General features: G+C 45.0%; 5 protein-coding genes, 1 long non-coding RNA gene, 5 other non-coding genes and 1 pseudogene across 12 annotated transcripts in view; 2 read left to right on the forward strand and 10 right to left on the reverse strand.

Moving 5' to 3' along the window:
- The window catches only part of LOC119289213, a 1,824-nt gene extending 1,554 nt beyond the window's left edge, over window positions 1–270 (reverse strand). Inside the window, exon 1 of the long non-coding RNA XR_005141459.1 lies at window positions 159–270. This is a non-coding gene — a long non-coding RNA (uncharacterized LOC119289213). The remainder of the gene's footprint in view (window positions 1–158) is intronic.
- Window positions 271–40,207: 39,937 nt separating this feature from the next.
- On the reverse strand, window positions 40,208–40,544 carry LOC119289214 (annotated as a pseudogene).
- Window positions 40,545–45,525: 4,981 nt separating this feature from the next.
- Window positions 45,526–50,855, reverse strand: LOC119286992 (lysine--tRNA ligase-like). 2 transcript variants are annotated; one of them, XM_037566468.1, is made up of 16 exons: window positions 50,696–50,855; window positions 50,521–50,589; window positions 50,198–50,266; window positions 49,956–50,121; window positions 49,776–49,869; window positions 49,546–49,631; window positions 49,256–49,371; window positions 48,492–48,572; window positions 48,013–48,138; window positions 47,626–47,908; window positions 47,030–47,126; window positions 46,765–46,921; window positions 46,300–46,443; window positions 46,136–46,204; window positions 45,884–46,027; window positions 45,526–45,785 (listed from the first exon to the last, which is right to left on the reverse strand). In XM_037566468.1, the coding sequence occupies exons 2-16, from the start codon at window positions 50,554–50,556 to the stop codon at window positions 45,741–45,743; spliced, it is 1,713 nt and encodes a 570-aa protein (XP_037422365.1). In that variant the 5' UTR covers window positions 50,557–50,589; window positions 50,696–50,855; the 3' UTR covers window positions 45,526–45,740. The 2 variants fall into 2 exon arrangements, with proteins under 2 accessions (XP_037422365.1, XP_037422364.1); XM_037566467.1 differs by having other exon boundaries at window positions 50,677–50,855.
- A 117-nt stretch (window positions 50,856–50,972) lies between these two features.
- Window positions 50,973–54,712, reverse strand: LOC119286993 (50S ribosomal protein L18-like). Its single transcript, XM_037566469.1, has 2 exons — window positions 54,595–54,712; window positions 50,973–51,603 (listed from the first exon to the last, which is right to left on the reverse strand). Exon 2 carries the CDS (start codon window positions 51,582–51,584, stop codon window positions 51,240–51,242), a length of 345 nt encoding a protein of 114 aa, XP_037422366.1. The 5' UTR covers window positions 51,585–51,603; window positions 54,595–54,712; the 3' UTR covers window positions 50,973–51,239.
- Window positions 52,219–52,336, reverse strand: LOC119290389. Its single transcript, XR_005141900.1, has one exon. It is a non-coding gene; the product is annotated as a small nucleolar RNA snoR104 (small nucleolar RNA).
- On the reverse strand, window positions 52,665–52,782 carry LOC119290388. Its single transcript, XR_005141899.1, has one exon. It is a non-coding gene; the product is annotated as a small nucleolar RNA snoR104 (small nucleolar RNA).
- On the reverse strand, window positions 53,090–53,207 carry LOC119290386. Its single transcript, XR_005141897.1, has one exon. It is a non-coding gene; the product is annotated as a small nucleolar RNA snoR104 (small nucleolar RNA).
- Window positions 53,785–53,902, reverse strand: LOC119290390. Its single transcript, XR_005141901.1, has one exon. It is a non-coding gene; the product is annotated as a small nucleolar RNA snoR104 (small nucleolar RNA).
- On the reverse strand, window positions 54,237–54,354 carry LOC119290387. The gene has a single exon (XR_005141898.1). It is a non-coding gene; the product is annotated as a small nucleolar RNA snoR104 (small nucleolar RNA).
- Window positions 54,713–54,816: 104 nt separating the features above from the next.
- On the forward strand, window positions 54,817–57,714 carry LOC119286994. The gene is made up of 2 exons (XM_037566470.1): window positions 54,817–55,153; window positions 57,348–57,714. The coding sequence occupies exons 1-2, from the start codon at window positions 54,846–54,848 to the stop codon at window positions 57,355–57,357; spliced, it is 318 nt and encodes a 105-aa protein (XP_037422367.1). The 5' UTR covers window positions 54,817–54,845; the 3' UTR covers window positions 57,358–57,714.
- A 4,009-nt stretch (window positions 57,715–61,723) lies between these two features.
- LOC119286995 (oleosin GRP-17-like) lies at window positions 61,724–63,654 on the forward strand. The gene has a single exon (XM_037566471.1). It carries the CDS (start codon window positions 61,846–61,848, stop codon window positions 63,370–63,372), a length of 1,527 nt encoding a protein of 508 aa, XP_037422368.1. The 5' UTR covers window positions 61,724–61,845; the 3' UTR covers window positions 63,373–63,654.
- A 588-nt stretch (window positions 63,655–64,242) lies between these two features.
- LOC119286996 (nucleobase-ascorbate transporter LPE1-like) lies at window positions 64,243–67,714 on the reverse strand. Its single transcript, XM_037566472.1, has 14 exons — window positions 67,534–67,714; window positions 67,329–67,426; window positions 67,060–67,239; window positions 66,838–66,938; window positions 66,653–66,728; window positions 66,475–66,534; window positions 66,199–66,383; window positions 66,007–66,103; window positions 65,787–65,873; window positions 65,638–65,696; window positions 65,441–65,532; window positions 65,261–65,338; window positions 65,001–65,161; window positions 64,243–64,902 (listed from the first exon to the last, which is right to left on the reverse strand). The coding sequence occupies exons 1-14, from the start codon at window positions 67,625–67,627 to the stop codon at window positions 64,684–64,686; spliced, it is 1,587 nt and encodes a 528-aa protein (XP_037422369.1). The 5' UTR covers window positions 67,628–67,714; the 3' UTR covers window positions 64,243–64,683.
- Between the last annotated feature and the right edge of the window lie 2,999 nt (window positions 67,715–70,713).

Here is a 70,713-nt window from a genome sequence, read left to right on the forward strand (position 1 = left end):
AAATACACGTAATCCTTCTGTACAGTATCGTTTCATTTTCTAATGAAAGGAACCGTCCACTATTATCGAAATCTATACGAGAATTTTAAGAAGAAGAAAAATGGCCCCGATGTTTCCTTGGGTTAAGAAAAAAAGAAAACACATGGGTTGCATCTCACACTTTAACAAGCATCTGACACATCCAGTAATATCCTGCCTCCGTTGGTAACAGGCTAGGGAGGGCGTAGGGCGTGCAGATCCGTGACCGCGTACGGACGCATCGCTCCTAGGGTGGGGATGGGATGGGAGGGATGCATCGCATCAACCAGCAGTCCCTGCAGGATGCAGGATGAGGGGGAAAAGGCAGGGCCAAGAAATCAGTAAACAAATGCATACCGGATGACGCACGCAGGCGATGTAAGATTGGGTCTCCGTACTCTCTCTTTTCGCAGAGAGGGGGGCGCAGAGAGAGACCTCCCCTTGCGCCTCTCCGGAGCAAATCTCCCACTCCATGACCAGATTCCTTTCCTACCTGCGCACGCAACGCAGGAGAGAGACGGAGCAGCTGGCGCCGCACGAAAAGTGGAGAGATCTATTTCCAGCCGCCGCAGGAGATAGATAGAGGAGGGGATGGGGGTGCGGCTGGGCTATTTGTGCAACACTAGGACGTCAAATCCCGATCCTACCCCTACCCCGGATGAAATACCTCTTGTGCCCTCGCCGCGCGCGAATTTCCTTTTATACCCCAACTTCGGCTCAGTCTCTTTTCGTTTTTTATTAGGGTACCACCGTACCAGCCAGTGATTAAGTTTTTTTTCTCTATTCCATTTATCAGCCAGTGATTAATTCTGGGAAAAAGGAGGAGTACTGATTGTTGTTCTTGGGGATGATGGCTACTCGCGTGTTTCTTTTCTTTATTTATAGCTGGAAACCTCCCAAAGTTACCACCAAACCGACACAACCCGGTGGCACTTGGATTCAAGTTTTACAACTTACTAATGCAAACCTTTCCTAGCTAAATGTGCTACGCCCATTAGCAAAACGTTGCACCCATTCTACACAAATATTATCCCGAGTTTCAGCACGGTCTTGGTTTCATGCACAAGATGCTCATATGCTCTCCCACGCGATGCAATCGAGGAGAGCGGTTCCTGTACCTAAACCGCTGGCTCCCCTCCTTCCGTCCGTCGCTCTGGCGGCGACGGCGGCGGCTGGGCGGGGGAGCCCCGGGGTCTTCTCTCGAGTATCCAGGTATAGGACTAGTTTGTGTGGTGACGCTTGGTCCGTCCCAAGGTCGTCATCGCGAATAAAAGTTTTCGGGCCATCGCCTCGACGGCGTTTGACGACAATGTCGAGGAGCCGCTGATTTGTGTCCAGACGAGACATTCAAGACGGTAGTAAAGGTCTTGCCGGGGGTCTTGTTTCTTCGGCTCTCTCCACATCGCGTCAGCGGTTCCTTCATCGTTATCGCAGAGCCGAAAGTGTTTGTGTTGCAGGTGGCTGGCGTTGCGATGTCGGTCTCATCCGAGCGATGGTGCACCAAGAGTTTCTTCGGCGGCAGAAGATGGTTGACGATTCTGGAGTCTCTCGACCGCAATGTCGTTCGAGACCTTCAGGGTCGCGATCCAAGAGGGGTGGAGATTTGTTCCGGCCGGCAATCCACAGCGACAAGTGCGGCGCCGTTCGCGGTGGAGCCTGATCAGAGGCTCATAACGCAACTTTGCTGCTATGGCTTTCTCATGGATCTTGGCTTAGTGGACTGGAGACCGTTTCTGAAGGAAATATGCCCTAGAGGCAATAATAAAGTTATTATTTATTTCCTTGTATCACGATAAATGTTTATTATCCATGCTAGAATTGTATTATCCAGAAACATAATACATGTGTGAATACATAGACAAAATAAACGTCACTAGTATGCCTTTATTTGACTAGCTCGTTAATCGAAGATGGTTATGTTTCCTAACCATAGACATGTGTTGTCATTTGATTAACGGGATCACATCATTAGGAGAATGATGTGATTGACATGACCCATTTCATTAGCTTACCACCAGATCGTTTAGTATGTTGCTATTGCTTTCTTCATGACTTATACATGTTCCTATGACTATGAGATTATGCAACTCCCGTTTGCCGGAGGAACACTTTGTGTGCTACCAAACATCACAACGTAACTGGGTGATTATAAAGGAGCTCTACAGGTGTCTCCAAAGGAACATGTTGGGTTGGCGTATTTCGAGATTAGGATTTGTCACTCCGATTGTCGGAGAGGTATCTCTGGGCCCTCTCGGTAATGCACATCACTTAAGCCTTGCAAGCAATGCAACTAACGAGTTAGTTGCGAGATGATGTATTACAGAACGAGTAAAGAGACTTGCCGGTAATGAGATTGAACTAGGTATTGAGATACCGACGATCGAATCTCGGGCAAGTAACATACCGATGACAAAGGGAACAATGTATGTTGTTATGCGGTCTGACCGATAAAGATCTTCGTAGAATATGTGGGAGCCAATATGAGCATCCAGGTTCCGCTATTGGTTATTGACCGGAGACGTGTCTCGGTCATGTCTACATTGTTCTCGAACCCGTAGGGTCCGCACGCTTAAAGTTACGATGACAGTTTCATTATGAGTTTATATATTTTGATGTACTGAATGTTGTTCGAAGTCCCGGATTTGATCACGGACATGACGAGGAGTCTCGAAATGGTCGAGACATAAAGATCGATATATTGGACGGATATATTCGGACACCGGAAGTGTTCCGGAGAAGTTTCGGATAAAACCGGAGTACCGGGGGGTTACCGGACCCCCCCCCCCCGGGGGGGTTAATGGGCCTCATGGGCCCAAAGTGGAGAAGAGGAGGGGCGGCCAGGGCAGGCCGCGCGCCCCCTCCCTCTCTAGTCCGAACTGGACAAGGAGGGGGGGCGGCGCCCCCCCTTTCCTTCCCCTCCTCTCTCCCATCCTTCCCCCTCTCCTACTTGGACAAGGAAAAGGAGGGAGTCCTACTCCCGGTAGGAGTAGGACTCCTCCCTGGCGCGCCTCCTCTTGGCCGGCCGCCCCTCCCCCTTGCTCCTTTATATATGGGGGCAGGGGGGCACCTCTAGACACACAAGTTGATCTTCGTGATCATTCTCTTAGCCGTGTGCGGTGCCCCCCTCCGCCATAATCCTCGATAATATTGTAGCAGTTCTTAGGCGAAGCCCTGCGACGGTAGAACATCAAGATCGTCACCATGCCATCATGCTGACGGAACTCTTCCCCGACACTTTGCTGGATTGGAGTCCGGGGACCGTCATCGAGCTGAACGTGTGCTAGAACTCGGAGGTGCCGTAGTTTCGGTGCTTGGATCGGTCGGATCGTGAAGACGTACGACTACATCAACCGCGTTGATATAACGCTTCCGCTTTCGGTCTTCGAGGGTACGTGGACAACACTCTCCCCTCTCGTTGCTATGCATCACCATGATCTTGCGTGTGCGTAGGAAATTTTTTGAAATTACTACGTTCCCCAACAGTGGCATCCGAGCCCAGGTTTTATGTGTTGATGTTATATGCACGAGTAGAACACAAGTGAGTTGTGGGCGATATAAGTCATACTGCTTACCAGCATGTCATACTTTGGTTCGGCGGTATTGTTGGACGAAGTGGCCCGGACCGACATTACGCGTACGATTACGCGAGACTGGTTCTACCACCGTGTTTTGCACACAGGTGGCTTGCGGGTGTCGGTTTCTCCAACTTTAGTTGAACCGAGTGTGGCTACGCCCGGTCCTTGCGAAGGTTAAAACAACACCAACTTGACAAACTATCGTTGTGGTTTTGATGCGTAGGTAAGATTGGTTCTTGCTTAAGCCCGTAGCAGCCACGTAAAACTTGCAACAAACAAAGTAGAGGACATCTAACTTGTTTTTGCAGGGCATGTTGTGATGTGATATGGTCAAGACATGATGCTTAAATTTTATTGTATGAGATGATCACGTTTTGTAACCGAGTTATCGGCAACTGGCAGGAGCCATATGGTTGTCGCTTTATTGTATGCAATGCAATCGCCCTGTAATGCTTTACTTTATCACTAAGCGGTAGCGATAGTCGTAGGAGCATAAGATTGGTGAGACGACAACGATGCTACGATGGAGATCAAGGTGTCGCGTCGATGACGATGGTGATCATGACGGTGCTTCGAAGATGGAGATCACAAGCACAAGATGATGATGGCCATATCATATCACTTATATTGATTGCATATTATGTTTATCTTTTATGCATCTTATCTTGCTTCGATTGACGGTAGCATTTTAAGATGATCTCTCACTAATTATCAAGAAGTGTTCTCCCTGGGTATGCACCGTTGCGAAAGTTCTTCGTGCTGAGACACCACGTGATGATCGGGTGTGATAGGCTCTACGTTCAAATACAACGGGTGCAAAACAGTTGCACACGCGGAATACTCAGGTTATACTTGACGAGCCAAGCATATACAGATATGGCCTCGGAACACGGAGACCGAAAGGTCGAGCATGAATCATATAGTAGATATGATCAACATGGTGATGTTCACCATTGAAACTACTCCATCTCACGTGATGATCGGACATGGTTTAGTTGATTTGGATCACGTGATCACTTAGAGGATTAGAGGGATGTCTATCTAAGTGGGAGTTCTTTAGTAATATGATTAATTGAACTTAAATTTATTATGAACTTAGTACCAGATAGTATCTTGCTTGTTTATGTTTGATTGTAGATAGATGGCCCGTGTTGCTGTTTCGTTGAATTTTAATGCGTTCCCTGAGAAAGCAAAGTTGAAAGATGATGGTAGCAATTACACGGACTGGTCCGTAACTTGAGGATTATCCTCATTGCTGCACAGAAAAGTTACATCCTGGAAGCACCGCTGGGTGCCAGGCCTGCTGCTGATGCAACTGACGACGTTAAGAACGTCTGGCAGAGCAAAGCTGATGACTACTTGATAGTTCAATGTGCCATGCTTTACGGCTTAGAATCGGGTCTTCAATGATGTTTTGAACGTCATGGAGCATATGAGATGTTCCAAGAGTTGAAGTTAATATTTCAAGCAAATGCCCGGATTGAGAGATATGAAGTCTCCAATAAGTTCTATAGCTGCAAGATGGAGGAGAACAGTTCTGTCAGTGAGCATATACTCAAAATGTATGGGTATAATAATCACTTGATTCAATTGGGAGTTAATCTTCCAGATGATTGCGTCATTGACAGAATTCTCCAATCACTTCCACCTAGCTACAAGAGCTTCGTGATGAACTATAATATTCAAGGGATGGATAAGACAATTCCCGAGCTCTTCGCAATGCTGAAAGCTGCGAAGAGGTAGAAATCAAGAAGGAGCATCAAGTGTTGATGGTCAACAAGACCACTAGTTTCAAGAAAAAGGGCAAAGGGAAGAAGAAGGGGAACTTCAAAAAGAACAGCAAGCAAGTTGCTGCTCAGGAGAAGAAACCCAAATCTGGACCTAAGCCTGAAACTGAGTGCTTCTACTGCAAGCAGACTGGTCACTGGAAGCAGAACTGTCCCAAGTATTTGGCGGATAAGAAGAATGGCAAGGTGAACAAAGGTATGTGTGATATACATGTTATTAATGTGTACCTTACTAATGCTCGCAGTAGCACCTGGGTATTTGATACTGGTTCTATTGCTAATATTTGCAACTCGAAACAGGGACTACGGATTAAGCGAAGATTGGCTAAGGACGAGGTGACGATGCGCGTGGGAAATGGTTCCAAAGTCGATGTGATTGCGGTCAGCATGCTACCTCTACATCTACCTTCGGGATTAGTATTAGACCTAAATAATTGTTATTTGGTGCCAGCGTTGAGCATGAACATTATATCTGGATCTTGTTTGATGCGAGACGGTTATTCATTTAAATCAGAGAATAATGGTTGTTCTATTTATATGAGTAATATCTTTTATGGTCATGCACCCATGAAGAGTGGTCTATTCTTATTAAATCTTGATAGTAGTGATACACATATTCATAATGTTGAAACCAAAAGATGCAGAGTTGATAATGATAGTGCAACTTATTTGTGGCACTGCCGTTTAGGTCATATCGGTGTAAAGCGCATGAAGAAACTCCATACTGATGGACTTTTGGAACCACTTGATTATGAATCACTTGGTACTTGCGAACCGTGCCTTATGGGCAAGATGACCAAAACGCCGTTCTCTGGTACTATGGAGAGAGCAACAGATTTGTTGGAAATCATACATACAGATGTATGTGGTCCGATGAATGTTGAGGCTCGTGGCGGATATCTTTATTTTCTCACCTTCACAGATGACTTAAGCAGATATGGGTATATCTACTTAATGAAACATAAGTCTGAAACATTTAAAAAGTTCAAAGAATTTCAGAGTGAAGTTGAAAATCATCGTAACAAGAAAATAAAGTTTCTACGATCCGATCATGGAGGAGAATATTTGAGTTACGAGTTTGGTGTACATTTGAAACAATGCGGAATAGTTTCGCAACTCACGCCGCCCGGAACACCACAGCGTAATGGTGTGTCCAAACGTCGTAATCGTACTTTACTAGATATGGTACGATCTATGATGTCTCTTACTGATTTACCGCTATCATTTTGGGGTTATGCTTTAGAGACGGCCGCATTCACGTTAAATAGGGCACCATCGAAATCCGTTGAGACGACGCCTTATGAACTATGGTTTGGCAAGAAACCAAAGTTGTCGTTTCTTAAAGTTTGGGGCTGCGATGCTTATGTGAAAAAGCTTCAACCTGATAAGCTCGAACCCAAATCGGAGAAATGTGTCTTCATAGGATATCCAAAGGAAACTATTGGATACACCTTCTATCACAGATCCGAAGGCAAGACTTTTGTTGCCAAATTCAGAAACTTTCTAGAGAAGGAGTTTCTCTCGAAAGAAGTGAGTGGGAGGAAAGTAGAACTTGATGAGGTAACAGTACCTGCTCCCTTATTGGAAAGTAGTACATCACAGAAACCGGTTTCTGTGACACCTACACCAATTAGTGAGGAAGCTAATGATGATGATCATGAAACTTCAGAACAAGTTACTGCTGAACCTCGTAGATCAACCAGAGTAAGATCCGCACCAGAGTGGTACGGTAATCCTGTTCTGGAAGTCATGCTACTAGATCATGATGAACCTACGAACTATGAAGAAGCGATGGTGAGCCCAGATTCCGCAAAATGGCTCGAAGCCATGAAATCTAAGATGGGATCCATGTATGAGAACAAAGTATGGACTTTGGTTGACTTGCCCAATGATCGGCAAGCAATTGAGAATAAATGGATCTTCAAGAAGAAGACGTTGACGGTAATATTACTGTCTACAAAGCTCGACTTGTTGCAAAAGGTTTTCGACAAGTTCAAGGGATTGACTACGATGAGACCTCACCTGTGGCGATGCTTAAGTCTGTCCGAATCATGTTAGCAATTGCCACATTTTATGATTATGAAATTTTGCAGATGGATGTCAAAACTGCATTCCTGAATGGATTTCTGGAAGAAGAGTTGTATATGATGCAGCCGGAAGGTTTTGTCGATCCAAAGGGAGCTAACAAAGTGTGCAAGCTCCAGCGATCCATTTATGGACTGGTGCAAGCCTCTCGGAGTTGGAATAAAGGCTTTGATAGTGTGATCAAAGCATTTGGGTTTGTACAGACTTTTGGAGAAGCCTGTATTTACAAGAAAGTGAGTGGGAGCTCTGTAGCATTTCTGATATTATATGTGGATGACATATTACTAATCGGAAATGATATAGAATTTCTGGATAGCATAAAAGGATACTTGAATAAAAGTTTTTCAATGAAAGACCTCGGTGAAGCTGCTTACATATTGGGCATTAAGATCTATAGAGATAGATCAAAACGCTTAATTGGACTTTCACAAAGCACATACCTTGACAAACTTTTGAAGAAGTTCAAAATGGATCAAGCAAAGAAAGGATTCTTGCCTGTGTTACAAGGTGTGAAGTTGAGTAAGACTCAATGCCCGACCACTGCAGAAGATAGAGAGAAAATGAAAGATGTTCCCTATGCTTCAGCCATAGGCTCTATCATGTATGCAATGTTGTGTACCAGACCTGATGTGTGTCTTGCTATAAGTCTAGCAAGGAGGTACCAAAGTAATCCAGGAATGGATCACTGGACAGCGGTCAAGAACATCCTGAAATACCTGAAAAGGACTAAGGATATGTTTCTCACATATGGAGGTGACAAAGAGCTCATCGTAAATGGTTACATTGATGCAAGCTTTGACACTAATCCGGACGATTCTAAATCGCAAACCGGATACGTGTTTACATTAAATAGTGGAGCTGTCAGTTGGTGCAGTTCTAAACAAAGCGTTGTGGCGGGATCTACATGTGAAGCGGAATACATAGCTGCTTCAGAAGCAGCAAATGAAGGAGTCTGGATGAAGGAGTTCATATCCGATCTAGGTGTCATACCTAGTGCATCGGGTCCAATGAAAATCTTTTGTGACAATACTGGTGCAATTGCCTTAGCAAAGGAATCCAGATTTCACAAGAGAACCAAGCACATCAAGAGACGCTTCAATTCCATCCGGGATCTAGTCCAGGTGGGAGACATAGAGATTTGCAAGATACATACGGATCTGAATGTAGTAGACCCGTTGACTAAGCCTCTTCCACGAGCAAAACATGATCAGCACCAAAGCTCCATGGGTGTTAGAATCATTACTGTGATCTAGATTATTGACTCTAGTGCAAGTGGGAGACTGAAGGAAATATGCCCTAGAGGCAATAATAAAGTTATTATTTATTTCCTTGTATCATGATAAATGTTTACTATTCATGCTAGAATTGTATTATCCGGAAACATAATACATGTGTGAATACATAGACAAAATAAACGTCACTAGTATGCCTCTATTTGACTAGCTCGTTAATCGAAGATGGTTATGTTTCCTAACCATAGACATGTGTTGTCATTTGATTAACGGGATCACATCATTAGGAGAATGATGTGATTGACATGACCCATTCCATTAGCTTAGCACCCGATCGTTTAGTATGTTGCTATTGCTTTATTCATGACTTATACATGTTCCTATGACTATGAGATTATGCAACTCCCGTTTGCCGAGGAACACTTTGTGTGCTATCAAACGTCACAACATAACTGGGTGATTATAAAGGAGCTCTACAGGTGTCTCCAAAGGTACATGTTGGGTTTGAAGGAAATATGCCCTAGAGGCAATAATAAAGTTATTATTTATTTCCTTATATCATGATAAATGTTTATTATTCATGCTAGAATTGTATTAACCGGAAACATAATACATGTGTGAATACATAGACAAACTTAGTGTCACTAGTATGCCTCTACTTGACTAGCTCGTTAATCAAAGATGGTTATGTTTCCTAACCATGAACAAAGTGTTGTTATTTGATTAACGAGGTCACATCATTAGTTGAATGATCTGATTGACATGACCCATTCCATTAGCTTAGCACCCGATCGTTTAGTATGTTGTTATTGCTTTCTTCATGACTTATACATGTTCCTATGACTATGAGATTATGCAACTCCCGTTTGCCGGAGGAACACTTTGTGTGCTACCAAACGTCACAACGTAACTGGGTGATTATAAAGGAGCTCTACAGGTGTCTCCAAGGGTAGATGTTGGGTTGGCGTATTTCGAGATTAGGATTTGTCACTCCGATTGTCGGAGAGGTATCTCTGGGCCCTCTTGGTAATGCACATCACATAAGCCTTGCAAGCATTGCAACTAATGAGTTAGTTGCGAGATGATGTATTACGGAACGAGTAAAGAGACTTGCCGGTAACGAGATTGAACTAGGTATTGGATACCGACGATCGAATCTCGGGCAAGCAACATACCGATGACAAAGGGAACAACGTATGTTGTTATGCGGTTTGACCGATAAAGATCTTCGTTGAATATGTAGGAACCAATATGGGCATCCAGGTCCCGCTATTGGTTATTGACCGGAGACGTGTCTCGGTCATGTCTACATTGTTCTCGAACCCGTAGGGTCCGCACGCTTAACGTTACGATGACAGTTATTATGAGTTTATGCATTTTTGATGTACTGAAGTTAGTTCGGAGTCCCGGATGTGATCATGGACATGACGAGGAGTCTCGAAATGGTCGAGACATAAAGATTGATATATTGGAAGCCTATATTTGGACATCGGAAGTGTTCCAGGTGAAATCGGGATTTTACCGGAGTACCGGGAGGTTACCGGAACCCCCCGGGAGCCATATGGGCCTTAATGGGCTTTAGTGGAAAGGATAAAGGGGTAGACCAAGGTGGCCGCATGTCTCCCCCCTCCCCTAGTCCTATTAGGACTAGGAGAGGTGGTCGGCCCCCCTCTCTCTCTTTCCCCCTCGGGGAATCCTAGTCCAACTAGGATTGGGGGGGGGGGAGTCCTACTCCCGGTAGGAGTAGGACTCCTCCTGCGCCCTCCTCCTGGCCGGCGGCCCTCTCCCCCTTGGCTCCTTTATATACGGAGGCAGGGGGCACCTCTAGACACACAAGTTGATCCTTGAGATCGTTCCTTAGCCGTGTGCGGTGCCCCCTGCCACCATATTCCACCTTGATCATATTGTAGCGGTGCTTAGGCGAAGCCCTGCGACAGTAGAACATCAAGATCGTCACCACGCCGTCGTGCTGACGGAACTCCTCCCCGACGCTTTGCTGGATCGGAGCCCGGGGATCGTCATCAAGCTGTACGTGTGCTAAGAACTCGGAGGTGCCGGAGTAACGGTGCTGGGATCGGTCGGATCGGGAACACGTACGACTACTTCCTCTATGTTGCGTCAACGCTTCCGCAGTCGGTCTACGTGGGTACGTAGACAACACTCTCCCCTCTTGTTGCTATGCATCACCATGATCTTGCGTGTGCATAGGAAATTTTTTGAAATTACTACGTTCCCCAACAGTGGTATCAGAGCCTAGGTTTTATGTGTTGATGTTATATGCACGAGTAGAACACAAGTGAGTTGTGGGCGATATAAGTCATACTGCTTACCAGCATGTCATACTTTGGTTCGGCGGTATTGTTGGATGAAGCGGCCCAGACCGACATTACGCGTACGCTTACGCGAGACCGGTTCTCCCGACATGCTTTGCACAAAGGTGGCTAGAGGGTGACAGTTTCTCCAACTTTAGTTGAACCTAGTGTGGCTACGCCCGGTCCTTGCGAAGGTTAAAACAGCACCAACTTGACAAACTATCGTTGTGGTTTTGATGCGTAGGTAAGATTGGTTCTTGCTTAAGCCCGTAGCAGCCACGTAAAACTTGCAACAACAAAGTAGAGGACGTCTAACTTGTTTTTGCAGGGCATGTTGTGATGTGATATGGTCAAAACGTGATGAGATATAAGTTGTTGTATGAGATGATCATGTTTTGTTAAAGTTATCGGCAACTGGCAAAAGCCTTATGGTTGTCTCTATATTGCATAAGATGCAAGCGCCAAATAATTGCTTTACTTTATCGCTATGCGATAGCAATAGTTGCAAGAGCAATAGTTGGCGAGACGATCGTGTGACGACACATTGATATAGATCAAGATGATGGAGATCATGGTGTCATGCCGGTGATGATAGAGATCATGACAGTACTTTGGAGATGGAGATCAAAGGCGCAAGATGATGATGGCCATATCATGTCACATATTTTGATTGCATATGATGTTTATCTTTTATACATCTTATTTTGCTTAGTTTGACGGTAGCATTTTAATATGATCTCTCACTAATTATCAAGAAGTCTTCTCCCTGAGTATGCATCGTTGCCAAAGTTCGTCGTGCCCAGACACCACGTGATGATCGGGTGTGATAAGCTCTACGTCCATCTACAATGGGTGCAAGCCAGTTTTGCACACGCGGAATACTCAGGTTAAACTTGACGAGCCTAGCATATGCAGATATGGCCTCGGAACACGGAGACCGAAAGGTCGAGCGTGAATCATATAGTAGATATGATCAACATAGTGATGTTCACCATTGAAAACTACTCCATCTCACGTGATGATCGGTTATGGTTTAGTTGATATGGATCACGTAATCACTTAGAAGATTAGAGGGATGTCTATCTAAGTGGGAGTTCTTAAGTAATATGATTAATTGAACTTAAATTTATCATGAACTTAGTCCTGGTAGTATTTCGCAAATTATGTTGTATATCAATAGCTTGCGTTGTTGCTTTCATATGTTTATTTTGATATTGTTCCTAGAGAAAAATTGTGTTGAAAGATGTTAGTAGCAATGATGCGGATTGGATCCGTGATCTGAGGTTTATCCTCATTGCTGCACAGAAGAATTATGTCCTTGATGCACCGCTAGGTGACAGACCTATTGCAGGAGCAGATGCAGATGTTATGAACGTTTGGCTAGCTCAATATGATGACTACTTGATAGTTTAGTGCACCATGCTTAACGGCTTAGAATTGGGACTTCAAAGACGTTTTGAACGTCATGGACCATATGAGATGTTCCAGGAATTGAAGTTAATATTTCAAGCAAATGCCCAAGTTGAGAGATATGAAGTCTCCAACAAGTTCTATAGCTAAAAGATGGAGGAGAATCGCTCAACTAGTGAGCATGTGCTCAGATTGTCTGAGTACTACAATCGCTTGAATCAAGTGGGAGTTAATCTTCCAGATAAAATAGTGATTGACAGAATTCTCTAGTCACCATCACCAAGTTAGTAGAACTTCGTGATGAACTATAATATGCAAGGGATGACTAAAGTGATTCCCAAGCTCTTCGTGATGTTGAAATCGACGAAGGTAGAAATCAAGAAAGAGCATCAAGTGTTGATGGTAGACAAGACCACTAGTTTCAATAAAAGGGCAAGGGAAGAAGGGGAACTTCAAGAAGAACGGCAAGCAAGTTGCTGCTCAAGTGAAGAAGCCCAAGTCTGGTCCTAAGCCTGAGACTAAGTGTTTCTACTGCAAAGGGACTGGTCACTGGAAGCGGAACTACCCCAAGTGATTGGCAGATAAGAAGGATGGCAAAGTGAACATAAGTATATTTGATATACATGTTATTGATGTGTACTTTACTAGTGTTTATAGCAACCCCTCAGTATTTGATACTAGTTCAGTTGCTAAGATTAGTAACTCGAAACGGGAGTTGCAGAATAAACAGAGACTAGTTAAGGGTGAAGTGACGATGTGTGTTGGAAGTGGTTCCAAGATTGATATGATCATCATCGCACACTCCCTATAATTTCGGGATTGGTGTTAAACCTAAATAAGTGTTATTTGGTGTTTGCGTTCAGCATGAATATGATTTGATCATGTTTATTGTAATACGGTTATTCATTTAAGTAAGAGAATAAATTGTTGTTCTGTTTACATGAATAAAACCTTATATGGTTACACACCCAATGAAAATAGTTTGTTGGATCTCGATCATAGTGATACACATAATCATAATATTGAAACCAAAAGATGCAAAGTTAATAATGATAGTGCAACTTATTTGTGGCACTGCCGTTTAGGTCATATTGGTGTAAAGTGCATGAAGAAACTCCATGCTGATGGGCTTTTGGAATCACTTGATTATGAATCAGTTGATGCTTGCGAACCATGCCTCATGGGCAAGATGACTAAGACTCCGTTCTTCGGAACAATGGAGCGAGCAACAGATTTGTTGGAAATCATACATACTGATGTATGTGGTCCGATGAATATTGAGGCTCATGGCAAGTATCATTATTTTCTGAACTTCACAGATGATTTGAGCAGATATGGGTATATCTACTTGATGAAACATAAGTCTGAAACATTTGAAAAGTTCAAAGAATTTCATAGTGAAGTGGAAAATCATCGTGACAAGAAAATAAAGTTTCTACGATCTGATCGCGGAGACAAATATTTGAGTTACGAGTTTGGTCTTCAATTAAAACAATGTGGAATAGTTTCACAAACTCATGCCACATGGAACACCACAGCATAATGGTGTGTCCGAACGTCATAACCGTACTTTATTGGATATAGTGCAATCTATGATGTCTCTTACCGATCTACCACTATTGTTTTGGGGTTATGCATTAGAGACAGCTGCATTCATGTTAAAAAGGGCACCATCTAAATCCGTTGAGATGACACCGTGTGAACTATGGTTGGCAAGAAACCTAAGCTGTCGTTTCTTAAAGTTTGGGGTTGCGATGCTTATATGAAAAGGTTCATCCTGATAAGCTCAAACTCAAATCGGAGAAGTGCGTCTTCATAGGATATCCAAAGGAAACTATTGGATACACCTTCTATCACAGATCCGAAGGCAAGACTTTTGTTGCTAAATTTGGAAAATTTCTGGAGAAGGAGTTTCTCTTGAAAGAAGTGAGTGGGAGGAAAGTAGAACTTGACGAGGTAACTGTACCTGCTCCCTTATTGGAAAATAGTACATCACAGAAAATTGTTTCTGTGACACCTACACTAGTTAGTGAGGAAGATAATGATGATGATCATGAAACTTCAGAACAAGATACTACTGAACCTCGTAGATCAACTAGAGTAAGATCCGCGCCAGAGTGGTACGGTAATCCTGTTCTGGAAGTCATGCTACTAGATCATGATGAACCTACGAACTATGAAGAAGCAATGGTGAGCCCAGATTCTGCAAAGTGGCTTGAAGCCATGAAATCTGAGATATGATCCATGTATGACAACAAAGTATGGACTTTGGTTGACTTGCCCGATGATCGGCAAGCCATAGAAAATAAATGGATCTTCAAGAGGAAGACGGACGCAGATAGTAGTGTTACTATCTACAAAGCTAGAATTGTCACAAAAGGTTTTCGACAAGTTCAAGGTGTTGACTACGATGAGATTTTCTCACTCGTATCTATGCTTAAGTCTGTCCGAATCATGTTAGCAATTGCCGCATTTTATGAAGTCTGGCAAATGGATAAACAAAACTACATTCCTTAATGGATTTACTAAAGAAGAGTTGTATACGATGCAACTAGAAGGTTTTGTCGATCCTAAAGGTGTTAACTAAATATGGAAGCTCCAGCGATCCATCTATGGACTGGTGCAAGAATCTCGGAGTTGGAGTATACGCTTTGATAAGTTGATCAAAGCATACAGTTTTATACAGACTTGCGGTGAAGCCTGTATTTACAAGAAAGTGAGTGGGAGCACTACAACATTTTTGATAAGTATATGTGAATGACATATTGTTGATCAGAAATAATGTAGAATTATTCTGCAAAGCATAAAGGAGTGTTTGAAAGGAGTTTTTCAAAGAAAGACCTCGGTGAAGCTGCTTACATATTGAGTATCAAGATCTATAGAGATAGATCAAGACACTTGATAAGTTTTTTCAATGAGTACATACCTTGACAAGATTTTGAAGTAGTTCAAAATGGAACAGTCAAAGAAAAGGTTTCTTACCTGTGTTACAAGGTGTGAAGTTGAGTAAGACTCAAAGCCTGACCACGCCAGAAGATAGAAAGAGAATGGAAGTCATTCCCTATGCCTCAGTCATGGGTTCTATAAAGTATGCCATGTTGTATACCAGATCTATTGTATGCCCTACCACTGAGTTTGGCAAGGGAGTACGATAGTGATCTAGGAGTGGAATAAGGATATGTTTCTCGATTATGGAAGTGAAAAAAAAAGGTTCGTCGTAAAGGGTTACGCCGATGCAAGTTTTGACACTAATCTAGATGACTCTAAGTCTCGGTCTAGATACATATTGAAAGTGGGAGCAATTAGCTAGAGTAGCTCCATCCAGAGCATTGTTGACATAGAAATTTGCAAAATACATGCGGATCTGAATGTGGCAGACCGTTGACTAAGATTCTCTCACAAGCAAAACATGATCACACCTTAGTACTCCTTGGGAGTTAATCACATAGCGATGTGAACTAGATTACTGAATCTACTAAACCCTTTGGGTGTTGGTCACATGGCGATGTGAACTATGGGTGTTAATCACATGATGATGTGAACTATCGATGTTAATCACAAGGTGATGTGATCTAGATTATTGACTCTAGTGCAAGTGGGAGACTGAAGGAAATATGCCCTAGAGGCAATAATAAAGTTATTATTTATTTCCTTATATCATGATAAATGTTTATTATTCATGCTAGAATTGTATTAACCGGAAACATAATACATGTGTGAATACATAGACAAACTTAGTGTCACTAATATGCCTCTACTTGACTAGCTCGTTCATCAAAGATGGTTATGTTTCCTAACCATGAACAAGGTGTTGTTATTTGATTAACGAGGTCACATCATTAGTTGAATGATCTGATTGACATGACCCATTCCATTAGCTTAGCACCCGATCGTTTAGTATGTTGCTATTGCGTTCTTCATGACTTATACCTGTTCCTATGACTATGAGATTATGCAACTCCCGTTTGCCGGAGGAACACTTTGTGTGCTACCAAACGTCACAACATAACTGGGTGATTATAAAGGAGCTCTACAGGTGTCTCCAAGGGTAGATGTTGGGTTGGCGTATTTCGAGATTAGGATTTGTCACTCCGATTGTTGGAGAGGTATCTCTGGGCCCTCTCGGTAATGCACATCACATAAGCCTTGCAAGCATTGCAACTAATGAGTTAGTTGCGAGATGATGTATTACGGAACGAGTAAAGAGACTTTCCGGTAACGAGATTGAACTAGGTATTGGATACCGACGATCGAATCTCGGGCAAGCAACATACCGATGACAAAGGGAACAACATATGTTGTTATGCGGTCTGACCGATAAAGATCTTCGTTGAATATGTAGGATCCAATATGGGCATCCAGGTCCCGCTATTGGTTATTGACCGGAGACGTGTCTCGGTCATGTCTACATTGTTCTCGAACCGTAGGGTCCGCACGCTTAACGTTACGATGACAGTTATTATGAGTTTATGCATTTTTGATGTACCGAAGTTAGTTCGGAGTCCCAGATGTGATCACGGACATGACGAGGAGTCTCGAAATGGTCGAGACATAAAGATTGATATATTGGAAGCCTATATTTGGACATCGGAAGTGTTCCGGGTGAAATCGGGATTTTACCGGAGTACCGGGAGGTTACCGGAACCCCCCGGGATCCATATGGGCCTTAATGGGATTTAGTGGAAAGGAGAAAGGGGAAACCCAAGGTGGCCGCGCGCCTCCCCCGTCCCCTAGTCCTATTAGGACTAGGAGAGGTGGCCGGCCCCCCTCTCTCTCTTTCCCCCTCGGGGAATCCTAGTCCAACTAGGATTGGGGGGGGAGTCCTACTCCCGGTAGGAGTAGGACTCCTCCTGCGCCCTCCTCCTGGCCGGCGGCCCCCTCCCCCTTGGCTCCTTTATATACGGAGGTAGGGGGCACCTCTAGACACACAAGTTGATCCTTGAGATCGTTCCTTAGCCGTGTGCGGTGCCCCCTGCCACCATATTCCACCTCGATCATATTGTAGCGATGCTTAGGCGAAGCCCTGCGACAGTAGAACATCAAGATCGTCACCACACCGTCGTGCTGATGGAACTCCTCCCCGACGATTTGCTGGATCGAAGCCCGGGGATCGTCATCGAGCTGTACGTGTGCTAAGAACTCGGACGTGCCGGAGTAACGGTGCTGGGATCGGTCGGATCGGGAAGACGTACGAATACTTCCTCTATGTTGCGTCAACGCTTCCGCAGTCGGTCTGCGTGGGTACGTAGACAACACTCTCCCCTCTCGTTGCTATGCATCCCCATGATCTTGCGTGTGCGTAGGAAATTTTTTGAAATTACTACGTTCCCCAACAGCGTTGGCGTATTTCGAGATTAGGATTTGTCGCTCCGATTGTCGGAGAGGTATCTCTGGGCCCTCTCGGTAATGCACATCACTTAAGCCTTGCAAGCAATGCAACTAATGAGTTAGTTGCGAGATGATGTATTACGGAACAAGTAAAGAGACTTGCCGGTAACTAGATTGAACTAGGTATTGAGATACCGACGATCGAATCTCGGGCAAGTAACATACCGATGACAAAGGGAACAACGTATGTTGTTATGCGGTCTGGCCAATAAAGATCTTCGTAGAATATGTGGGAGCCAATATGAGCATCCAGGTTCCGCTATTGGTTATTGACCGGAGACGTGTCTCGGTCATGTCTACATTGTTCTCGAACCCGTAGGGTCCGCACGCTTAAAGTTACGATGACAGTTTCATTATGAGTTTATACATTTTGATGTACCGAATGTTGTTCGGAGTCCCGGATTTGATCACGGACATGACGAGGAGTCTCAAAATGGTCGAGACATAAAGATCGATATATTGGACGGATATATTCGGACACCGGAAGTGTTCCAGAGAAGTTTCGGGTAAAACCGGAGTACCGGGGGGTTACCGGAACCCCCCCGGGGGTTAATGGGCCTCAAGGGCCCAAAGTCGAGAAGAGGAGGGGCGGCCAGGGCAGGCCGCGCGCCCCCTCCCCCTCTAGTCCGAATTGGACAAGGAGGGGGGGCGGCGCCCCCCCCCCCTTTCCTTCCTCTCCTCTCTCCCTTCCTTCCCCCTTCCTACTTGGACAAGGAAAAGGAGGGAGTCCTACTCCCGGTAGGAGTAGGACTCCTCCCTGGCGCGCCTCCTCCTGGCCGGCCACCCCTCCCCCTTGCTCCTTTATATACGGGGGCAGGGGGGCACCTCTAGACACACAAGTTTATCTTCGTGGTCGTTCTCTTAGCCGTGTGCGGTGCCCCCCTCCACCATAATCCTCGATAATATTGTAGCGGTGCTTAGGCGAAGCCCTGCGACGGTAGAACATCAAGATCGTCACCACGCCGTCGTGCTGACGGAACTCTTCCCCGACACTTTGCTGGATCGGAGTCCGGGGATCGTCATCGAGCTGAACGTGTGCTAGAACTCGGAGGTGCCATAGTTTCGGTGCTTGGATCAGTCGGATCGTGAAGACGTACGACTACATCAACCGCGTTGATATAACGCTTCCGCTTTCGGTCTACGAGGGTACGTGGACAACACTCTCCCCTCTTGTTGCTATGCATCACCATGATCTTGCATGTGCGTAGGAAATTTTTTGAAATTACTACGTTCCCCAACAGTTTCTTCTCCTCTCCGATGACGGCGGTGGTTGAAGTTTTTGGTCAATGTGTTGGTGGTTGCAGGAATGAAGAAGAATCTTTCTGCAAATTTCTTTCGTTCAGAGTATTTCCTGTACTTTCTCTTAGTGTGCTATCCCTTTGGATTTCTCCCAAGAGATGCTACATTTACTGTAATTTACTGATATAATTAATACTCCCTCCGTTCCAAAATAGATGACTCAATTTTGTACTAACTTTAGTACAAAGTTTGGTCATCTATTTTAGAACGGAGGGAGTATCAGTGTGGCACTTCTCCTAAAAAAGATGCTCATATGCCGAAAGATCCCTCGCCTAATCGTTCGTTTTTTTGTTTACAGTTCATGCGCTTGTATGGACTGCCAACGGCGTCCCCTGATCGAATCGAACAGACTTTATAAAGGGTCCCATGCAAGGAGCTATAGAACATCGCCGAGACCTCCATCTTCGTCATCCACAGCAACACGCCGCCGCCATTTTCCATCTCCATCTCCATAGCCAACACCATCCCCATCACGGTAGCACTCATCCAATTAGACATACTTTTTAACCGTGTATCACATCTGTCATCTATTTTAAGACATATTATTAATCAATCAATCTTCTAATGTGTTCTTCAATGGTTTCTCCTTGTGATCTGATCATCATGTGTGAGTAGTTCGGTAAGGTCATGGGTTGAGGCATAGCCATACAACCCTATGTATTTGTTGGAGAGATTGATGGAAGTACTTTGAGTTATCGTCCTGTATGTTTAACATAAAATTACTTCATAGTTGTTTTTGTCTCATATGCGTTCTTCGTCTCGCAGGTATGCAGGATCATGGAGAGCGAGCCACGGAGAGGCTAAGGGCAAGGAGACTGTGAAGTGTTACCTGAACACCAGTGACATAAGGTTTAGTATGGTGACATGATCCTATCCTTCGGATGCAAGAGGTGTAGTGATTAAACGCCCAATGCTCTTGTCTGATTTTATCTTAATTACCGAGGAAACCCTGCGCGACAGATAGGGCCTTTCGGTTGGACAACTAACTATTGATGCGGGACCTGCTCTAGTTAAGACGTAATTTGGACACCCCCCTCCACACACAAACACACACGCACACACAAACACACACACACTTCAATACGTTGCAAGCACATCTCGATGGATGACTTCGAGGGCACAAATTAATATCATAATGACCCCGTTCGTAGATATATTGTTGTAAGTCCTCGTACTCATGCCTATTTTTATTATAAGTGTTTTTATTTCAACTTGATTCCGCTCCAGTCAAAAGCTGGAATTAATACTCTTGCAAAAGCTTGGTAGAAACCCTTGCCTTTAAATCTTCCTTCCTCTCGTTGGTTCGATAATTCAGGGTCACCTCTCGAGAAAAGGGCAAGAATCATTTCTGCTCCTTTACTGGATTAGTGAAAGGACTTATCAAGAAGGCACACGTTACGAACAAGCCCGATCGTATCATAGTTCGTACCACACACCATCAACTCCAGAAGGTCCACCTGATCAACCTTTATAAAGGGGTCGACGCCAGAATCTCAACAGGGAGAGCACAATTGGGGAAACGATGGACCAAACCCAATCTTCCAACCCTAGCTACCGCCATTTACCATCTCATCCCCATAACCATCACCACCATCATCACCTCAACCATCCTCTCCAAGTTAGTCATATTTGTAACCATTGTATTGCATCTAGCAACTATTGTAAGACATATTATCAATCAATCATTAATCATTATTTGTCTTCAATGAGTCCATCTTTCGATCCGATTATCATGTGTGAGTAATTCGGTAAGGTGATGCGGCTTGAACTACGTCGGTATTTCCCCAAAGAGGAAGGGATGATGCAGCACAGCTACGGTAGGTATTTCCCTCAGTGATGAGACCAAGGTTATCGAACCAGTAGGAGAACCACACAACACTACATGAACGGCACCTGCACACAAAGAACAAATACTTGCAACCTAACGTAAACGAGGGGTTGTTAATCCCTCCCGGGTAAAAGGTAGGTAAAAATTGTAGTAGATTGGATAAAATAGATCTCGCGGGAACGTGAGATAAAATAAATAAATAAATAAATAAATATTGCAGCAAGGTATTTTTGGGTTTTTGGATTAATAGACCTGAAAATAAAAGTAAATAAAAATAGATCTCAAAGGCAAATATGATAAAGAAGAGACCTGGGGGTCGTAGATTTCACTAGTGGCTTCTCTCGAGAAAAATAGCATACGGTGGGTAACAAATTACTGTTGGATAATTGATAGAATTTTAAATAATCATGACGATATCCAGGCAATGATCATTATATAGGCATTACGTCCAAGATTAGTAGACCGACTCCCCACATCGACCGCTATCCAGCATGCATCTAGTGTAATAAGTTAATGGAGAAACGGAGTAATGCAATAAGAACGATGACACTGTAGACAAGATCTACTCATATAGGAATAGACCCCATCTTGTTATCTTTAATAGCAACGATACATACGTATCGTTTCCCCTTCTGTCACTGGGATCAAGCATCGTAAGATCGAACCCATCACAGTGCACTGATACGTCTCCAACGTATCTATAATTTTTTATTGTTCCATGCTATTATATTATGTGTTTTGGATGTTTATGGTCTTTATTATCCAATTTTATATTACTTTTGGGACTAACCTATTGACCCAGAGCCCAGTGCCAGTTCCTGTTTTTCCCTTGTTTCAGTGTTTCGAAGAAAAGGAATATCAAATGGAGTCGAAACGGAATGAAACCAACTGGAGAAGTTATTTTTGGAAGGAAAGCTACCGGATAAACTTGGAGTGCACGTCAGGAAAGAAATGAGGGAGCCACGAGGTAGGGGGGCACGCCCACCCCCTAGGGCGCGCCCTCCACCCTCGTGGCTCCCCTGACGTACTTCTTCCTCCTATATATACCCATATACCCTAAAACGATCGGGGAATAGAATAGATCGGGAGTTCTGTTGCCGCAAGCCTCTGTAGCCACCAAAAACCAATCGGGACCCTATTCCGGCACCCTGCCGGAGGGGGGAACCCTCACCGAGGGCCATCTTCATCATCCCGGCAATCTCCATGACGAGGAGGGAGTAGTTCACCCTCGGGGCTGAGGGTATGTACCAGTAGCTATGTGTTTGATCTCTCTCTCTCTCTCTCTCTCGTGTTCTTGATTTGGCACGATCTTGATGTGTCGCGAGCTTTGCTATTGTAGTTGGATCTTATGTTTCTTCTCCCCCTCTACTCTCTTGTAATGGATTGAGTTTTCCCTTTGAAGTAATCTTATCGGATTGAGTCTTTAATGACTTGAGAACACTTGATGTATGTCTTGCCGTGCGTATCTATGGTGACAATGGGATATCACGTGATTCACTTGATGTATGTTTTGGTGATCAACTTGAGGGTTCCGCCCATGAACCTATGCATAGGGGTTGGCACACGTTTTCGTCTTGATTCTCCGGTAGAAACTTTGGGGCACTCTTTGAGGTTCTATGTGTTGGTTGAATAGATGAATCTGAGATTGTGTGATGCATATCGTATAATCATACCCACGGATACTTGAGGTGACATTGGAGTATCTAGGTGACATTAGGGTTTTGGTTTATTTGTGTCTTAAGGTGTTATTCTAGTACGAACACTAGGGCTGTTTGTGGCACTTATAGGAATAGCCCAACGGATTGATTGGAAAGAATAACTCTGAGGTGGTTTCGTACCCTACCATAATCTCTTCGTTTGTTCTCCACTATTAGTGACTTTGGAGTGACTCCTTGTTGCATGTTGAGGGATAGTTATATGATCCATTTATGTTATTATTGTTGAGAGAACTTGCACTAGTGAAAGTATGAACCCTAGGCCTTGTTTCAACGCATTGCAATACCGTTTACGCTCACTTTTATCACTTGTTACCTTGCTGTTTTTATATTTTCAGATTACAAAAACCTATATCTACCATCCATATTGCACTTGTATCACCATCTCTTCGCCGAACTAATGCACCTATACAATTTACCATTGTATTGGGTGTGTTAGGGACACAAGAGACTCTTTGTTATTTGGTTGCAGGGTTGCTTGAGAGAGACCATCTTCATCCTACGCCTCCCACGGATTGATAAACCTTAGGTCATCCACTTGAGGGAAATTTGCTACTGTCCTACAAACCTCTGCACTTGGAGGCCCAACAACGTCTACAAGAAGAAGGTTGTGTAGTAGACATCATGCACCTCTTCCCATGGCAAGAAAAATCGATCTAGTCGGCCTAACTAAACCAAAGATTCGAAGAAGAAATACGAGTCTATAAGTAATCATGCGTATAAGATATCAAAAGACTCAAATAACTTTCATGGATAAAAACATAGATCCGATCATAAACTGAAAGTTCATCGGATCCCAACAAACACACCGCAAAAAGAGTTACATCAAATAGATCTCCAAGAGACCATTGTATTGAGAATCAAAAGAGAGAGAGGAAGCCATCTAGCTACTAACTATGGACCCGTAGGTCTACAATGAACTACTCACGCATCATCGGAGAGGCACCAATGAGGATGATGAACCCCTCCGTGATGGTGTCTTGATTGGATTTGTGGTTTCTGGAACTTGCGGCGGCTGGAATTGATTTTCGTTGACTCCCCTAGGGTTTCTGGAATATTGGGTATTTATAGACCAAAGAGGCGGTGCGGAAGGCCACTGAGGTGGGTTGTGCCCTGATACGTCTCCAACGTATCTATAATTTATGAAGTATTCATGCTATTATATTATCCATCTTGGATGTTTTATGGGCTTTACTGTGCACTTTTATATTATTTTTGGGACTAACCTATTGACCCAGAGCCCAGTGCCAGTTCCTGTTTTTTCCCTTGTTTCAGTGTTTCGAAGAAAAGGAATATCAAACGGAGTCGAAACGGAATGAAACCTTCTGGAGAAGTTATTTTTGGAAGGAAAGCAACCAGATAGACTTGGAGTGCACGTCAGGAAAGAAACGAGGGAGCCACGAGGTAGGGGGCGCGCCCACCCCCTAGGGCGCGCCCTCCACCCTCATGGGCCCCTCGTGGCTCCCCTGACGTACTTCTTCCTCCTATATATACCCATATACCCTAAAAACTTTGGGGAACATAATAGATCGGGAGTTCCGCCGCCGCAAGCCTCTGTAGCCACCAAAAACCAATCGGGGCCCTATTCCGGCAGCCTGCCGGAGGGGGGATCCCTCACCGGTGGCCATCTTCATCATCCCGGCGCTCTCCATGACGAGGAGGGAGTAGTTCACCCTCGGGGTGAGGGTATGTACCAGTAGCTATGTGTTTGATCTCTCTCTCTATCTCGTGTTCTTGAGATGATACGATCTTGATGTATCGCGAGCTTTGCTATTATAGTTGGATCTTATGATGTTTCTCCCCCTCTACTCTCTTGTAATGAATTGAGTTTCCCCTTTGAAGTTATCTTATCGGATTGAGTCTTTTAATGATTTGAGAACACTTGATGTATGTCTTGCGTGGGATACCCGTGGTGACAATCGGGTATTCTATTGATCCACTTGATGTATGTTTTGGTGATCAACTTGCGGGTTCCGCCCATGAACCTATGCATAGGGGTTGGCACACGTTTTCGTCTTGACTCTCCGGTAGAAACTTTGGGGTACTCTTTGAAGTACTTTGTGTTGGTTTGAATAGATGAATCTGAGATTGTGTGATGCATATCGTATAATCATACCCACGGATACCTGAGGTGACATTGGAGTATCTAGGTGACATTAGGGTTTTGGTTGATTTGTGTCTTAAGGTGTTATTCTAGCACGAACTCTAGGGCTGTTTGTGACACTTATAGGAATAGCCCAATGGATTGATCGGAAAGAATAACTTTGAGGTGGTTTCGTACCCTACCATAATCTATTCGTTTGTTCTCCGCTATTAGTGACTTTGGAGTGACTCTTTGTTGCATGTTGAGGGATAGTTGTATGATCCAATTATGTTATTATTGTTGTGAGAACTTGCACTAGTGAAAGTATGAACCCTAGGCCTTGTTTCCTAGCATTGCAATACCGTTTACGCTCACTTTTATCATTAGTTACCTTGCTGTTTTTATATTTTCAGATTACAAAAACCTATATCTACCATCCATATTGCACTTGTATCACCATCTCTTCGCCGAACTAGTGCACCTATACAATTTACCATTGTATTGGGTGTGTTGGGGACACAAGAGACTCTTTGCTATTTGGTCGCAGGGTTGTTTGAGAGAGACCATCTTCATCCTACACCTCCCACGGATTGATAAACCTTAGGTCATCCACTTGAGGGAAATTTGCTACTGTCCTACAAACCTCTACACTTGGAGGCCCAACAACGTCTACAAGAAGAAGGTTGTGTGGTAGACATCATGCCCCCCTCGGGGCACCCCTCTGGTACTTCTTTGGCCCTTCTTGTGTCTTCTGGTCCAGAAAAATTCTCCAAAAAGTTTCGCTGCGTTTGGTATTGATTTTCTGCGAAGTAAAAAACAAGCAAAAAACAACTGGCACTGGGCACTATGTCAATAGGTTAGTCCCAAAAAATGATATAAAATTGCTATAAAATGATTGAAAAACATCCAAGGATGATAATATAACACCATGGAACAATAAAAAATTATAGATACGTTGGAGACGTATGATAATGCTATGGGTTGAGGCAAGGCCCTTGTAACTCGATGTATTTGTGCAAGGGATCGTTGGAGTGACTTTTAGTATTCGATGTTATTTGTATGTGTCGGATTGCAATGTAGTGTCTTCTTATCACTATAAGGCCTACGGGTACCATGATTATGTGATCGATCAAGAAGGAGGTAATAAGGTGCCAGGTGGACGTATAACACTTTCCCGAAAGACAGTGAGAGAAGGGGTTAGTACGGTAGGGGAAAGCTATTCCTTGGGTACGAATGAGGCATAGTCATTAAACGCCTAATGCTTTTGTCTGAATGTTTATTCTTAATACCCGAGATAACCACGCGTGACGATAAGGGCCATTGGTTGGATGATAACCCACAAGTATAGGGGATCGCAACAGTTTTCGATAAGTAAGAGTGTCGAACCCAATGAGGAGCTAAAGGTAGAACAAATATTCCCTCAAGTTCTATCGACCACCGATACAACTCTACGCACGCTTGACGTTCGCTTTACCGGAAACAACTATGAAACTAGAAGTACTTTGTAAGTGTTTTTGGGTAACCTTGCAAGAAAGTAAAGAGCACGTAAATAAAAGCTAGGGGCTGCTAAGATAAAGACACGACTAAATTAGTTTTAGTAAAGAGCTTGTTGTCACAAGAAAGTTATTTGTCCCTAGGCAATCGATAACTAGACCGGTAATCATTGTTGCAATTTTATTTGAGGGAGAGGCATAAGCTAACATACTTTCTCTACTTGGATCATATGCACTTATGATTGGAACTCTAGCAAGCATCCGCAACTACTAAAGATTCATTAAGGTAAAACCCAACCATAGCATTAAAGTATCAAGTCCCCTTTATCCCATACGCAAACAACCTACTTACTCGGGTCTGTGCTTCTGTCACTCACACCACCCACCATAAGAAAATCATAAGCATATTGCAAACCCTATAGCGGGGATCCCTCACGCTTGCGCGACACGGAGAGCACCATAGCACAGCACCAATAATAAAACATACAACTCAAACCAATCACGATCATCAAATAGCCATTAGGACAAAACAGATCTACTCAAACATCATAGGATAGCCATACATCATTGGGAAATAATATATAGCGTTGAGCACCATGTTTAAGTAGAGATTATAGCGGGTAAGAGAGAGGTTACACCGCTGCATAGAGGGGGGGAAGAGTTGGTGATGATGGCGGTGAAGTTGTTGGTGAAGATGACGGTGATGATGATGGCCCCTGACAGCGCTCCGGCGCCACCAGAAGCAAGGGGGAGAGGGACCCCCTTCTTATTCTTCTTCCTTGACCTCCTCCCTAGATGGGAGAAGGGTTTCCCCTCTGGTCCTTGGCTCCCATGGCGTGGGAGGGGCAAGAGCCCCTCCGAGATTGGATCTATCTCTCTGTTTCTCTCTGTTTCTGCGTTCTCTTCTGGCTCTGTTTCACCGTTTCGTGAATATATGGAGATCCGTAACTCCGATTGGCCTGAAACCTTCACCGTGATTTTTTCCAAAAATTAGCTTTCTTGCGGCAAAATAAGAGCGTCAACCGCCTTATGGGTGGCTCACGAGGGTAGGGGGCGCGCCCCCCTACCTCATGACCACCTCGGGCACCGTCTTGCGTGGATTTTTCTTCCGGAATTTTCCAAATATTCCAAAAATAAGCTCCGCCCATTTTTATCCCGTTTGGATTCCGTTTGATATGGATATTCTGCGAAACATAAAACATGCAACAAAGAGGAACTGGCACTGGGCACTGGATCAATATGTTAGTCCCAAAAATAATATAAAAAGTTGCCAAAAAGTATATGAAAGTTGAATAATATTGGCATGGAACAATCAAAAATTATAGATATGACGGAGACATATCATTGGACAACTGATTCTTGATGGAGGCCACACACCGGCCATGACGTACTTTGGACATATCTCCCACATCATCGCATCGCAATCACATAACAGCGGTTGTTTTCCAGAGCTATGTTTATTATTAAGATGAGATCCCACAAAAAAATATAAGGTTGAGAGAGTAAGACCTCATACACATGCCTATTTTAATACTAGTGTTTACACCTGATAACCCACAAGTATAGGGTATCAATTATAGCCTCTTTCGATAAGTAAGAGTGTCGAACCCAACGAGGAGCTAAAGGTAGAACAAATATTCCCTCAAATTCTATCGACCACCGATACAACTCTACGCACACTTGACGTTCGCTTTACCGGAAGAAACTAGAAATACTTTGTCGGTGTTTTTGGATAGGTTTGCGAGAAAGAAAAGAGCACGTAAATAAAAAGTAGGGGCTGTTTAGATAAAGACACAACTAAATTAGTTTTAGTAAAGAGCTTTTTGTCACGAGAAAGTTATTTGTCCCTAGGCAATCGATAACTAGACCGGTAATCATTATTGCAATTTTATTTGAGGGAAAGGCATAAGCTAACATACTTTCTCTACTTGGATCATATGCACTTATGATTGGAACTCTAGCAAGCATCCGCAACTACTAAAGATCATTAAGGTAAAACCCAACCATACCATTAAAGTATCAAGTCCTCTTTATCCCATACGCAAACAACCTACTTACTCGGGTCTGTGCTTCTGTCACTCACGCCACCCACCATAAGCAAATCATGAACATATTGCAAACCCTACAGCGGGGATCCCTCACACTTACGCGACACGGAGAGCACCATAGGACAGCACCAATAATAAAACATGCAACTCAAACCAATCTTGATCATCAAATAGCCCATAGGACAAAACGGATCTACTCAAACATCATAGGATAGCCATACATCATTGGGAAATAATATATAGCATTGAGCACCATGTTTAAGTAGAGATTACAGCGAGTAAGAGAGAGGTTACACCGCTGCATAGAGGGGGGAAGAGTTGGTGATGATGGCGGTGAAGTTGTTGGTGAAGATTGCGGTGATGATGATGGCCACGGCAGCGTTTCGGCGCCACCGAAAGAGAAGGGGGGAGGGGGCCCCTTCGTCTTCTTCTTCCTTGACCTCCTCCCTCTATGGGAGAAGGGTTTCCCCTCTGGTCTTTGGCCTCCATGGCGTGGGAGGGGCGAGAGCCCCTCCGAGATTGGATCTGTCTCTCTATTTCTGCGTTCTGTTGTGCTGCACTTTCACCGTTTCTTTTATATCCAGAGATCCGTAACTCCGATTGGGTTGAAACCTTCGCCCAGATCTTTTTCCAAAAATTAGCTTTTTTGCGGCCAAAGTAGAGCATCAACCGCCTTACGAGGGGCCCACGAGGGTGGGGGGCACGCCTGCCTGTAGTGGCCATGGGCCCCACCCTCGTGGCCACCTCGGGCACCGTCTCGCGTTGATTTTCTTACCAAAAATCACAAATATTCCAAAATAATTCTCCATTCGTTTTTATCCCGTTTGGATTCCGTTTGATATGGATATTCTGTGAAACCAAAAACATGCAACAGACATGAACTGGCACTGGGCACTGGATCAATTTGTTAGTCCCAAAAATAGTATAAAAAGTTGCCAAAAGTATATGAAAGTTGAATAATATTGGCATGGAACAATCAAAAATTATAGATTAGACGGAGACGTATTAGCATCCCCAAGCTTAATTCCTGCTCGTCCTTGAGTAGGTAAATGATAAAAAATATAATTTTTGATGTGGAATGCTACCTAGCATAACATTCATCATGTATCTAATCGTGGCATGAATATTAAGACACGAGTGATTCAAAGCAATAGTCTATCATTTGACATAAAAACAATAATACTTCAAGCCTACTAATAAAGCAATCATGTCTTTTCAAAATAACATGGCCAAAGAAAGTTATCCCTACAAATAATATAGTCTGGCTATGCTCCATCTTCACCACACAAAATATTCACATCATGCACAACCCCGGTGACATGCCAAGCAATTGTTTCATACATTAGTAATCTCAAACTTTTTCAACTTTCACGCAATACATGAGCGTGAGCCATGGACATAGCACTATAGGTGGAATAGAATATGATGGTGGGGGTTATGTGGAGAGGACAAAAAAGGAGAAAGTCTCACATCAACTAGGCGTATCAACGGGCTATGGAGATGCCCATTAATAGATATCAATGTGAGTGAGTAGGGATTGCCATGCAACGGATGCACTAAGAGCTATAAGTGTATGAAAGCTCAAACTGGAAACTAAGTGGGTGTGCATCCAACTTGCTTGCTCATGAAGACCTCGGGCGTTTGAGGAAGCCCATCATCGGAATATACAAGCCAAGTCTATAATGAAAACTCCCACTAGTATATGAAAGTGAAAGCATAGGATACTCTCTCTATGAAGAACATGGTGCTACTCTGAAGCACAAGTGTGGTAAAAGGATAGTAACATTGCCCCTTCTCTCTTTTTCTCTCATTTGTTTTATTTTAATTTTTAATTTTTATTTTTGGTGGGCTTCTTTGGCCTCTTTTTTTATTTGGGCTTCTTCGGCCTCTTTTATTTTGATAACCTCACATGGGACAATGTTCTAATAATGATGATCATCACACTTTTATTTACTTACAACTCAATATTACAACTTGATACTAGAACAAAGATATGACTCTATATGAATGCCTCCGGCGGTGTACCGAGATGTGCAATGATCTAGCGTAGCAATGACATAAAAAACGGACAAGCCATGAAAACATCATGCTAGCTATCTTACGATCATGCAAAGCAATATGACAATAAATGCTCAAGTCATGTATATGATGATGATGGAAGTTGCATGGCAATATATCTCGGAATGGCTATGGAAATGCCATGATAGGTAGGTATGGTGGCTGTTTTGAGGAAGATATAATGAGGCTTATGTGTGACAGAGCATATCGTATCACGGGGTTTGGATGCACCGGCGAAGATTGCACCAACTCTCGAGGTGAGAAAGGGCAATGCATGGTACCGAAGAGGCTAGCAATGATGGAAGGGTGAGAGTGCGTATAATCCATGGACTCAACATTAATCATAAGAACTCGCATACATATTACAAAAATCTATTAGTCATCGAAACAAAGTATTACGCGCATGCTCCTAGGGGGATAGATTGGTAGGAAAAGACCATCGCTCGTCCCCGACCGCCACTCATAAGGATGACAATCAATAAATAAATCATGCTCCGACTTCATTACATAACGGTTCACCATACGTGCATGCTACGGAAATCACAAACCTCAACACAAGTATTTCTACTAATCCACAACTACCCACTATCATGACTCTAATATCACCATCTTTATATCGCAAAACTATTGCAAGGAATCAAACATATCATATTCAGTGATCTACAAATTTTATGTAGGATTTTATGACTAACCATGTGAATGACCAGTTCCTGTCATCTCTCTAAATAGATATAAGTGAAGCAAGAGAGTTTAATTCTTTCTACAAAATATATGCCCATGCTCTAACAAGTATAAGTGAAGCAAAAGAGCATTCTACAAATGGCGGTTGTCTATTTAAAGAGAAATAGGCAATCCAAGCTTTAAATGATATAAGTGAAGCACATGAAGCATTCTATAAAGCCATACTCAAAAGATATAAGTGAAGTGCATAGAGCATTCTATAAATCAACCAAGGACCATCTCATACCAGCATGGTGCATAAAATAAAAATGAAAACTAAATGCAAAAGACGCTCCAAGATTTGCACATATCGCATGAACGAAACGAAACCGAAAACATACCGATACTTGTCGCAGAAAGAGGGGATGCCTTCCGGGGCATCCCCAAGCTTAGACGCTTGAGTCTCCTTGAATATTTACTTGGGGTGCCTCGGGCATCCCCAAGCTTGAGCTCTTGCCTCTCTTCCTTCTTCTCACATCGAGACCTTCTCGATCATCGAACACTTCATCCACACAAAACTTCAACAGAAAACTCGGTAAGATCCGTTAGTATAATAAAGCAAATCACTACTCTAAGTACTGTTTCAAACCAATTCATATTTTGTTTTTGAATTGTGTCTACTGTAGTATAACTTTTTCATGGCTTAATCCACTGATATAAATCGATAGTTTCATCAAAACAAGCAAACTATGCATCAAAAACAGAATCTGTCTAAAACAGAACAGTCTGTAATAATCTGAACATTCACCATACTTATGATACTTGAAAAATTCTGCCAAAATTAGAAAAATAAAAAATTTGTATAGCAAGACAGTTTGAAAAGAATCAAAACCGTTTGACGTTCCAGTAAAAAACGAAAAATCGCGCACTACAGCCAAAGTTTCTGTCCTGCACCGTACAAACCAACAAGCACTGTAAACATCCTAAAGGCAAACCTTGGCACATTATTTTTATAATACAATGGAATTGTACAAGGGGATAATTATTTTTGTTGAAAAGTTTTTGTAATCAAGATTCACAAAGTTTCCGTGAGCATGAACAAAGTTCAAGGCTAGCTCCCACTTCAACAATGCTCGTCTTTCTCACTTTCGCTTTTCTTTTTGAAAAGTTTTTGGATTCCCCTCTTTATTTTTGTTGTTTTTAAACTAAATAAAAGCACTCAAAAGAAATAAATGACTCTCTAAAACTTCCGGGTTGTCTCCCTGGCAGCGCTTTCTTTAAAGCCATTAAGCTAGGCATATAGTGCTCAAGTAATGGATCCACCCGGATCCCAAGGTATATCAAAGCCAATTTTAATTAACAATGATTTGTAATTTAGTAGTGAGCACAAAGCAACATATATCATGTAATGACGAAGTCTAACTCTTTTCCTATGCATCGGCATGTCATAAAAGAACAATTCATGCACACCTAGTAAAGGCCAATACATAGCATAAGCAGTTTCTTGCAATTTTATTGTGTTGGAAACATAGAGAGGTGGAGATATAGTTCCTCTCTCATAATAATTGCAAGTAGGAGCAGCAAGCACATGCATATTATATCTATCAAAATCATCAAGTGTCGTAGTACAAGGCAAACCATCAATATAATCCTTAATAAGGGTAAGCTTCTCCAATATAGTGTAGTTGGGAGAATTCAAAAAGATAATAGGACTATCATGCGTGGGTGCAATAGCAACCATTTCATGTTTAACATAAGGAACTATAGCAAGTTCATCTCCATAAGCATAATTCATATTGGCATCTTGGCCACAAGCATAGCAGGCATCATCAAAAAGGGATATTTCAAAGGAATTCAAGGGGTCATAACAGTCATAATAGCAATCATCCTTCGGTAAGCATGAAGGGGAATTAAACAATGTATGAGTTAAAGAGTTACTCTCATTAGAAGGTGGGCATGGGTGATCAATCTGCTCTTCCTCCTTTTGTTCTTCACTCTCCTCCTCATCTTTTTCATCCAATGAGCTCACAGTTTCACCAATTTCTTCTTCCATAGATTCTTGCAAAATATTAGTCTTTTCTTGGACAGCGGGGTAGTCCTCAATATATGGTTCAACATAGGCATTAGAAGCATAATTATCATAGCAATATTTAAGTATGGCAAAATTTTCAGATTTGTAAAGAGTAGCATCATACGTTTCAATCAAAGAAGCAATTTCATAAGCACCCTTAAAAGCAACAAATTCTTCAATTTGTTGAACATCATAGTAACTATAAACACCCTTAGCATACTAAGATACGATTCCATTATCACTTCACATTGATAGGGAAGGTGTTTCTTAGGGTTTTCAGAACAACAAGTAATATCATATATTTCACATAAATTCCAAGCATAGCATTGCAAACGATGAATTTGACCCAGTAAAATTTTCCCTTTTTCAGATATTCGTGTCGCACATAACAAGCATGCTCATCTAAATATTTGCCCTCAAATAAGCTAGTTGGGGTTTCAGCACAAGCATATAGGGATCAAAGATGATCCAAGTAATAAGCTTCAGCGGTACGATAGATTTTGAGTGGTTCTTCAACCATTGGTTCAGTAGGTGCAACTAATTTTTTTGGTATTTTGCGTTTCCTACCCATAACTAAAGATAGAAAACAACTAAGAACAGCAAATAAAAATTACTTAGTGATAAAGCAAACAAGCACACACGAGAATATTCACCCCACGCTATTGCTCCCTGGCAACGGCGCCAAAAAAGGTCTTGATAACCCACAAGTATAGGGGATCAATTGTAGCCTCTTTCGATAAGTAAGAGTGTCGAACCCAACGAGGAGCTAAAGGTAGAACAAATATTCCCTCAAGTTCTATCGACCACCGATACAACTCTACGGACACTTGATGTTCGCTTTACTGGAAACAAGTATGAAACTAGAAGTACTTTGTAGGTGTTTTTGGATAGGTATGCGAGAAAGTAAAGAGCACGTAAATAAAAAGTAGGTGTTGTTTAGATAAAGACACAACTAAATTAGTTTTAGTAAAGAACTTTTTATCATGATAAAGTTATTTGTCCCTAGGCAATTGATAACTAGACCGGTAATCATTATTGCAATTTTATTTGAGGGAGAGGCATAAGCTAACATACTTTCTCTACTTGGATCATATGCACTTATGATTGAAACTCTAGCAAGCATCCGCAACTACTAAAGATCATTAAGGTAAAACCCAACCATAGCATTAAATTATCAAGTCCTCTTTATCCCATACGCAAATAACCTACTTACTCGGGTCTGTGCTTCTGTCACTCACGCCACCCACCATAAGCAAATCATGAACATATTGCAAACCCTACAGCGGGGATCCCTCACGCTTGCATGACACGGAGAGCACCATAGGACAACACCAATATTAAAACATGCAACTCAAACCAATCTTGATCATCAAATAGCCCATAGGACAAAATGGATCTACTCAAACATCATAGGATAGCCATACATCATTGGAAAAAAATATATAGTGTTGAGCACCATGTTTAAGTAGATATTACAGCGGGTAAGAGAGAGTTTACACCGCTGCATAGAGGGGGGAAGACTTAGTGATGATGACGGTGAAGTTGTTGGTGAAGATTGCGGTGATGATGATGGCCACGGCAGCGTTCCGGCGCCACCGGAAGAGAAGGGGAGAGGGGGGCCCTTCGTCTTCTTCTTCCTTGACCTCCTCCCTATATGGGAGAAGGGTTTCCCCTCTGGTCTTTGGCCTCCATGGCGTGGGAGGGGCGAGAGCCCCTCCGAGATTGGATATGTCTCTCTGTTTCTCTCTGTTTCTGTTGGGGAACGTAGTAATTTCAAAAAAATTCCTACGCACATGCAAGATCATGGTGATGCATAGCAACGAGAGGGGAGGGTGTTGTCCATGTACCCTCGTAGACCGAAAGCGGAAGTGTTATAACAACATGGTTGATGTAGTCGTACGTCTTCACTGCCCGACCGATCAAGCACCGAAACTACGGCACCTCCGAGTTCTAGCACACATTCAGCTCGATGACGATCCCCGGACTCCGATCCAGCAAAGTGTCGGGGAAGAGTTCCGTCAGCACGACGGCGTGGTGACGATATGTTCTACCATCGCAGGGCTTCGCCTAAGCACCGCTACAATATTATCGAGGATTATGGTGGAGGGGGGCACCGCACACGGCTAAGAGATCTCAAGGATCAATTGTTGTGTCTATGGGGTGCCCCCTGCCCCCGTATATAAAGGAGCATGGGGGGAGGCGGCCGTCCTAGGAGGATGGTGCGCCAAGGGGGGAGTCCTACTCCCACCGGGAGTAGGACTCCTCCTTCCCTTGTTGGAGTAGGAGAGAAGGAAAGAGGGGGAGAGGAACAAGGAAAAGGGGGCTGCACCCCTTGTCCAATTTGGACCAGAGGGGGGGGGCGCGCCTCCTTCCTTTTGGCCTCTCTCCTCTATTCCCGTATGGCCCAATAAGGCCTATATACTCCCCGGCGAATTCCCGTAACTCTCCGGTACTCTAAAAAAATACCCGAATCACTCGAAACATTTCCGATGTCCGAATATAGTCGTCCAATATATCGATCTTTACGTCTCAACCATTTCGAGACTCCTCATCATGTCCCCGATCTCATCCGGGACTCCGAACTCATTCGGTACATCAAAACTCATAAACTCATAATATAATTGTCATCGAAACCTTAAGCGTGCGGACCCTACGGGTTCGAGAACAATGTAGACATGACCGAGACACGTCTCCGGTCAATAACCAATAGCGAAACCTGGATGCTCATATTGGCTCCCACATATTCTACGAAGATCTTTATCGGTCAGACCACATAACAACATACGTTGTTCCCTTTGTCATCGGTATGTTACTTGCCCGAGATTCGATCGTCAGTATCTCAATACCTAGTTCAATCTCGTTACCTGCAAGTCTCTTTACTCGTTCCGTAATACATCATCTTGCAACTAACTCATTAGTTGCATTGCTTGCAAGGCTTAAGTGATGTGCATTACCGAGAGGGCCCAGAGATACCTCTCTGACAATCGGAGTGACAAATCCTAATCTCGAAATACGCCAACCCAACAGTACCTTCGTAGACACCTGTAGAGCACCTTTATAATCACCCAGTTACGTTGTGACGTTTGGTAGCACACAAAGTGTTCCTCCGGTAAATGGGAGTTGCATAATCTCATAGTCATAGGAACATGTATAAGTCATGAAGAAAGCAATAGCAACATACTAAACGATCGTGTGCTAAGCTAACGGAATGGGTCATGTCAATCACATCATTCTCCTAATGATGTGATCCCGTTAATCAAATAACAACTATTTGTCCATGGTTAGGAAACATAACCATCTTTGATTAACGAGCTAGTCAAGTAGAGGCATACTAGTGACACTCTGTTTGTCTATGTATTCACACATGTATTATGTTTCCGGTCAATACAATTCTAGCATGAATAATAAACATTTATCATGATATAAGGAAATAAATAATAACTTTATTATTGCCTCTAGGGCATATTTCCTTCAGTTTCTGCGTTCTGTTGTGCTGCCCTTTCACCGTTTCTTTTATATCCGGAGATCCGTAACTTCGATTGGGTTGAAACCTTCGCCCAGATCTTTTTCCAAAAATTAGCTTTCTTGCGGCCAAAGTAGAGCATCAACCGCCTTACGAGGGGCCCACGAGGGTGGGGGCGCGCCTGCCTATAGTGGTCGTGGGCCCCACCCTCATGGCCACCTTGGGCACCGTCTCGCGTTGATTTTCTTCCCAAAAATCACAAATATTTCAAAATAATTCTTCGTCCGTTTTTATCCCGTTTGGATTCCGTTTGATATGGATATTCTGTGAAACCAAAAACATTCAACAGACAGGAACTGACACTGGGCACTGGATCAATATGTTAGTCCCAAAAATAGTATAAAAAGTTGCCAAAAGTATATGAAAGTTGAATAATATTGGGAAAAGCTCTCCTTCACCCGACCGATCACTCGCGCGGCATCCGCCAGCTCCGCGTCCGTCGGATCGTCTGTTGATCGGACGGATGACAGCCTCCCCACTTCCGCGTGACGCGCGTGCGTTTCTGAAACGAAGTCATTGTTTCAGTATAGTTATTCTTGTAACTGACCATCTCTTCTATTGATTCTATCAACTGACCAGCACTATCGACTGAGAGGGCTAGGGTACGCGGCTGGATTCGGGAGGGGAGGGCGGTGGCGTGGGGCGGTGCAGGGCGTTGGGCGGCGGCGGGCAGCTGTGGGCGGCGCGGGGCATTGGGCGGCGGGGGTAGCGGCGCAGGGCGTTGGGCGGCGGTGGCGGGGGGCTGTGGTGGTTAGATCCAGCAGCGGGGAGGCGGAGGACCGTGCGGTTGGGATGGAGGCGGCGGCTGGGTGGTCGACGGCTAGGCAACCGCGGCAGACCAGCCGCGATGGCGATGATGAGGGGATCTGAGGTCGCTGACGGCTGCACAAGCAGCAGGTGTGTATCATTTTTGCAACAAAGACCTTGTTTCAGAAATAAAAAAAATTATCCGGTGGTGAAGTGTTTTTTCAACAACAGGGTCTATTTTTAGAAAGTTTTTGCAACACAAGTCTTGTTTTAGAAAAAAAACCAAGATTTTTTTTTGCAACAAGGGTCCTGCTTCAGAAACATAGGCCCGGTTACAGAAAACGTAGAAGAAGCACTTGGAGCGTACACGACCAAGAATTGCAACACGACGCGTGTTTCAGAAACATAGCTCCAGTTGCAGAAATCGCAAAGGAGTTTCCAGCGTGGGAGCTCGTCGCCGCCATGCCGGAGTAGAGGCCGCGCCTGTGCTCAAAGCAGTGACCCTCGGTGAGCTCAATTTGTGTCAGGTCCAGCCATCTGACACATGATATGATGCGCTGGAGTAGTTCCCGCACGCCGGCGGCGGGCAGATTTTGCGGTGGGTTGGCCGCAGCGCCGCGTGGGGAGAAGCTTTGTCGAAGCCAGCGGCAGGAGTGTTGTTTCTGCAACAGAGCATTTGTTGCGGGAATAACGAGTGGGCATGCGGAAAACGGGCACTAGATCAGACGGCTATCAGGTCGGATATCCAACGGCCATCGCGGTGACGGATAAAATCTTAACATCCACCGGCGGACGCGTAGCGTCGCCCAATAATATTGGCATGGAACAATCAAAAATTGTAGATACGACGGAGACGTATCAACACCCAAAAAGGTTGTTAAAGGTCCGGTTGAAAAACTAGAATTTAATACGTTAGCAATAACTTGTCAGAGCCTTTGTTGTAGTGAACATTGTTGGTGCAATGACTTGCCCCCTTGGGTTTTGGAGATGTTTGTCAGAAACAGTAAGGGAATGATTTCTCTTTTAGTGCACACAGAGAGAAATAGTCCATGACGCAATTCTTGGGGTCACACTGCAAAATCTCGCCTGCGAAGATTTGGGAGGCCCATGTCGAGTCGAAGTGCAAACTGTTCTCTTGGCTCCTACTCCATAATAGGATCCTGACTGCGGATCGTCTGGCTCTAAGAGGGTGGCCATACGACCCAATATGCCAGTTCTGTCTTCGGGCTCTTGAGAATGCCTCCCACCTATGCAAGGACTGCCCCCTCGTCTTGGACGCCCGTCGGCTTGTGTTCTCCTTGGTGGGCACCACGCCATTCCCTGGCACATCAGATACTTCAATTGAGGATTGGTGGGATGGCGGGCTCAGCGACTCCCAGGCCAATCTTAGCAGCTTTCTCATATACGTCATGTGGAATGCATGGAAGGAGAGGAACCGCCGCATTTTTTACGGCAAGAGGATGACTTACATCGAGGTCGCTCACATGGCTTATGAGGACATTCTATAATGGACTTTAGCATTTAGCCCTCGCGTGATTCGGAACTATGAGAAGTTGGCAGGCGGTCTATTTTATTTTGTTTTGGGGTTTCTGGCATGTACCCTCCGTAAACATGTCACTCTGTGCATTATTCCCTCTTTTCAATGAAAATGTAGCGCTCTTATCGATTACTCAAAAAAGAAAGAAGTTGTAACTTTTTTCTTTAGTTGTGACTGTTCCCCTTACGTCCCTCCATTAGTGTTTCAGTTTCACTTTCCCTTCCCATAGTCTATAAGAAAGTTCGCTCCTCTTCTGTAGAAAGACACTTAATTCCCAACACAAAGTGAGACAGTAGACCACCGAAAGCCCTGTCTCTTGCGCCCATGTATGGTAGAGAGGCAATCAGGTTTTTGGGGAGCACTCTAGCATGGCTGCTAGATTTTCCACCTTCATGGTTGAGCAAGACGACTTCCCAGACAAAGACTTCTTCCCTGACGTCGGCCACCCCATCGGCAACATGACGAACGACACATATTTCTCTCTCTCTCTCTCTCTCTCTCTCTCTCTCTCTCTCTCTCTTGTTAGGGATTGCATCTGTCTACTACTTTTATCTATTGATATGGGGATGGTGTTCGTCTGTCATGTACCCAATTGGATGACTACTTACATCACTTTGCTACTTGATTCAATTATCATCTCTATTATGATTATCACGTTTTAACTACCTTTTTTGGATTGAACTTAATGAAAAATTGCTCAAATATTCAACCATCCGAAAACCTGGTATGTGTAGGCAATTTTCTTCAATTGCTTTTGCTGCAACTCCCAAACCTCCTCCGTTTAAGGCTAATAATTACAAGAGATGGCATGGGAGGACATTTCTTTAGCTAACCACCATGAACTTTTTTTGCGCCTCCAAGGGCAAGCCAGAGGAACCACTGATAATTTTCTTACCGCTGGTAGTTAGGAGAGATGACCATGGGATCCATTTCTTCACCATCCCTAGCAGGACCATGTTGTTGTGGCAGCATACTACCCCCAACTAGATCTTAAGAAGATAAACACCGGTTGTGACCAAGCCAAGCTAAAATCAACTAAACCAACAAGCAGAGGAATAAAATATCACAAGACAACCAAACTGGAATCTCCTAGCAAGGACTGAGAGACGAGTTTCGAGATTATAGAAACACCTAAATAAACAAGAAAAAGGAGCAGTGCAGATGTAGATTGTGATACCATGTTGTCCCCTTCCTGTTCCATCAACTGCTCCGTCTGCACCATGGGGACATCATAAGCATGAAGAAACTATTTATCTGCACTCCACTTCAAGAACAACTGCCATATGTTAGAACTAAACAACCGATGAAAACCGACTACTGATGATCAGTTGCCATCGTTCACAGTAGCTTCACGCCGGCGCCCGTGAGAGAATCGATGACAACCTTGACCTTGACATGGTACGTCTGGTCTCTCCACATGGAGACAGACACCGTGGGGATGCCCCGGAACAGCAGGCGCTCACCGAGCACCTACCCGATCTTGGCCACGTCCTGCTTCTACTCCATGCCCGGCCTCAAGATCTTCTCATGTGAGCTCGTTGCACACGCGATAGTCGCCCGATGGCGTGTGGATGATCTGGGCGCTCACAAAGTTGTTTGTGAAGTGCATCTTCAGAACATAAGGCATCAGGAACTTGGTGATTGCAGGCGCCCTAGTTGGCGCAGGGATAACCATATCAGCTACTCCCTCCGTAAACAAATATAAGAGTGTTTAGTTCACTACTTTAGTGATCTAAACGCTCTTATATTTCTTTAGAGAGGGAGTATGTAGTTAAGGAGTAAATTGCCAAAACCACCACAATTGTGTCGCGCAGTGCAAAAAATCATTGTTTTCATAAAAGTTTGTCAAAAATACTGATTTTAAGTAATTGTTTGCTGAGGACACTAAATGCTTGACTGACCGCCGCTCAGCAGGAGGATGATATTCACCTCTTTTTCCTTTGTGGCTTTGCTAGAGTAGCTTGGTTTTCTTCTCCTTGGTTTCTTAGATCTGACACTCTGATTTAGGGCCATGACTCAATGCATTCTATTCTCGTTCATCTTGTTTTGATGGGTCATCCCTATGCTTCTTTGCAAAATGTTTTGAATTTTTTATGGTGCATTTGGAAAGCTATAAATGATTTCCCTATTTGAACGTAAAAGGCACCTTCCTTATCAAGTTCACATTGTTGCTGCTAATATGGATTATGCTTCGTGCGAAAAATCTTTGCTCCCTTCTAACAATAAATTTTGCGCTAATACTCAACATGATTTACATGAGATTCCCGAGCAAGGGCAAACTATTAAATCTGATTTGTCGATCAATGGAGCTAAAATCTTTTCAGATGCAACTTTTAGATCTTCAAAAATTCCAGGTCTTCCCCAAGGACAAGTGAGGACAGGTGTAGGAGTCTACTTTTGTCCTCCTTCCTCTCAGGGAGAACTTAATATTCAGGTTCAAGCTTCAGCGCCTCCAACTTCAACTCCTCTTCAAGCAGAAGTTGTTGCTCTCGCATGTGCAGCTCATTTGGCAATCTGTCTTAATGTTCAGTGCCCAATCTTTTTAACTGATTGTCTCCCTCTTGCCTCAGTGGTTGCTTCCAGGAATATTGCTCATTCTGCTGCTCCTTGGAACATTAGAAAAGAATTGGCGTCTTTTGTTAAATCCACTTCTAATATAAATTTGCAAGTGTTTCATATTTCTAGGAATTTGAATGGAGTGGCTCATAATCTTGCTCAACAAGTTTACCAGTCTATTAATGCTCCTGTTCTGGCTTGTTCTTTTCACTCTCATGCATCTGATTCCTGTCCAGTGGCAACCTCTTTGTCAGATTTTAATCTCACAGGTTTTCAGTTACATAAGGTGTACTGCTTTTAGCAGCCTGACGGTTTTCTTGCAGCTAACAACTTTGTGCATCTGTGGCCACTCGTGCAAATTCCCAATTTGCATGTTTCCAACTTCATATGGTGTAGCAAGAGACTTCGTTGGACTCCTTTTTCTGCTGCATCTTCTCTTGCAAATTGGTGTGAGGCCGCTGTCTACTTCATCTTCTACTCTCTGCTGGCTTATGGCATAGCTGTATTAGTCCTCTCTTAGTGCATGTTGTTCATCTGGTTGAGTTGTGCTCAGCCTTTCTTTGCTTCTTCCATCCAGCTTCTCTCATATGGCTGTTCTCTCTCTTACTAATCTTCTCGATATTGTATCCTCTCTTGTAATGATACTATAAGCTGTCAATGGAATTGGGCACCTGTCGGTGCCTTGCTTTGTTCAAAAAAAAAAGCGAAATATGGCAGGCTGGGTCTGCCGCCAAGGCTGACGTGGCACAAAAAATTAACGCCGTTTGCTGGACGTTTAGCTCACAAAGGGCCCACTTGTCAGGACTCAAATTTCACCCGTGCATTTTTTATTGAGCATTAATTTTGTGTGCAGCGCGTCCGCCACCCACGCTCGGTCGCTCGCAGCGCTCTCGACCGCGGACCACCGGAGCTGCTCCCGCCGGCGAGCTCGCCACCGGAGCGCCGTACCACCGCTGACCCTCCCACCCCACCTTGCTCGTCTCGCCCCGCGCCCTCCTGTGCAGCTGTGCTCGATCCGGCCGCCGCTCCAGCTCCTATCGTGGACGGTGCCGAAGACCGCCGCCGCCGCGAGCTTCCGTTCATGCTCCAGGCTGCCCACGGCGCGCTCCTCCGTCCTGCCAACGCACCACGTCGACGGCGGTCTCCTCGCGCGTGCGCTCCATCGACGACAGCAGCACCACGAGGAGCCTCACCGGCAGGTGGGCGCACGCCTCCAGCCGGCGGAGCTCTTTGCCAGCCTTGTGGATGCGGGCGCCATGAGCGGCCATCACCTCCTGCAAAGGTTCCGCGCCACAGCCCGCTCCGGCGAGCCCCGCCATGGATGCCATGGCCTCCGGCCGCGACCTCCTTGCTAGTCGCCGCTGCGGGCCGCAGGCGCCGGCGGCGCTGCTGCCTGCTGGTGTTGCTTTGTAGAGGTGAAGCAGAGGCGTCTGGCTAGGAGGCTCCTGCGGCCGAGGAGACGCCGGAGTTGACATGCGGCGGAGCGCCATAGAGGCTAGGTATTGGGGGAAGATGATAGGAGGATAAGGAAGAGGGCACGGGGAAGCAGCTCGTCGGAGCGACGGCGCTCGCCGGCCGGCGGGGCTCCGGCGGGTGCGGCTGCCGGCCCTCCTGTGCGTGATAGCGGATCCAGGCGCTGCCTCCCGATCCAATCGCATTTTTTTTCCTTTTTACATAATAAGGTTAACTGTTGGCCCGTGGCCTCGTGGGGGAGATAAAAGATTTTTTTTCTTATTCAGCTTCTTTTTATCCTTTTCTGTGTATGATGGATGGGCCCCATATGACAGCAACATGACGGTCTCCCCCAACTGTTTTTTTTTTTCGAGAGTACGCCAATAACGTAACATATTTTTATAGAAAGCAGAAATATGTATAAGAAGTTGAGTGTGATGTGAACATCACACAAAGAAAGGGAAAAACCATCCACACCCACTCCAATTACAAAGCCTACTCTCTCACAAATCTATTTAACGCACCAGCACCTAACCCGGCATCTTTCCATTCTTTGATCTCAGACATGATATGGTTATGGAGCTCGTCCACCGTTTTCTGTTGGTTTACCCGGTTGAACACCCTAGTATTTCTTTGCTTCCAGAGCGACCAAGCCACTGCAGTCATAACCGTGTCGAAGGCTCTCTTGTCAGCTCGAGTAAAATTTCATCTTGCGAGTAGCCACCAGTCCATCAGATTATCTTGTCCTTGTGGGTGAGCCACCTCCAAGTTGAGGCCAATGATGCATTTGTGCCACACTTGTCTAACGTATGAGCATTGGATGTGAATGTGCTCCGCATTGTCTTCCTCTTGAAGGCACGTGTAACAAGCCGACGGATGATCTTGCAGCCCATGTCTTGCTCGGCCATCCGATGTCCATATCCGGTGTTGGACAGTCAGCCAAGCACGAATCCTGCATTTCAAAGACGCCCAACTCCTCCATATACAAAAAGCATAAGGCACCCTCTCCAATCTTGGCATAGCCTGTCATACACAGAGCGAGCCGTGTATTGCCTCGACGCATCCGCCGGAGCGAGCCGTGTCTCCCCCAACTGTTATCCTAGAGGGAAATGAGTAAAATCAACCGATTGATTTTGTTGAAAGATCAACCGCTTTGTTCGGCAGCCACGTACCCTCATCACGCGTGGCTAGTGTGCCCACACCTCACAACCTTTGAACCTTATCCCTTCGTTCTGGACTGTTCTCTTGTGAAGTTCTGATTCTTTCTCTACCCACCGCAAATCTCTCTCTGCCGTCCCCATCTAACTCCACCGGCGCAGCAACGGAGAACTGCGAGAGAGACGACGCAGCAAGCTCCGACTGTCCACACCATCGCCGCAACCCGTTGCTGTAATCCCGGCTGCTCGGCAACGCCTATGTTGCGATCCGGCTGCAGCCCTCGTCGGAAGCAGCGAGGGCTCGCCAATGCTGCGAGCCGCCGCCGGAAGCAGCGAGGCATCATCCGTCCTTGTGCTACGACGCTGCGTTGAAGCGCATGGAGCGACGGTGCAGCAGAACGAGGCGCGGTGACTCTGAATTGAAGCGCGTGGCGCCGGCGGTGCTGCTGGGACGGCGCGGCGAGTCAGGGCGGCGGCGCTACGTACATTCGCCGACGGTGTTACAAGGGAGGGCGCAGCGACTCCGCATTGAAGCACGTGGCGCCGGCAGTGCTACAGGGGCGGCGCGGCGAGTCGGGGCGACACTGCTAGATTGAAGCGCGCGGCCGCGCTATACTAAAGCGTACGGCGTCGACAGTGCTGCAGGGAGGGCGCAGCGAGTCCGAGCGGCAACGACAGTGCTGCAGGGAGGCGCGACGAGTCTGGGCACCAACACTGCACTGAAGCGCGGCGTTGCCGGCGATGCTGCAGGGAGGGCGCGGCGACGCTGCACTGAAGCGTCGACCATGTTGTGCAGACGGCGAGAGGAGGGCGCGGGGACGCTGCACTGAAGCGTCGACCATGTTGTGCAGACGGCGAGAGGAGGGCGCGGCGACGCTGCACTGAAGCGTCGACCATGTTGTGCCGCGGCGAGAGGAGGGCGCTGGCTGTATGTGCGTTGAGGCGATGTGTGTGGGGAAGAGAACGAAGCAGGGGTTCTATCAGTGTGCATTGACCAAAATCAATGCACAGGATTCATCCAGATCAGCACGATTGGACGGCCGTCAACCCGACTGATTTCCCACGTTGATTGGTACTAGCAGCCTCCTAGACCACGTGGCCCTGATGTGATGGATGGGCCCACTGTCAGTTTTGTGTCAAAATATGGTCAAACGTTGTTTTTAGTGTTTTCAGCAAACAAAATTACTCCAAATCGATGTTTTCGGCAATTGTGGTATTTTTTTGGCAATTTACTCCTAGTTAAGCTGATCTGGGTAAGCCGGGAAATTGGAAACTTTAATTTTTTTTAATGATTTACCTCTAATGAAATGTGTGACAGGCTGTGAGAAAGAAAGTAGGCCGAGGATGTGATCCCACATACATAAAGAAAAGTTTTTTCCCATACTGGAGATGGGTGTTACAAGTCCGGTGTCCTTTGAAGGTGCATCCAGCCTATGCAAGCTCATACTCTTGGTCTGCGCTTAAACATGGACAACTCCGTGTCTCTCTGAGTAACTCAATAGCCAATGGATCCACTCCAACTCCAAATCAAACACGAATCCAATATGGTTAAACACGAATCCACAAATATCAAATACTCCAAGTAGCAGTCTTCAACAATGATATAACACTCGTGTGAAACCATGCATGTTTGATGTTTCTTAATTATGTAATACATGTAATACTGTTGTTTGTTGTCCCTCTTCAATCTAAACAGCGGTTTCCTACTAACCAGGTAGTTGGGGCTTCATTGTTGGGAATAGAAGAACCTCCTGAAAATTCACAAAAAACAGTAAGTCGCTGGGCAGAGAAATGCTGTGTCGTGCAAAAGAAAAGAACTACAAAGAGGGGGTAGGGGTGTTGCACAAACCTTGATGTTCTGCGAGTCCGTCAGAAGCATTGCGATCCGATCAATTCCCATCCCCCAACCGCCCGTTGGTGGCAAACCATACTCGAGAGCAGTGCAGAACGCTTCATCGAGCGCCATCGCTTCGTCGTCTCCCGATTGCCGGCTCTGGGGAGAGCAAGGTTTCACAGAATGGCACGCAGGTTTTCAGAAAAACGTGGCTCTAGAAATTTAATCTAAAGTTTCAGCAGAAAGTTTCGGTTTCTGGTTACATACCCTCAGCTGCTCTTCAAATCGATGTCTTTGCACCAATGGATCATTCAACTCCGTGTAGGCATTGCATACCTATCAAGAGGATACATAAGTACCGAATTATGCTTTACAAATTAGGGGGGAATGTGCAGCACTGACGCATAGTGTTGCAGAATAGCAGAATTTACCTCATGCTTGTTGATGAATAACTCAAATCTTTCTGTCAGTCCTGGCTGAGTCCTGTGCCATTTGGCCAGTGGGCTCATTATCTCTGGATGGTTGATGATAAAAGTTGGGTTCACACATGTGGCCTCCAGGAAATGCCCAGTAATCTGGTATAGAAGAAACTAGTATGCTCAATAGACGTTATGGAATGTTTGCCTTAATAGATTATGATAAACTACGGTGAACAGAGAAATCATAAGTTGCAAGATAAGTTAAACAAGCCAAGTTTTTTTGAGGAATATTAGACCAACTTGTTACATTCTTGAAAGTAAAGAACATATATTGATCGCCTTGCCTCCTCATGATATACTTATGAGAAATATGATCAGTATTCGGAGTGGGTACCATATATGGTCACAACTCAAGACTAATATAAAACTAACAAGTAGTTCTAACAAAGGCTGGCATCCAAGAGACAGGAATGAAACCTTGTCAAGCAACCGTGCTGTTGTTTGAGGCGGCGAGCATTTGATTCCATACTTCTCACACGTTGCCGCGAGGTATTTGTTAGCCTCGTCGCTTGACAAATCTGATGGAATGTCAAGCCCAGCGATAGATTTCAGTTCCTGCATCATATCTATCCTCCTACAATGACATTGAAGCACCAAACAACCCAAGTGAGCAAACAACTTAGATAATATCAAATCATATTTCACAGGTGCAGTCATGATGTTCAGAGACCATATCTACTACCTGTAAGGAGGTGTGAAATCGATCTCTATGGGAGGGTTATCAGCTCCATTCGCATGGTATTTTATCCTAGTACCACCAGTCAGCTCCCTCACCATACCTGCCATAGTTACCAAAACTTAGATACACAAACATTTTCGACACAATTTGGCAGACATTTCATACGACAGCTTTTCTAGCCCATCCATGCAATCAATTGAAAAAAAAACTGATTCCAGTGGTCCATGAATGCATCACTTGGGTAGTACTCCCTCCGTTTTTATTTAGTCTGCATATTAGGTTTGACTGAAGTCAAACTTTGCAAAGTTTGACCAAGTTTATAGAAAAATATATAAACATTTACCATAACAAATCTATATGATGTGAAAGTACATTCAATAATGAATCTAATGGTATTGATTTGTTATTATATATGTTAATATTTTTTTTATAAACTAAGTCAAAGTTTACAAAGCTTGACTTTGACCAAAACTAATATGCGAACTAAATAAAAACGGAGGGAGTACTTGCTAGCCTAAGTGCAACACCTAACATTTGGCATGGTCTGCCTGGCCTGTAAACATGAGCCAGAACTATGTGTTGCTAAAATAAGTACGTACCCGACAAAATGGTTTCAGTAAGCTCCATCAGGTCATTGTAGTCTGCATAAGCCATATAGAATTCACATCCTGTAAATTCAGGACTGTGAGTTAAATCAAACCCTTCATTCCTGAATTGCTTTCCAATCTCATAAACACGGTCCAAGCCACCCACAACCAACTGCTTCAGATGGAGTTCAGGAGCAATTCTCATGTACAGATCCATGTTTAGTTCGTTGTGATGTGTAACAAAAGGTTTTGCAGATGCCCCCCCGGGAATCAAGTTCATCATTGGTGTCTCAACCTGGAAAATGACAAAGATGGGAAACCATTTAACCAAATAAGATAATGACTTCTCTTCTCTTAAATAAGCGCTTCAAAGAGAATGCATAATGGTTCAGGACCCACCTCCAAAAAGTTGCGTTCATCAAGGAACCTTCTGATGAAGGAAATGACCCTGGATCGTGTTCTAAAGATATGTCTCACTTGATGGTTTACCATGAGGTCGAGATATCTCTGGCGGTAGCGAGTTTCCTGTAAATAGATGATAAATCGTTGGAACTAGCTAGGAAATTATGATCTAACATTCAAAACTGGTCGACGTTTTTTAACACAGAAATAACCTCTTGAGTGACAAAACACAAACTGTTCTAATTTTTTTTAAAGGTATCACAAAGAACAAGAAAATTGAAGCACTGTATCTGTATGCACCCCAGCAATTGATGATATGAAAGTATTTATATAATATCCACCTATTAAAGCATTACTGGGCACTAATATCAAGTTTTCAACATTGATGACTGACTGTATAGAGTGTGGCTCGAACACATCATTAAATTCTCATATCAACTGAGTTTTGGCGGTCAAGGGGTCATGGTGACACTAACCTGGTCCTTTAAAACATAAGCTTCAGTGTTCCTTCCTATTCCTGGAACCCAACAATCAGCACCAGCTTTTGCTCTTGTTGTCTGTAAAATAATAAAACACTTTAACATCTTGTATTGAAAGGGTGTATCTATCTATTTTACAGATGTCTAGGTAGAATATCATGGTCACATGGATAACATGCTCTAATTTCCAAGGAATTTAAACTTGAGATAGATGGATCCAACATTGATATTTTTCAGGTAAAAGTGGACTGCCTTTTCTTATCTGTCCTCTTTTATGTGCCTTAGTGAGCAACATACCTGTATGACTGACAATGCAGTGTGATCAGAAAACATGTACAGATCAAAAATATTATCTAAATTATCTCATAAATAATTTAAATTCTGAAAATGATGTGGCATGACAGGACGGTACTCCCCCCAAGAGGAATTTACAAAAATTCCGAAGTGTGCACAACTAATTTGTGCAAATCAGCCCCTTGGCCGACTTTATATTCACGCCATTCTACTTCTGGAGAAGTATGGGAGCAATTTCGCTAATATGTTTTTTTACATGGTCTGCCACATGTTCTATCATTAAAGCAGCATGAGTGCTCAGTGAAATATCTAAGGATAACTCCTAGAGTAGATTTGTTTATTTGATCGTTTATGATTTTCGTTGCTTGTCATCGATGGTGGTGTTGTAATTTGTTGTGCTTTCTAGGTGTCACTTCTGATACAAATATGGCAAGATCAGAAATATCTGTTTAAGTATCCCATCTCACCTTGCCAGCAACAGCAGTGCAACGCCCGGTTCTCTGGTTCGGTAGCATATGGAGGCATGGGGAGAGCAATATTAAATTTCTGGCAAATATGCTAAGTTCACCCCTGCTACTCCTACCTGATATGGATGTCAAAATAAAGTGTTACCATGCCAGGAAAAAATAGCTGAAAGAAAAGGCATCAAGTGTCAATTTCACGGACTTCTCTAACATTGTTCGGACTTTCAGACACAGAAAAGATATAATCCTCAACGAGGAACTGCTAAATTGGACAAGCACACAAGTTTACTAACCTGGGTATCCAATTATACCGACAATATCACCCCGCTTCACAACACTGTGGCACTTGTAGAATTCAGTTTCGGCCACCTCTGAGCAGCTAACAGAGAGATAAGAGACTAGAAATCACTTCATATATTTTGGTAATGGAAAAAATATATAAAGAAAAGGTATTATAAATGACAAACAAAATGCATCTGATATGCTAATTTCGTCATCTTGATCCAAACAATGCAACTGATACCTGGCCCCAGCCATGACCTGAACCTTCACCCCATCGCCATAGAGATCATAAAAGAAGAGCTTGGATGAGGAAACTCTCTTGCTCATGACCCTCCCTTGCAGGCACAAACAAATAATTTCAGGAAGCAGTAAACTTTGGCAGTGCTAACTACAGTTACTTTCACATGGAAATAATCAATACCAGCCAGGCTTTCAGTGACAGTCAGCAGATGTTCACCAGCACCCAAGCTGCTGTACTTGGCCACATAGTCCGCGATGGAGATCGCGACCTCGAACTTGTGCGGATAGGGGTCGACGCCCGCGCTTCTAAGCGAATCGAGCATCTTCAGCCTATTTTCATAGTATTGCTGCAGCAAGAAGCAGAATCAGCAAAGCTTCTTACTGCTGATAATTTTCTTACTGCTGATAGTTTGGAGAACTGACTGTGGGGTCTGTTTCTTCACCATCCCCAGCAGGACCATGTTGTGGCATCATGCCCACCCCAGCTAGACCCTAAGAAGATAAACACCGGTCATGACTAACCAAGCTGAAAGATTAGGGGCTAAGCGCATGCAGTACAACAAAACCAACAGGCAAAAGAGAAAATTCAGAGGAGTAAAAAAGATCACAAGACAACCAAACTGGAATTTCCTAGTAAAGACTGAGAGACGAGTTTCGAGGGTTACTGCCATCCGAACTGATGAATCGAGACTAGAAACACCTAAACAAACAAGAAAAGGGAGAAGTGCAGATTCTGCTTGAAATACCATGTTATCCCCTTCCTGTTCCATCAACTGCTCCATCTGCCTCCCCTCTCTCTCTCTCTCTGTCTCCAGCTGCATCATCAAAACCAAATGAGAAACAGGCATGCCCAAAAGCAGAGCAAGAACACCATCCAAGAGAAGAACAGGAGCACCACTCACTCGAAGTTGTTGGATTCACCTGTACGATGAAGATGAACTTGGCCAAACCGCTGTTGATCCTTCCTCTTTGACTTCCTCCGCGGCGGCTGTGACCCCATTTATATAGGGGGTACGGCAGGTGTGAGCTGATGCACCATTAGACAAAAGGAAGTTTGACGTTTCTTGGACTGGCCCCTGCCTTTTCTTTTCTTTAACTTTCCTTGTGAGTGCGAGCTGACTGTACTTCTTATGTTATTCCGTGGTAGCCAAGTTTCAGGGTCTCATACTATATTTGGCATGGGAGACTTGACCTGAAAAGTCTCAAGACTTGGAATCCAACAACGTGATTCCCAAGTAACAGTATTATTCCCAGCGCAGGTGTTTCAAAAGTAACATGTCGATCTGTATTGTGTTGCCTGGGACAGTTACAGGTTCGAGAAGTCGAAATCGACACGGGGAAGCTAAACTGAAAACATCATAAGCCTGAAGGCACTATTTATCTGCACTTCACTTCAAGAACAACTGCCATATGTCAGGACTAAACAGCCGGTGGAAATCAGCTACTGATGATCGGCTACCACCGTTCACAGCAGCTTCACGCCGGTGGCCGTGAGAGAATCGATGACGGCCTTGACCTTGCCGTGGTACGTCTGGTCTCTCGACATGGAGACGGACACCGCGGGGATGCCCCTGAACAGCAGGCGCTCGCCAAGCAGCTTCCCGATCTTGGCCGCCGCAGCCACATCCCGCGTCGACTCCATGCTTGGCCTCAGGATCTTCTCCTGTGAGCTCGCTGCGCATGCGATGGTCGCCGATGGGGTGTGGATGACCTGGGCCGTCACAAAGTTGTTTGTGAAGTGCATCTTCAGAACATAGGGCTTCAGGAACTTGGTGATTGCAGGCGCCCTAGCTGGTGCAGGGATAACCATGTCGGCTAGTTAAGCTGATCTGCATAAGCCAGAAAATAGGAAAAGGGAGTTAGGCAAGAACACATGCAATGTTTCAGAAAATTGTGAATGGTTATAGCGAGTACACAGCAAAAAAGGTACTCCATATGTTTCAGATTCTAAATCCAAGAATGCGTACACATGTATAATGTATCATAAAAAGGGCATCCAAGTTCGATGGTTATGATCAGTTGAATCCAGGGAAAGCATGTTACAGTTCACATCATCATAGTTCATTATTCTTGAAGTAACAATTTCAGCAGTTGAGAAAGTGACAAAGTGATCCAGTAAATAGTAATCAATTCAAAGCGTTATGGCTGAAACTGAAGAATTTTTAGTACGCAGCCTGAAGGTTACTGATATGTCAGCACACAGTATAAGTGTATAACATTCGGTAAGAGTCCATAACAGAAAGTTGGTTGGTCCCAGTGTCCCACTTTCAGCCTTTTCTTCCTAAAGCGTTTAATCAAGACTAACCGCAAACCATTTAAGCAAGTTGACATACTCCAAGGACCATACTGAGGAGAAAATCTGAAAATGATACTACTAAATATGGACATAAAGGAGTTACTAATCCGGGCAAACATTTTTGAAGGAACATCAAAACAAATCCAGCATGGATGTTTTCTCATTTGAGACTTGCAGAACTCCCTAACAATACCACAAGCAGGAAATGAAAATTTTACTTTAGGAAGATTGTATCAGGTAGGCATGTTGTCCTTTGAATGCCACCATTCTTTTCTTCCGTTCCATGGCATATAAAGTTGGGAGTAGTCAAAGTGTTGGAAATCGCTTTAATCAATAAGTATTTTGCTTCTACAGAAATCAGTAAAGATACAAAAAATTCCACCAATATATTGAATACCAAAAGGCCCTCATTCAAAGCTAAGACATATTGTGGTGCCATATCCAGGGTTGAATTACAGACTGAACTTGGAAACCCCAGGAGATCACAATGAGTAAGCAAGAATTCTTCTACGCAAGATAACAAGCAAGGAATGTTCTGAAGAAACCATAACTGGAAGTTGAGCTAAGTCCACCGGTGTGGTCACAAACACTGATGAAGCTGTCTTATCATTTGAGACTTGCAGAACTTGCTTACAACACCACAAGCAGGAAATGACAATTTTACTATAGGAAGATTGTATCAGGTAGGCATGTTGTCCTTTGAATGCCACCATTCTTTTCTTCCATAGCATATAAACATGGGTGTGGCCAAAGTGTTGGAAATTGCTTTAATCAAGAAGTTTTACTTCTACAAGAAATCAATAAAGACACAAAAAATTCTCACCGGTATATTCAATATCAAAAGGGCCTCAATTAAAGCTAAGACAGGGCTGAATTCCAAACTGAACTGGGAAACCCCTTGAGATCACAATGAGTAGGCAAGAACTGTTCTACGCAAGAAAACAAACAAGAAATGTTCTCCTAAAGAAACCATAACTGGAAGTTCAATTAATTCTACTTATGTAGTCACAAACACTGATGAAGCTGTCTTGTCACTTGAGACTTACAGAACTTGCTTACAATACCACAAGCAGGAAATGACAATTTTACTCTAGGAAGACTGTATCGGGTAGGCATCTTATCTTTTGGATGCTACCTTTCTTTTTCTTCCATACAATAAACAGTTGGGCCTGTGCACAGGACAGGATGCAACTTGCTTCTTCAGAGGATAAACTTTTCAGGCACATTACGAACACTATCAGGTAAATGTATTCCTTTATATACTTATAAAGCTGAATAATCTCACATTTGCTAGTCAATGCATTCTATTCAGTTACAACCAACGCCAATTAATCAAAGAAAACTTTCAGATCCACAAATAAGCAGTGAAAGCATATATCGGCATTTCACTTCTACGCAATGTTTGGTAAACTTAATTCAGTTCAGCTTCAAACCAACATATCGGCATTTCACTTCAGCCTTCGGGGGCTACACAATTTCCACAAATATATCCTATATCAGAAACCATAGATTGGATTAAGACCTACTGCACTGTATTTGTGAACGAAAATGTTCTAGGATGGAAGTGATTCCAGAACTTGAACTCGAAACCAAGTCCTGACGATATCATAGAAAAATGCTACTGTACAAATGTTTCTCCACAAGAAAATATGGACACAAAGGAATTATTACACCGGACAAACATCTTTGGAAGGAACGTCAAAACAAATCCAGCATGTACATTTTCTCATTTGAGACTTGCAGAACTTCCTAACGAAACCACAAGCAGGAAATGATAATTTCACTTTAGGAAGATTGTATCAGGTAGGCATGTCGTCCTTTGAATGTCACCATTCTTTTCGTCCGTAGCATATAAACTTGGGTGTGGCCAAAGTGTTGGAAATTGCTTTGATCAAGAAGTTTTGCTTCTACAAGAAATCAATAAAGACACAAAAATTCCCACCAGTATATTCAAATATCAAAAGGCCCTCAATTAAAGCCAAGACATATTGCACTGACATATCCAGGACTGAATTTCCAGACTGAACTGGGAAACCCCTTGAGAGTTGAGATCACAATGAGTAAGCAAGAGCTGTTCTACACACGGAAATAAACAAAGAATGTTCTCCTCAAGAAACCATAACTGGAAGTTGAACTAAATCCACGTATGTGGTCACAAGAACTGATGAAGCTGTCTTATCATTTGAGACTTGCGGAACTTGCTTACAATACCACAAGCAGGAAATGACAACTTTACTCTAGGAAGACTGTATCGGGCAGGCTTCTTATCTTTTGGATGCTACCTTTCTTTTTCTTCCATACAGTAAACATTTTGGCGTGTGCACAGGACAGGATGCAACTTGCGTTTTCAAAGGGTGAAATCAGTTGGGCGTGTGCAACTTGCTTCGTCAAAGGTTAAAATTTTCAGGCATGGAAAGGGGTCGGCCCTGCATGCTACTGGCGTATGAATCATCCAAGGATCATGGAGTCGGAGCTGCGTCCGCAATAGCATCAGCTGCCAGTCGAGATCGAGAGAGAGTCTTACCGTGGGCGGGGTAAACGGCGGCGGCGCTCTGCTCCCGTCGGGGCGGGCGGCGGCGGCGGCGGCGGCGGGGAGAGGGGCACAGGCACTGACGTTTCGCCCTACAAGCCAGAAATGCAAATTCAGAAGAGCGCAGGGGCCCGAGTGAAACAAAAACATCGGAAGAAACAGACGGTCGACCGAGAGCGAGAGCGAGGCGTCCCGAATCTCAACGCTTCATTCAGGCAGCGATAGTTCGGGGCAGCGGCGGCGCGATGCAGGCACTGGCGCGAGCGGCGCGGGGGCTGTGGCCGGCGGCGGCTGCGGCGGGGAGGGGGCAGGCGCAGCTGCAGGCGGCGCGGGGGATCGTGGTGCAGGTGAGGGACGGCAACCTGGAGCGCGCGCTGCAGGTGATGGAGCGCAAGATGCGGTCCAGCGGCATCGAGCGGCTCATCAAGCGCCGGACGGAGCACCACGTCAAGAACTCGGAGAAGCGCGTGCTCGCGCGCAAGGCGCTCATGGCGCGCGTCCGCTCCCAGGAGCTCGGCAAGAGCCTCCGCGACATCCTCATCAAGAAGATCAGGTCAGCGCCACCGCCACTGCCGCTCCCTCCCCACCTTCTCTGGCACAGTACAACATTCGTCGTGATGGTTGCGAGTTGCTGCGGTGGGCTGTGGTGCGCTCCAGGTGCTCGACGAAATGCCGGTTGCGGTTTTGCTTGTGTATATAAGGGCGTGTGGGTTAGGTTCCGCATGGTAGGTGTTTGATGAAATGCCAGAGTGATTGATTACAAAATTGTGAGAACGTGAGATGCAGATCGGTTATACTATCCTGGGGCTTGGTATGGGTGCTTACTACTTTAGAGCTACGGGCTGTTGAACATGGAGAAGATTTTGTGATAGAGTGAACTAGGTTGGCCTCAGATTAGATATCCAGAGACAGTCATGCTGTATTGGGTAATCCCGTCACCGATGTGATGCATATCAGAAACCGAGAAAATTGGAAGTCCATGATCCACAAATTTATAATAATCTAGTAAAAGGAATACAGGTTTGATCACTTTAATCAACAAAAGATCGTTTTAACCCTTGAATGTTGGCTTCGTTTATAAGTTCAACATTACTTGATATGAAAGTAACTTTATTGATGTTGTGTTAGTCAGTTAGTTGACATAGTTAACCTCTGACATTTAACCCTTGAATGTTGGCTTAATGTGTAAGTCCCCTTTGTTTGTTTGCATCAGCGTTGAGCATACGGCATAAACCTCTGATATTTAACTGGAAGTGTTAGATCAACTCTATAGAATTCATCCGGTCATGTGCAATGCAAATGTAGAATGTGATAGTATATGGTAATGAAGTAATGAGTGATGAACCATATCAACTGTCAAGGACGCACATATGAACCAGTATGAACTCTCCCGTTTCCTTATGACAACATCAGCATACTGAATCTCATAGTGCACAACATCTACTTATGAGTTGTATGAGACATGTATAATCTTAATTCTGCTGGGCTGCCATTTCTCATTTACTATCGTTTCAGAGAATACATGCTAAACAAAGTAAAACTAATATCCTGGTAAAATTGGAAAAACAAATCTGACATTGCACTGTCCTATTTTGGCACGAAGAGGTTAATTTAAGTATATTGGATGCAATTACCCCTTATATTATGGGACGGAGGGAGTACTTTTCAAAACCAATTCCCGCAATCAACTGCACTAACTGAAAAGACCAGCTGAATTAGTCCATGCCAACTTTCTTCTTAGCACCTTGCCTGGTGCAACTACATTGCTTCCTGATCAAGCAGTTGGGTCATGGATGATGGATGGTACAATTTAAATTGCTACCCCTAGGATTGCCTTGAGGTTGTAACTGTGATCAGTTAGATGATATAGCTAGTGCAGCATATATATGTCGAGTTACTGGATGAACTAAATCGGAGGAGAATCCCAAATGGAAACGGTAAAGATTCAAATATAGGCCACGCACTGACAGTAATACACAGGACAAGTATGATACAATAACATTATCTGACTGCTTACGGTTAGGTTATTGCATGGTTTCTAGAGCTTTCACATCTGTATTCACATTATTGTGGTTATTGGTTATTCATATCTGATGCATCATCATGGAAAAGTTTATGACACATGTTACTGCACTGATCACATGCTTGAGATAATTAGAGAACGGAGGCAAATAATTCATTTTCAAACCCATTGATGACAATATGACCACACAGGTGCAATCATTGTACTGCGATGTTGTATATATGTTGTTAGGTCTGTACTGCCTCAGATTGGGGGCACCGTGCTGTGGCTCCATATCTATGTAACTTAGTATTTCTGTCCGATACGTAATACTGCATTGGGCATGAGGAGTAAAATAGGCAAACCGCTAGCATTTACTGATATAGAAAGTCGAGTATGTTGAGCAGACTAATTTCTTACAAGGCATACCATTTATGTGATTAGCACATCACATCAGAGTGAGAACTCATTTCATTTTAGTAGGAGGTACTTACTGTATACTGTTTTTGTGATGCTGTTTGCACTTTGCGAAACTATTGTCTGCAAGAGCTTTTAATGGGGCCTCTAGTCTAAAGTACATAGTCTTGGAGCCTAATTCAGTATTATATACTTAAATTTGTTGAGTAAACGTTGTAGCACTATGCTCCATGAAAGCCTTCAGGCAGAAATCGGCGTTACTTGTAAACTTTGTTGTATGAATCACATTTTTTCTATCTGTTTACCGAAGAGTGTTTGCTTTGTGCAGGGGTCAGTAAGGGCATCTCTCAGCGGGCAGCATTTCAGCAACATTCAGCGGTACTACAGGAGGGTTACAACGCTATTTGTCATGGGTGCTCCATGTTGAACATTGTAATCAATCTCCATGATGGGATGTAGTAACTGAGCTGATGATATTTTTTTGAACTACAGATCTGTTTACAGCAGGTTGATAATAACTTACCTGCATGCCAAGAATCTTTTTACGTCTTGGATCATAGGCAAGGTTATGATAAATTGTTTGTTGAGGAATTTTTATGGTACACCTTAGTAATGTACTGTTCTTGGTGTCTCTGAATCTGCTATGGGTGCATGTGCTCTGTGTGCAATAATTCAGGCCTTTTTTTTGAGGAAAATAATTCAGGCCTTGTGTTGCTGATGGAATGATGACCATATGCAAACAGTATGTTTCCACCCTTTGCTAGCCTTTTCCAATATTACTCCTCAAGAACTCAAGCCGTTGTTTTACAATCCTCTATCCACCCTTTGTACACATATTATGGCTAATATGTTGTTGTTGAGCCATCAAGTTTCTTCAAATTATGCTCTTTTCAACTCCAACGGATCATGGTAGCTTCGGGCGACATAGGGTGGCCCGCTAGGTAATTGGGACGTTTAAAAAACGAATATATGGTTTGACCAAGCGAAACATCCTAGTATTATGCGAACCACGACTCTTTTCACCCGCTTAGAGCAACTCCAACGCAAGGACCCAAACGAACACCGATTTTGTCCGTTTCGTGTCCGTTTGGGTTACCTGTCCGCCTAGTGGACATAGGGCGGACAAGCCTTGTATCCAACGCACGTCGACCCAAAACTCTCCGCGCCGCCCGCCCCCTCCTCTCTCCCTCGCGGCGCCCGCCCCCTTCTCTCTTCCTCGCGCCGCCCCTCCTCTCCTCCTCGCGGATCCCCTTCCCCGCGAGATTTTTCTCTGCTCGCGCCTTTGCTCGCACCGCCGTCCGGGCCTCGAGCCCCAGCAGGAGCGCGCGGAGGAGCCCTGCGCCGGTGGCCTCGCTGGGGCGTGGAGGAGCGGCCGAGCGCGCCGTGGCGACCTGCTACGGTGGCCTCGCGGCGGCGCGGAGGAGCGGCCGAGCACGCGTCGGCGACCTGTGCCGACGGCCTCGCTGCGGCGCGGAGGAGCGGTCGAGCGCGCGTCGGCGACCTGCGCCGGTGGCCTTGCTGCGGTGCGGAGGAGCGGCCGAGCGCGCGGTGGAGACCAGCACCGGTGGCCTTGCTGCGGGCGTTGCAGTCGCTAACATATGGGACCAGGGGCGGACACGAACGGGCGATGGCGGTGGACGAGAGCGTCCGCTTCCGTCCGCTTCGTACCCATTTGTTCCCAGATTTGGGTCAGGTTTGGGTCGGGGACGGACAGCAGGCGGACACGGACGTCCGTTTGGATCGCCCCGTTGGGCCAAGTTTTCTGTCCGGATGACCCAAACGAACAAAATGGGTCCTCCCATTGGAGATGCTCTTATGTTCTCTCTACTAACCATCATGCTTTTCTCGTCAAATGGCCTTCTCCACCCTCACTCTAGAAAAAGACGTGGTGTGTCTTCCACACCCCTTTGGTTTGCCATTACTTCGCTCATTCATCACCCCCTCCACTTTACTCGCTCCCTCTTCATCTATAACTCGCCCAAATAACCACATTAATTACTATGTTTACAACGGATGGTGGTCCACTAAGCTCTTCACCTCATGAGATATGTGCGGCGAAGACAGGCGTTCTTCATCCTCTCACCTTAAATCAGTATTCGAATAAAAACCTCAAAGGCCTTGCGGCTTTACTGTAAGCCACGCGTCCGTGGAAGGGAAGCCCGGCGATAGGATCTGCCTCCGGTGTCATGAAAAGCTCTTCTGTTGGATAAGCATCAACTACTCATGATGCTTTTGTCGCATCACGATGAGCCTTTTGGCATTGTGGACGAGAACAAAAAAATTATCCTTTTTGCTAGGAAAACACTCAGATAAGAATGAGAAGAAAAAATCATTGTTATCTCTTTTCTTATATGCTAAAATGGACAAAAGTAGTGAACAATAGTACATCAGTCATTTTGTTGTATGATTTTGAATCCAGTTTGTTTCCAAATGCATGTACAAATGTCTTGTTGCATCGTATCATAAATTTTGATTGAATTTGACCGGGCTATTAAAATGTAAAACATGCCACAAATGGTTTGTTGTGACTTGTGAGCTAAGAATACAAAATTCAAATGGCAAACAAGCACTTCAAATACCAATTTGATACATCATGCAAATAGTCATAAAACGTTCGAGTAAGTATGAAGACTCCACAACAATACCCCCATAGTCTTGTGACAAAGCCATATACATTCAAGAGGGCTCTATCTATCGCCAAATATGAACAATATTAAAACTTAAATTGAACTTAGCATGCCAAACCCAAATAACTGCAAAATCCCATTTTGTGATTAGAGAACAAACTACCCATTGGAGAAAGAAGACAAAGTTTACCTCTTATGGAGAATGACCTACACCACAACCTTGTTCATGGGATTCATGGGTATGGTCAGACTTGGCGGAAATTGGTGGAAGTTGTCAAGTACGTTTGTAAACCCCGCCTACATTCAAAATAAGTTTTAAATATAACAAATGCAATTCCCCTTGAATGTAGTCACATAAGACACCACATGTTCGGTGCCACTGCCCAATGACTTGTCAAGCTGACATCACAAGCCAAATAAGCTCACATATTCGACACTACTAGCCACACATTTGTCACACTGGCTTTGCAAGCCATGAAACGATGATAGAAACCACCGCCGTCAAGTGCGGCCACACATATTGTTCATGTGCATGCAACAGGTTATGCATGGTATAATAACCAACTCATCCTCGTCACAAAGTTGGCACGCACATACCTTTTGCCGACTTGGATGTAGGATGGGCGGTATTTCCTAGCTACGAGACGCTTTAAGTGGAGATAACCGCGGGACCGAAGAAGAAGTTCTTAGATGATGGGGTAAGTGATGTGTGATGACCTAACATGAATACATGGTTTCCTCAGACCCGTGTCTCCATGGCCAGTCATGAAATGTGAAAACGGGACGATGGCATGACGGCACAGCTGGGTCTACAACGAAACATCTAGCCGACCACTATGCACTGACGCGGTTGCCTCGTAGCCCCAAAGGGGCTCCATCATCGTCCTTTTGCGGTACCAACATTCAAGAAGCAAGGGGAGAGGGACGCAACTGCACGGGGAACTAGATAGAGGGATATAACAACCAAGGGCGATGACGGCTGGCGTGAGGGTGGAGCCATCGTGGCTAGACCGAGGATCGTGGCAGATCAAGGGCCACTACATGGAGACGGAACGCGATCATTGATTGCTCTTGGTTGGAAAACCATATTGCGACGGCAACTACAAACTGATGCATGTGCGGACCAGCTAGGGAGAGGGGATGCCTGTTCGCATGATCTAGGAGCGGTTTTCCTATACGACTGCCATTTAGAAAAGGCATCAATCAAACCAACGTCTTTTCTCAAATACGCACGAGCATGCGTATCATTCATTAAAGAGGAGGGGGAAGAAGGGAAGAACCCCGAAGTAACCAATGCACACGGTGTATTTACATGCCGGCTATTCCGACACTACCAAGAAAATGAGAAAAGCTACTAGCCCGGAGCTGCCCACCTAACTACCTCTGCATTTTGGGCCACCTTGCCAAACAAGCCTGCCTTGGTCCAGGCCTCCCATTCATCCATGATCCGCTGCTTGAGGAGAGCTACTGATGGCGTTATACCATTGAACACCACGTCGTTCCTGTGCTTCCAGAGCATCCAAAAGACTAGAAGAGAGGTTGCTCTTGTAGTTTTCAGGTTTGTGGCCAGTAGGTCCTGCCTGATACCATCAAACCAACGTCTTTATTGCACGTCGCGGGCTCACGGGGTTTTATAAAAGCCCGTGAATCTGTTATCTTGGGGTTTATGAAGAGCGGCGAGGATGAGGTGTGAAACCATGAATAAACCACCACCACCGGTTTCCTGAATACTCCCTCCGTCCGTAAACATAAGTCTTTCTAGAGATTCCGATATGGATTACATATGGAGCAAAATGAGTGAATCTACACTCTGAACTACGTCTATATACATCCATATTAAAATCTTTAAAAAATATTTATATTTAGGAATAGTAGTAGAGTAGTAAATACCATGGTCCATGGCACAGGCCAAAGCTGTGTAGTGTACCATGTGTCCCATACTACCTGAATCTGTATTGTGGGGTTGACTGAAGTTTCTGAAGCCGGTGGGCAGAAGGTGCGGCAGGCCCACAGTTTCAACGCCATAAAACCACACGGGTCACGGGCGGTGGGGCGACGCGACGGGAATATTTTATTTTATTTTATTTCCCTTCCTCGCCGAGGAGAACCAGGAAAAAAAAAATTAGTGTTAGCTCCAACCCGTAACGCCAGTCCTTTCTCCCCCCGCGGCGATCGCCGGAGAGGAGAGGAGCGGAGGGGATGGACGCGGCGGCGCCGTCGCGGCGCGCGGGGCCGAGGCGGGACAGGCCCCTCATCCCGCCCAACTACGTCAGCCTCCGGGACCTCCAGGAGCTCCGCCTCAAGGAGCAGGCCGAGCGGCGGCGGCGCCAGGAGGAGGAGGAGGCCGCCGCCAGGAGGGAGGCCGAGCAGGAGGAGGAGGAGCGGCGGCTGCGGAAGGAGGCGGAGGAGCAGGCCGCCGCGAGGAGGGCCAAGGAGGAGGAGGCCGTCGCGGCGAGGAGGGTTAGGGATGCGGCGGCGGCGGCGGAGATGAAGGGCTCCTCCTCCTCGTCGCGTGCCCCCTTCAGGTATAATGAGAGGCCCCGCGCAGGGCCGCGCGGGGAGGGTTCGGCCCTGAATAGTGGTGGCGCCGCGGGAGGCAGCAAGGGGCCGGGCGGCGACGCGGCCGATGGAACCCTAGGTGGCGGAGGTGGAGGCAGGGCGCGGGATGAGGGGAAGGGCAAGGCCTCTGCGGGCTTGATTGCCCGCGACCCAGCCGAGACAGCTACCAGCGGCAAGCCGAACGAGAAGAGCAATGGGGAGGCCTCTGGATGTCAGGGCACCGCATTGGGGACGAGCAGCGTGCCAGGCGAGCTGGCCGAGGTGGACACTGCTTCATACCGAGGCGGCGTCAAGCCGAGGTACAAGAACAAGGGGAAGAAGGGTTTCGATGGCCGGAGCACAGAGACAGCCATGACCGGCTCTTTGGTTGAGGTGGTGAAGGCATCGCCACCGCGAGTCGTTGATTCGGAGAACAAGGGGAATGCTGGATCGAGTAATCAGAGCACTGGAAAAGCTTCGGCAAGCTCACAGGGCGAGGCAGCTGAGGATTCACCACTGCAGGGAGTCAAGTCGGATAACAAGTGGAATAAGAAGAACAAACCCTCAGGAGGAAGGCAGGCGGGCGCACCACCGAGCGGCGATTGGCCGAACAGGAGGAGGGACCAGCCTCGTCCGTCCGCTGAGGGTAGCCGCGGCCGGAGGAATGGCGATGGTCAAGGAGCCGTATGGGAAGTAAAATCCGATGGCCTTGGGGGAAAGCAGCCGGAGGTGGAGGGGAAGGCCCACTCGCATCCGCCCACTGAGAGCAGCACTAACAGAAGGAGGGGCAGTGGTCAAGGAATGACCAGGAAGGGAAAATTTGAAGACTCTGGGGAGAAGGAGCTGGTGGTTGAGATGAGGGCGCATCCGCATCCAGCTGCTGACAGCAGTAGCTATCAAAGCAGCAGCGGTGATCAAGGAATGGCCGGGAAGGCAAGATCTGAGGACTTCGGGGATAAGCAGCCGGTGGGAAGGAGCAGCGGTGATCAAGGGATGAACCAGGAGGCAAAATCTGAGCGCTTCGAGGAGAAGCAGTCGGCTGTGGAGATGAGAGCTGTAAAGACCTACCGTGGGCAGCGGCCTGGCGGTTGCAGCCGAGTGAATGGCACCACAAGGCAGCCCGGCAGCATCTGGGTTCCAAAGGCTGCTGCTGTCCCAGTCCGCACCGAAGTCGGAAACATTCCATAGACAGGAAGTATATATAGTAGTAATATGTGGCAAGATGTGCCAGTGGTAGATTTTCGACAAATGAAGGTGCTAAATCCTATTTATAAATAGGAAGTGCATGTAGAATGTAGGTGCCCATGTAGGGCCGGCGGGCTTTGAGATTGCCAAATTGGTTTGCCAGACTTTGATATTTGCTAGATTGGTTCTGCGGTAATAAAAATATTGTAATCTCTGTAGATTCCTGCTGTAATTAAATCATTGCAATATTTTGGTGGAATTTGCACAAGATCCTTGCATTCCAAACATATTGCATAAACAAAAAGGCGTGGCATTGCAGGTGAGGATGGTGAATTGGAATTGACTTGTATGTGCAGTACATTCACTGATCATTGTGAAATTTACTGACTGATGCAGAGTTCAACTCTGAAAACTGAAGCATGTTTCCTCATTTCAATTCCTCATGTTACTTAGCGAGTGGCGCCGCAAGGCAGCACTGCGGCATCTGGCTGCCCATGGTTACTGCTGTGCTGGTCCGTTACGAAGTCGGAAACTTTCCATAGACGGGAAGTATATTTAGTACTAATATATGTGGTAACATGTGCCAGTGGTAGATTTTCAAGTAATGAAGGTGCTAGATCTTATTTATAAATATTAAGTGCATGTAGAATATAGGCGTCCATGTAGGGTTTGTGGGCTTTGAAATTGTCAAATTGGTTTGCTGGACTTAGCTATTGCCAGATTGGTTTTAGAGTAATATTGTAATCTCTGTAGATTCCTTCTGCAATTAAATCATTGTCATTTTTGTGTGAAACTGGCACAAGATTCTTGGGTTCCAAACAGATCGCATAAACAAAAAGGCATGGAATTGCAGGTGAGGATGGTGAACTAGAATTAACTGATTTACCGACTGATGCATGTTTCCTCAATTCAATTCCTCATGAAACCTATACATTCTGCTGTTTCTGGTTTTACTGACTGATACCTGTTTCCTCAATCCAATTCCTCATGGAAGGTATACATCTGCTGTTGCCAGTCAGCGATAAAATCAAGCTACAAGGTGTTTGTGTTCTGCTATGTTTGTGTTCTGCTATTTCAAATCAGAGACAAGACAAAAGCAAAAGGGTTAAACTGGTGTAGAAGCATTGCTAGCTCCCCTTGGTTGATATGAGAGTATCCTCATCCGAATATCACAGTGAGTATGCTGCATTTCTCATCCAAAATGTTTTGCATGCTAGAATCAAAACATCACATATTGCTGCATATACTGATGATCCCCTGAATCACCGTCTAATTTCTACTTCCCATCGCTTCATCCTCGCACTGTTACCTCCCCTAAAGCGAGGGGAAGTACCTGCTCATACCATATGGTAGAGCGTAGAACTCCTCGCTTCTGCCGTCATGCCTGTAGGACTTGAATTTCTCCAACCACAGCCAGCCCCTGTCCCTCCTCACATGGGGTTCCCAGTAGAGGTGTGTGCAATCGAGAAGGTAGGCAAGTATGGCAGCAACAGTCGCGGGCGAGGAGAATATCACGTTGACAATGACATTGAACTGAAATTTCAATGAATAAGATGGTGTAGGTAGTGATCAGTGTGAAAGTTATATTTATAATAACTAGGTTGTGTCACCCTGTAGTTGAGTCTACATACCGCTAGTGAACGTGTGTGAGCTGGTCCAAAGCCGTAGAATGTCTCAAACTCCCGGAAGTACTGTGGTATGGATAGCCCCAGGAACAAGGAGATGCCGAGTATAAACTTGCTTCTCCGGGTGTTAAGGTTGCAGTATTGAAGGAAGCAGAGGCCTGCAGCAGCTGTTTCAGGCAGAAAACAAGATCAACAAAATAAAAATGTTATGAACATTCGAGGATTTGATTCCATAAAATTCTGGTGGATTGTTATGTAATGCTCACCTGAATAAGCAAAGAGAACACAGTAGAGTGCAGAGAAAATTGGCAATGGGATAGATGCAAGAATTGCCCCAAATTTTCCTGTTGATTGTTAAGCCATGTCACCCAAATTAAGTCGCTGACTATAAATGGTGATCACTGATCACTGATAGTGCTGAAAGATTCAGAGAATAGGATCACTACCAAACAGCGAGAAGAAGATCATGAACAAAGCTGAAATCTTGATGACTCGTCTGCTTCCAACTCGCGTCAAGGCCAGTAGACCGCAGTTCTCACTACACAATATAACAATGACAATCAGTTAGATATTTCATTTAGGTGATTTCTGAGCAATGATTCTTAGCAGGCTAAAGTACTAGAGTAGATGTAGAGCTCATTACACTGAAGCTGCTGTGCCTGTCAACGTACCGCACATCCCATCTAGTATGATAGATATACCCTGATAGTTTGGAAGTTGCTTAGCAGTGAGTGTGCTGGAAGCAAAATATTCACGAGAAAATTCAAGCATTTAGTCGTGTTATTCAAGTACCTGCCAGCCAATTCCACGAGCGAAAACTGAAGGCGGGACGAATGTCGCGCCTGCGTATCTTGACACTGCGATTAGTGTGCCAGTAGACTGAAAGTAAAATTGTTCATCAGACTAAACCCAAGAAATTCCTTGTACCTAATGCTACTCTGTTTTGCAGAATTGCGGCGATCCGATACAGTCCCAGTCTCACTGAAGTGCAGAACTGAAGATGTGTATGTACCTCAATAAGCGAAGCGAAGGAAGCGGCCATCATGGCGAAGCAGTCTTGCGCGCAGAAGATGGGGTATCCCCACTGGAACGGGTAAGGGAACCTGACCCTGCTCATGGCAGAAGCAACAGGATGCGTATGTCAGTGAGCCACTCCAAGGAGCATGAAGACTAGGCAGTAAGGCTTCAGAGTCAGAGGCCATACCAGGGCGCGGCATGGATGAGGCCGGAGCTGTCGGTGCGGCAGCTGAACTGCGTCACGGGGTTCCTCTCGTCGTATGCGCCGGCCGCCGTCAGTATCTCGGCGAAGATCCACACGATGATCACCGTCACCAGCACCGCGCACCGGCCGAACACGAAGCTCCCTTTGGCAAAGTAATGGGACGCGTACTGCAAGGGCAAAAGAAGAGAAGGTGGTCAGGAAATGCATTCTCAGTTACAAATCTAGTCTAGAGAAAAAGAGACCAATCTCTCATGATACCTCTGAGAATATTAGGAGCAGAACGAGCGTCGGGAGACCGATCTCGATGCATTTGGCGACCTGCAGAACAGCCAAAGTGTGTTGACAGAATTCAGAGACTGAATCAAGAGGGGAACAATCCAAGCAAAAAGCAACAGCGAGTGGCAACAATCATGGCATCAAGAGCTCCTGTCTTTACCCCTGGGAATGCGAAGTAGAAGAGGCCGAGCGCGGAGAGCGTGACGAAGGGGACAGCGGCGAGGGGGCTCAGGAACCTGGCACGAGAAGCACAAGCAGCGTCAGTGCAACAAGTAACAGAGAGAAGGTATTGATGGGGATCGGAGACGGTGGCGTGAGGCAGCGAGCGAGGAATTGTCGGACAACCTTATGAAGACCCTCCATATGCCGAAGAAGCCGATGACGGCCTGGAAGACGCCGGCGATGATGAGCGCGCCCTGGAGCGACCGCATGGTGTACACAAACCTCTGAAAGAAAACGGCATCGGTCGATCAGTCAGTCAGTCGTGCAGCCGCCAGCTGCTGCGGTGCAGGACCAGGACGGGACGGGACAGAGCAGCAGGGAGAAGTGCAGAAACGGGGGCCGGACCTCGAAAGGGGCGCCGATGAAGAGGATGTATCTTGGGCTGATGATGATGGCGACGGCGGCGTAGATGTAGGTGAAGGAGCCGCCCATGACGGCGGGGAGCCGCGTGCCGAAGTGCACCTGCAGGAGCGTGTTGATCCCGGCCAGGAAGAGGATGGTCTGGATCACGATCGCCTTCTCCTCCTGCAATGCATGTGGCACGAGCTCGGTCGTCAGGACGAGGAGCACAGGGGCACCATGACAGGACGGAAGGGATGGAAGATGAGGCTCACATGGCCGCCGCCCATGATGGGGACGAGGATGGTGGCGATGATGACGGTGGTGCCGAGCATGACCAGGTAGTGCTGGAACGCGACGACCACCGTGGTGACTGCGGCAAGGGAGAAGAAGCAGGGACGTCAGTCAGAACTCGGAAGGAACCACTGGTGAACCGGCCTAGCCACCGGCTGCGGATGAGTGAGCGGCGAGGGCACGCACTCCATGGCGGCGGGCTGGTGATGCAGTAGTCGAGCTCGGCGTACTGCTCCCTGCAGGGGTGCGGCACCAGGTCCTCGGCCTTGACGGGCGACATGGCGCCGGCCGGCCGGCGAGCGGCGAGGAGGGGAAGGCGAAGGGGGCGGGGTCAGTTTACAGTGTAGTGAAGCGGCTGATGGTGGTGGAAGAAACGCAGGCGCGCCTCCATTTATGTAGCCGGTGGCCTCTCCCGCTTCCTCTGTCCGTGCGTTTCGTCATGTCGCTGTGCGCTTTACCACGTCTGTGTCGGTGGATGAGCCGCCTCTTCTGTTCTCTTAGTGTCAAAAAAAAAAATGTCTTACATCTTGGGACGGAGGGAGTAGTTAATCGTACGAATCGCAGTAACTTTGGAACTGTACGAATTGCAGTGGATTTTTAGTACGAACGATGTCGTTCGCTCCAAGAGGCTCTAGCCAGACGCCCTGCGCCCTTTTCCTCACACACACCGCTAGAGGCTTGCCATGCTATAAAGAGTTATAAATTGCCACGTTGCACAACGTAGTCGTCGCTAGGTGGTCTACGGATCTGGATGTAATTTTTATTATTTCTAGTGTTCGTTGTACTGTCATGATAAGAGATGAATAGATTGCAATTTTTCTCGCAAAAAAAAAAGAAAGAATTTGTCATGCTGCAGCAAAGGAACTTGCCGTGTGTTCAGTGGTAGAAAAAGATCGCCATGTTATAACCAAAAGATTTACCTTGATACAACAGAGTAAGTCGACACGCATGTTCAGGAGCTGCCATGCTACAGCAGAAAAAAAATGTAATTGTCATGCAATGCAGAGAAGTTGTTGTGCTCTGGACGTTTGTTCGCGCCGTTTGGATCGTTCGCTCCAGGAGGCCCAAACGAGCGAGCAATACGCGCGCGATGCAGCCTAGAGCATTCGTTCGGACGACCCCTCCCAGAGCACGTTCGCTATATAACATTTTGCAAAAAAGAAAGAAGGAAAAGATATACGTGCATCGAGAGAGTTTCATCAGTGGTTGACCCTCGCTCGCTCGATCGAAGCCGTTAGCCAGAGATGGGGCCAGGCGCCGTTTGGAGAGACGAGGACACGACTGGGTAGCTTTTAGGTAGGAAAAAAATATTGAGGTCCAGCCATGCATCATCGTCCCCGTCCCGTTACGTACGTACCCTCCCCGCTTTGCTTTGCTTTCCCACGTTGTTAGATGGGGTTGGCGAACTAGCTAGCTTGGGTCTGGTTTCCCTCAAAAAAAAAAAGAAAAAAAAAAGCTAGCTTGGGTCTGGTGTGCAGTCCCAACTCCCGTTCTACTTCCACATGCATCACGGTTGCTTCCGCCGGCCGGCCGTGCGCCTGTCCATCAGCCGGATCGGAAGTGCGTATTTTATGTGGCGTGGTTGGAGTTGGAATGGTGGTTCTGGGGTTGCAGCGACCGGCCGGAGCAAGAGCAAGGAAGGATGCGTTATGTGGAAGCTACGAGTGGGTGGTGGGACGATAAGACAGTAGGCGTATGACACAAACTGATCGATCGATCGAGACGGCATGGGATTAGTTGGGTAGATGCTGGCTGCTGCGCCAATGGATGCCGCCGTCGCTATGCGTTTGTCTCTGAGAACGGCATAATTCAGGGCTCTAGCTATAGTATACCTTTTTCTTTTGCGGGGCAATTAGGCCTGGGCTAGTAGCTTTTTTTATACACAATCTTGGGCTAGTAGCTGGTAATATAACTACACTCGGCTAGATAGGCTGATCATGGGCGTCAAAACTCCAAACGGGATTTCAATGAGCTAGTCAAATCTCGGAAAAGCTATATCCCGCCTCCTACGAGACAGAATGAGCCGTCTGTGTTTGGGTCTTGTTTCGAAAGAAGTGGGCATTGGCGCCGTGAACCTTTCGCCCGGTTTTAAGAAGGTTTCGATCATTTTTTTTCTATTTCCCCATTAAGCCGATTTTCTTTCTGGTGTTTCCTCTGTTTTTTTCCTGTTTTTTCAAAAATAGTTTTTTTCTTCTGCATTTTTCATATGCTATGAGCATTTTTCAAAAATTATGCGAACAAAAGTTTACCTTTCATGAGCATATTTTAACATGCGAACATTTTTTAAATGTCATGAACACTCTTTTGAATGATACAAACATTTTTTCAGGTTACACAAACAAAATTTTATGTTTTCATGGTATTGTTTTAATTGTCGAACACATTTTTAAACGGGTGAACTTTTAGATGTCACATTTTTTTTTCAATTTGCACGAATGATTTTCTACACTTGATCAACATTTGCTAAAATTAGTAAAATAGGAAAAAATAGCATGTATCATGGAAAACTGTGGCATGCATGCTGGGAAAAACCATGGCGCACTAGCCCTTTTCATGTTTTGAGTCGTGGTGTATTACCCCCGTGAAAGAAATTTGCATGCTTTTTATGTCAGCCCCAACGCATCTCCGTGTAGGCGAGGCAAGGAGGATCAGGCCAGCTACAAGCGAGACATATAGCATGCCGTCAAATCTATCGCGGCTGCTATTTCTTGCCCGTTGCGGACATAACTGAGACTAGCCTCTAGTCCCTGCCTTACAGGGTAGGCCCAGTAATGTAGCATTAGTGTGAGTTTTATTCTGAATTTTCTTTTTCAGTTTTTTCACACTTTGCATCCTTTTTTTTTCGGTTGTTCTCTTTGGTTTTTTCCGTTCTCATTTTTTCTTTGGTTTTCCTTGTTTCTTTCTTCAGTTTTCATCATTTTCTTTATTTTTTTAACACATGTCTATTTTTTCACACACATAGTACATTTTTCATATACATCAGAAACATTGTTATGCATGTTTAACATTTTTTAAATACATTATTAATATTTTTAAAATATGTTTTGTTTTATAATATTTTCATACACATTGTATAGTTTTCATATACGTCTAAAACATTTTTTATGCAAGTTAAATATGTTATACATAAATAATTAATATTTTCAAATATTGTTTGTATTTTTTAAATATATGTTAATTTGTATTTAAATACACGTCAAAACGTTTTTATGAATGATACAACTATGCAATAATTTTTACATTGTATAAACATTTTTTAAATGTCACAAACATAGTCCCTCCATTCCTAAATATAAGCCTTTTTACGGAATTCAATATGAACTACATAGGGATGTATATAGACGTAGTTTATTGTGTAAATTCACT

This window comes from Triticum dicoccoides, chromosome 4A (assembly GCF_002162155.2).
Source record: "Triticum dicoccoides isolate Atlit2015 ecotype Zavitan chromosome 4A, WEW_v2.0, whole genome shotgun sequence".
Lineage (NCBI taxonomy): Eukaryota > Viridiplantae > Streptophyta > Magnoliopsida > Poales > Poaceae > Triticum > Triticum dicoccoides.

Bases quoted from the DNA above. Each gene is read 5' to 3' on its own strand.
- LOC119286992 (XM_037566468.1), bottom strand. From the start codon at position 50,556: ATGGAGCAGTTGATGGAACAGGAAGGGGATAACATG. The intron at 47,909-48,012 runs GTGGGTCCTGAA...GTCATTTTCCAG, and splicing joins ATGAACGCAACTTTTTGGAG to GTTGAGACACCAATGATGAA. The intron at 46,205-46,299 runs GTAAATTCTGCT...TCCTCTTGATAG, and splicing joins TATTCATCAACAAGCATGAG to GTATGCAATGCCTACACGGA.
- LOC119286993 (XM_037566469.1), bottom strand. From the start codon at position 51,584: ATGGTTATCCCTGCACCAGCTAGGGCGCCTGCAATCACCAAGTTCCTG.
- LOC119286994 (XM_037566470.1), top strand. From the start codon at position 54,846: ATGCAGGCACTGGCGCGAGCGGCGCGGGGGCTGTGGCCGGCGGCGGCT.
- LOC119286995 (XM_037566471.1), top strand. From the start codon at position 61,846: ATGGACGCGGCGGCGCCGTCGCGGCGCGCGGGGCCGAGGCGGGACAGG.
- LOC119286996 (XM_037566472.1), bottom strand. From the start codon at position 67,627: ATGTCGCCCGTCAAGGCCGAGGACCTGGTGCCGCACCCCTGCAGGGAG. The intron at 67,427-67,533 runs GTGCGTGCCCTC...CCCTTGCCGCAG, and splicing joins CACCAGCCCGCCGCCATGGA to TCACCACGGTGGTCGTCGCG. The intron at 65,339-65,440 runs GTAGTGATCCTA...AACAATCAACAG, and splicing joins GATCTTCTTCTCGCTGTTTG to GAAAATTTGGGGCAATTCTT.